Source organism: Passer domesticus, chromosome 3, assembly GCF_036417665.1.
Source record: "Passer domesticus isolate bPasDom1 chromosome 3, bPasDom1.hap1, whole genome shotgun sequence".
Classification (NCBI taxonomy): Eukaryota; Metazoa; Chordata; class Aves; order Passeriformes; family Passeridae; genus Passer; species Passer domesticus.
In genome coordinates, this window is record NC_087476.1 from 4,934,030 (window position 1) to 5,006,118 (window position 72,089).

A 72,089-nucleotide genomic window follows, 5' to 3' on the forward strand; every position below is an offset into this window, starting at 1 on the left:
TGTAGAGGGCAGTAAGGTCCATCCCGAGCCTCATTTTCTCTAGGCTAAACACCTCCAGCTCCATCAGTCACAAGGATTTGTACTTCAGGTCTCAGCCCACCAGGCTGCCTTGATCCTGGCATGTGCTGTCTCACTTGTTAATGAAAACTCCCCTACTTTTTCTCAAAATCCCACCATGGTCCACATGCTTCCCAGCAGGAGACTGTGGAACTGCTTTAGGTGAGCAGATGCTGAACAGGTAAAATCAAAGGCTTCCTCAGGAATTCAGGAATAAATTCTTTACTGTGAGAGTGGTGAGGCACTGGCACAGGTTTACCAGAGAAGCTGCAGCTGCTCCATTCCTGGAAGTGTCTTAGGTCAGGTTGGATGGGGCTTGGAGCAACCTGGGATAGTGGAAGGTTGCAGGGGGTTGGAATGGGATGATCTTAAAGGTCCCAAACAAAAATGTGATCTTTCAAAATGTCATGGAATTGCTTGGGAAAATGCATTGTAAAAAAGCAATGTACAGGAGAGTTCCTTCCTGCTCTAAGTGCAGTCTGAGGAAGGTTGAGTAACTCCAAAAATTCGGGAAAGGGAACAGCATGTGTTTCTACCCCTAAACCTGTAGGAATAAAAAAAAAAAAAAAAAGGTTTTTATAGGGGAAAAAGAATCCTCAATTATCCAACACAAGACAACTTTCCAAATCCAGCTCACCTAAGCTGTTTTTTTTTCTCTCCTATGAGCAAAATGAATGCTGCAAGCAGGCACGGTGCTAATGGTCTTTTTTTTCCTGTCTCTTCCCCTTGCTCCCCTAACCGAAGGCAGAACTGCCGAGACTTCAGGAGCCTCTTCATGCTATCACTTCACAGGCTGGAAGGTGACAGCTTCGCCAGGGACTAATGCAGGGCGACATAATTGAATGTGGCCTGCAGCAAAGCAGCTGCCTGGAGCCACTGTTGATTGTAGCTGTCATCAGGTGGAGTTTGCTGCCGAAAAATACGGTCCGGAGGAATGCGGCTCTGGCACGCAGCTCCCCGCTGATGGCTTATTTACTCTTGCCCCTCCAACAGGTTTGTGGTTAATAATTGTCACCATCACACTCTTGAGTGAGCACAGATGCTCAAGCTCGGGATCATCAATAATCTTCCCGGTAACCTGGCCTTGGAAATTAAACAATGGCCCCAGTATTCCCATTTACTGGAGGTATATTGTGTGTTTCAGCTTGTCAACCTCCTCTTTTTTTTTTTTTTTTTTTCTTTATGGAGAGCCTTAAATGATTTTAAAGATATTTCCTATGCCTGTTTATTTAACTGTCACAGGATGTGGGAGAAATATAATCTGCTAAATTAGGCATGAAAAACTGTACACAAGATGAAGGCTCCCTGATTTCTGCCTTGAAAAAGAAGTGACTTTAATTACAAATTCAGATGAAGAAGCAATCACATCTTCCATTTATCCAGTTTTTTTCATTTCAAAGGATCTCACCACACTGAACAAGCAATAGGTTTAATCTTTTCTCCTTTATTTGGAGATTGTGAAGTGCAGAAGGAGTATGATAATATTTCATAAGAACAAGGCTGCAGGATCTCTCTCGTAGATGCAGTAAGTAATGTGTAGCTCAAATAACACTGATCTTTGCTACTTAAATCCTGTCTAAACTCTTAGTGGAAAAATAAACAAGCCCCAAGATAAACTTGATCTATTTTTTTGATTACTATTATTCCTAACAGATTATAAATTGTTTATGCATTATTTAAACCCAGTATACAAAATATAGTATACGCAGTACAATACACCAAACTGAATATTTCAAACATTTAGGATACCATATTTGAATTTAAATATAAAATACAAATTTTGGACTGTATTAAAATACAGAGAGACTAATTAAGACAATCCTCTGCTCTCAAGTTATTGTATAGTTGTGCTGGTAAAATATTACTCAAGTTTAAAAAGAGTAATTTCACTTTAAATACTTGCCATTTGCATTTTAAAAACAAATCATATTGGTGTCAGTGGCTTTTAGACATCCAGTTCTTCCATGTCAGTTGGCAACTAAGGAAGTTCAGGTACATCAAAGAACTCAAAGTGGGTTGATTGAGGAAAAAGATGGGATATTGGAGAAAAGAAATTAAAAGAAGAATTGCCAGCCTGCACATACCAGATGGTGTGATTTGTTTGTCTTTCTGTTTGTACCTGCTTGGATTCTAGGATTTTAGATTGCTGGGGATAATGGCAAGGAGTTGGCTGCATCTGCAGTACCACACTGCACACAAATCCCTTGCTGGGACTGGTGCATCACTTTGGATGAGGTTCACAAGGCTCTGCTCAGTCTGTAGCACCCAGACCAGCCCCACTGCAAGCTCAGGAGGTCCCAAAAGGCTCCACAAACTGGAGTTCAGCTTGCAGAGAACTCTTCCTGAGTTCTGGGCCTTTTTGGGTTTTGATGACTTTTGGTTTGCAAACAGTCCATTTCCCCCAGCTGTGCTACAACGAGGGTAAATACCAGGCAGGCAGTTAGGCCTAGTGTTAAAATTATTAAGCTTGTGGATTCAAGTTTCCAGCTATGACTACACTATGGACACTCCTTTAATTTGGTGCTAAAGGAACTGGGAACAATATTTTCTCCTTTGTCCTGATCTCGAACATCACTTGCACTGCTGCAAATAAAAAACAATTCTGGTATAAAACTGATGCACAATAAGAAATGTCTCCACCATGCTTATCCGGTCTGTGAACATCCTGAATGAAAGCTGTGGCTGTTTTGGATTGTCCTTGTGGTGGTTTCACAGCGATGTAACTTTAATGACTTCAGCAGAGTTGCTGCTGATAGATGCCCTCACGAGGAATCAGAAACAGCTCACTCTTCTGCAGGGCTCCTCTGCTGCAGACAGAAACAAAAGGTATTTCTTTCCAAACCTCAGCTACCTAAGTCAGTTGTGAAATATTTCTCCCCCTCCTTGTCAGAACTGGATCTGCTGTTTATGAAAAGCAAGTGAAATATTTCTCCCCCTCCTTGTCAGAACTGGATCTGCTGTTATTTGAAACACAAGGATTAATTATACAAGGTTTAGACACAAACATCTGTTTTTTTCTTCTTTAAATAAACATGTCCCTTCATCTGGTACTGAGGGTTCTTGGGGAAGGGAAAAGCTGTGCACTACAGAATATCACCATGGGTTAACACGAGTGGTCTGATCATCTTGTCAGGGATGACTCTACCTTACCCAAAACACGAACAAGCAATATTCTCATAAACAGTAAAAAAAAAAAGAAAGAAAAAGAAAAAAAAAGTATTTTTAGTAGCAGATCATGATGTCAGCTCAGCTGTCTGCTTGTATTTAGATTTTGGGAGCTTGCAAGAGGATTAAAACCACTTGTTTCTTTTCTTTCTCTCTTTCTCTTTTCTCCCCCCCTCTCTTTCTTTTCTCTCTCTCTTTTTTTTTCCTTTTTTTTTTTTTTTAACTTGTCACTGCAATAAAGTTGGCTGTGGCTCTGGGGAGTCCTCTGTAAAGTACAACGCCCTGGGCTATGGGAGATGGAGCCCTCAATAACTGATATGAAAGGTCCTTAATTAAGCACTTAGCATTTCAAGGCAGTTATCACGGGTAGCCCACAGACCGAGCTGGCAGTCCGTCACCACCGATAGGCCACCTACATGACTAACATGAGTTGAGTCGAGTCTTTTGTACTTGAGGCGAGGAGCCCCGAGGCACAGGCTGATCTGGTGACCCTCCCAGATCCACTTTCTCTGCCGGAAGGAACTGGATATCGGATGTGACAACACTGCAGACGGGAATGTGGGTTTTTTTATTTTCCCCCCCTGAAGAGCAGGGATTGAGGAGAAAGTTAGAATGACAGTGGCACTTTCTTGGCTCTGTGTGTTGGTATGAATATGACCAAACCAAATGAATGAATAATTATGAATGTATTATGAAAACAGAAGGGAAAATCCTGTTGCTGTTGTGCATTCAATTATTTCACCGATTGGGAAGTTAACTAAGAAGAAAGTGCTTGTCCCCCCAGCACCACTCTTCTTCCTGTTCTTTTTGTAATCTGCTGGACACGAGAGCACAAGTGATTCAGGGGAAGTTTATCTTTATATTAAGGAGAGGGGAAAGACTGGTGGCATTAAAATGGAAAGGGTTAATGGAATGAACTATAGATTAAATTGTAAAGCAATCAAAGAAAACCAAACACTTTATAGCAGACAACCATCTTCTGGTGTTTGGGTCTGTGTCAAGCCATGGATGTGGAAAATTAAAGCCATACTGAGAAGGGAAATGAACCATGTCTAATACATCCCCAGCAATAAAATGTTTTCACTAGGACTGTAAAACTGTGGCTTACATTAGGAAAAAGAAAATCAAACTATATGTCAATTCCACATCATGGGACATGAAGTGTCCACAAAAATTTATATTACTATTTAGAAGTGTTTCATTCTGGTGTTTTATTGTGATTGGATGCGCCCTTCTCAGTATCTTTTGACTGGTATGAAAATGATTTGAACTACTTTTTTAGCATTTATTTTACATCTATTACCTGTTCTATTACTTTTTATTATTTTATTGTGCTTGTGTAGAGGATTTTGCACAGTTTTCATTATAATGTAACATTAAGTCAATTTATTTGTGTATTACATGCTGTATAATTGCACCTTTTTTTGTGGAACAATTTGGATTTCATTATCCAACAAATCAGCAGTGTTACATTTTGAAAAGCTCTTGTTAGAAATCAAGTGCATTTTCCAAGTAAGACAACAGAGGTCAAGTTTGCACCAAAAAGGGAGCAGAAGATTCCATGCCTAAAACATTTGCACAGATGAGAAGGGTCATGGGGGAAAGAGAAATCCTCATTTCTTGGAGGAATTATCTGATTTCTATAATCCAGATCAATGGTGATCAGGGTTTTCAAGAAAGGAAATAGTATGGAACAAGGTGGAAAAAGTTTGAAGGTGACTATATCATGCCAAAACTAAATGGGTGCAGGGAACATGTCAAATGGAACAGCATTTTTGTTTAAAATTCTTCCATATAATTCTGTTCCTTAATCTACAAGTGCCACAAAGAGTCTAACTAACATAGGCAAAGCAGAGTGTACATCTGTTTGTGCAGATCTGCTCTGCTATCATTTATCAGGCTGAAACCTTTCATAAGAGGTGACAGAGCAGCAACTGCAGCTCTCTCAAAGGTGAACTGACAGCCCCACTGAAAAAGAAATTCAAAATAACATTTTAAATAGCACACCAGCAATGAGAAGAGATGTGAAGATACAAACCTTCACTTTTATTTAACCGGCAGAAGTTGCTATGTGGATCCCTCAGCTCTTTGGTACTTACAGCTTCAGTCACAAAAGTTAAAATTAGCTTGCGAGTAAATAAACAGGCAGTAAATTTCAGTACCCTGAAAATCCTGAAGTCGTAAGGAAACCTGAGTCTCCTCTGTCATTCAGCTGTCCTGATACAATGGATCCACCAATTTTCAGAGGTCCATGATTTCATAGAATCATTAATGTTGGGAAAGACTTCTGGAATTATCCAGTCCAGCTGTCAGCCCAGCACCACCACCATGTTCACCACTAAGCCATAAGTGCTTGAACACTTACTTGGGATGGTAATTCCACCCCTTCACTGGGCAAACTGCTCTAAATTTCTTGCTTTATTTTTCTTTTCTGTTTATCAGGGCCTTTTAATGAAAAATATTGTATTTGCAGATGAGGATGTGCATATAAGATGTACGTGTTTTTCAGTGGTAAGCACTACGCATCTACAGTATCACTTGAACTTCCATATTCAATGAGGCCTCCAGAACATCCAGTTATGAGGGAAACAATGGATATAATCTGCTTTTAGTGTTTTAAATGTTGTAAGTTTTTATGTGGCATTGAAATCTCCTGAACTGAAATGTATACAGAAAAAAGAAATTGAATGGTATTCTGCAAATGTAATTTTTTTTTTCTCATATTGAAACTATTTTGCTGTTGATAGATTTATTCCTCAAAAATATTGTCCTGACAGACCTTATGCTCTGTACAGAAATTCCTTAAGGAAGATGTGAGTAAAAGCAAAACAGATTTAGATGTTTTTTCCAAATGTAACACTTTTTCAACAAATTGTCAAGTTCACTCTTGAGCTATGGTTTAAAGTCTTCACCTGCTTCATGGTAGCAGATGAATCAGAAAAAAAAACAAACCATGGAATATTTCAATTACTAATAACACCTTTTAACTCAGTATTTTAATTCTCATCCATCACAACTGGCTCAGAAGCTGCACTACAGAAAGTCTTGTTTACTCCTGCCTTCCACCCCAACCACACATCGAATCACATTGTATTTCAACACCTCTTAAAGATAAAGCAAAGGATAGCAGCAGAACATTGTGGAAGACTGCCCAGACATGATTTTTTTTTTTTTTTTCCATTTCTAATGTTTGTCGTTCAGGCTCTGGACTTGTGAGTGTATGGGTGCTGTATGTTTGAATATTCTACCATTCAGTGCTCCAATATTAAAAACATCATGTATTTAACACCCAGAATTACTGAGGTGATTTGAACAGCTTCACAAATGTAGTTTTTCACATTTCATGAGACTGATTCTAGGGATGTGATCATCCCCCTATACTTGGCACTGGTGAGGCTGCATGTCAAGTATTGTGTTTGGTATTGGGCTCCTTGTGCAAGTAAGACACTGAGATACTGGAGCATGTCCAGAGAAGGGCAACAGAGATAATTTCCAACATAAATGAATCTGTGATACTGTGACAATGGAGTTTTCCCCCTTCTACAGTAATTTGTTTTATTTTTGGTGAGTATCAACATCCTTTATCAGCTGAGAAGGTCCTAACATCATCCACACAGTAATGAGTTCCATACCTAACTCCAGTACAATGCTGATAAATGTTTGTATGTGTGTCTGAAAAAAATATTCAACTCTTGTCTCAAACAGAGGTCAGTGAAAACCTTTACTTCTTTCTGGTAGATGGTCACACATTGTAATCAGTGGAGTAATGAACTCCACCACTTCAAAACATATTGTCATAAATGGACTTAACAGCTGAGTGGGTGACAATCCATTGTGAAGTGTTTTGTCTCAGTTACTCAGTTTCTCACAAACCTTGAAATCCAGCAATGAAATCTAAGAGTCAATAAGCCTGAGGATTTTGGCTTTTTCTTTTCCTTGACTCAATTTCCACATGTAAAAGAGTAATGGAGCTTTTCTGTGGCTGCTCTTGATTAGCCATTATATTTTACTGTTCAACTATAATCCTAAGGAAAGGGAAAGTTTGGGGTGTTTTTTGAGGGCAAGTGTCTTTTCAGTGGCAAGTTATTTCAGTGGAAAGAATTGCTTCAAAATGCATTTTTGTTATTATTTTTAACACTTTTAAATACTTACAAATGCATCCTAAGTTCCATGGAAAATTTAATTTATTCTGATCAACAAGAATAACCCTGAACCTCAGAAAAGAGGAGAAATCCACCAAAAATGTTCTATAAGAGTGGAACAAAACACAAGATGTTCAGCATAGAATGAATAGTCTGGCATCTAAAAATCCAGATAATTTCTAGAGAGTTTATCTCTTGTCTGGAAATAAAATATGAAAATTTTCCAGTCTGACCAATAGAAAAACTTGTCTTAGCACTACAATGATAAGAATAAATTTTAACCTGAACTTCTAAATGGGAGACACAAATCGGGCACACAATAATAAAATGAGAAGAGGGAATAACTTGCCTAACTTCTGTCCCTAGTGCTGGACAAAAATGTGGAAATATCCTTAAATGACAGAACCTGGCATTTCTCAATTGTTGTCAAAGTAACAAGTCTGTCATATAACAACTCCCAGAAAGTACAATCTCCTTTATTTTTTAATAATCTTGGTTCATAAAACATTCTTTTTGCTTTCTCCACACCTTGAGTAAGTATTTATGACCGTAAATGCTCAGACTCTTTAATGGGCATTTGTACTAGATGCAGTGGAATTACCCCAGAGATCTCCCATTATCTTTACCAGTATTTTTCTCCCATGTTCATCCATTTCTGCTCTATATTTATCTCAGAAAAGCATCTTGAGTTCCAAAGAAGTGTTTGATAATAAGAATTCATAAGCAATGACTTATGCATAAGCAACGACCTATTTACATGCAATTGATTCTGTGGGGAGAAGGAAGCTGAACGTAAGATGACAAACTGCACGACACATCGAAGACCCTTTTAATTTACATACCTAATCTGGGGATGGATTCTGCTCACTCAAATTCAGTTTGTTCCCTCTTTACTGTCTCTTGCCCTGTTCTAGCAAACAACTGCTCTTAAAAAGTCCTTAACTGAGCACACCCCTGATCTAGTAAATCATAAAACCTTCATTCCGATGAAGGCAGGGCATTCCTTTCCTTACACAGGGTATCTGCAGTGCAGTAGGATTTTTTTTTTTTTGGTAGTTATATTTAAAAGAAGAAAAAGTAATGACACAAATGTTTCTGAATAAAAAAAAAAAAGGATTTAAGCTTAGGTTAGATGTACTGCACAGTCTTTGGCTAAAAGTTCAGGTGTGCCTGTAGCAGCAACTAAATCAACAAACCCCATTTTTCCTCTGCCCCATATTCCCCAGTTTCTCATTAGTTGGTTACAAATGTTGCTGAAGGTGAAGAAGAAAATAGCCCAAAACTGCCGTGACAAAGGAAATAAGCGTAACAAAAGCTCAAATAAAGAAGTGGGTTTTCTCAATGCAGGGGTTTATAATGATGATTATTTTATTTTATTGTTTGCTGGGGAGAGTCAGAGTTTCGAACAGCACTGGCACGTAGCTATTTCCTCTCTTGTGAGAAAGATGGGAGATGACATGTCAGAGCAATTCTTTGTCAGAAATATACATCTGCATGAAGAGAGTAGAGTTAAAAATTTAATCTGCAAAGCTATTTAGAGAGTGGATAGGCCTTGACAGGCCTCCCAAATGTATTAAAAGAACAAGAACAGCAGAGTTATGGAAAAAAAAAGCTGTTGCAAGCAAACAGAATGAAACTAAGCTTTCTTGACAGAATCAGTTTGCCAAATGACTTTAAAATTGCACTATGTCTTGTAGTTTTTTCTTAAATAGATTTTAATTTGGATGTGTAAAGCAGAAGAAACTTGCTTAACTTCAGAGACCCACACAGCTTTTCCTTCAAAAAAGGGAAAGAAAGGGACCCTGACAGTGCTGTTTAGTCAGGTCAGGAGGCTGATGAAGGAGGGATGGATGGTGGTGGGGATGAGCAGAGGCTCCAGACTCCAGAGAGCTGACTTCAGCTCTTGCTTAAACACAGACTCTGTGTGTGACTTTTTGGAAGTAATTTGATCTTACTGGACCCAAATAGAAAAATATTGTGAGATTTGGGTTCCTATGTCACTGAAGTGCACATGGAAACGCTGCCCTTTTTGCCACGTGCATTCCTGCCTGTGAAAATAACACATGCTACATTTTTTATTGTTTTTTTCTGCATATGGAACAAGTCATAAGTCACTCAAGCTGCCTTTGAGTCAGGGCAGCTAAATGTAGGTGGTAGTCATATTGCCTAAATAATTTTTTTGAAAAATTAAACATCTTTCGAACTCAGTCTTGAATTTCTTTACAGTCAAGGGTCAGCATGTCCAGAGATCAATTGGTTCTATCTATTTTAGATATGCCTGTTAGAACTGGATGAATCCCACTCTGAAAAGCCCTTTGTTTCTCCATTGCCTGTACAAGAAAAATTGATGACCCATGTGGACTTCTACATGGCTAAAAATAGGAATCTTTTACATAGTTAAAGACAGCCCTGTTTCTTTAACCGTAGAGTACTCAGCACCAGGAGGTCTCTAAGAGTTGTATTCAAGTTAACAATAGAGAGCAGTCAAGTCTCAGATATTTGACCATATCTGTTGTCAAAGCTCTGTTCCCTTGAAGCCAAACCTGTACCTCCCACTTTTACAGCCCAGAACTGCAGAAATGTTTGCACAATTCTGGACATCTCAGGCTTGTTATGATCATATGGAGCTGGTGGCTGGACTGGAGCCTTCAGGGCTGTCCTGCAGAGAAGGGATTTGCTTTATGGCATGGACAAAGGAGAGAGCAGCTCCAACAGATGTTGAGTTCGTTGTCTGCCCTTCCTGTGTCATATACCTGCCTGACAACATTACTGGAAGCATAAGATTTCAAGTACCACAGAAAAGAGCATTTCACAGCTGTAATAAGAGCAACTCTTGGCCACATGTAACTACTGACCATGAAAAATGAAGTCCATATGCTGCGGAATGACCTCAGAAGACCTTTCAGAAAACATTTTGTTGCTATGAAATGATATTGCTTTCAAAGTAGTTTGTAGATTGAAAAACAGACAGAAAAATTCTGTAGAATCACAGAATGGTTTGGGTTGGAAGGGACACTCAAGAACATCTCATTCCAACCCCCTGCCACTATCCCAGGTTGCTCCAAGCCCCATCCAGCCTGGCCTTGGACACTTCCAGGAATGGGGCAGCCAGAGCTTCTCTGGGGAAAGTCCAAAATTAAATTCTAACACTCTGCTCAAACAATTCTTTCTGTGAGAACAGTCAGCACATGGTGGGTTCTGTTCTCCAGTTATTGCCACACTTTGGAGATCTTGCTAATATTGAAATCTGCTATTGATAAAAGGATGGGAGAAACAAGAGGAATTAATATATCCACTTTCTTTTATATGATCATCTTATCTATTTAAAATAAATATTATCACTGTATTAAAATAGTGCAGTTTGGTAATCCAGATTGTTTTAGTAGATTGTATTAATAATATCAGTGGAATGTAATAACTAATGATTTAATTTAAAAGAATAGGCAAAATGACATGATTGGAAATAAAATTAATAAAAAACATTTTCATACTTTAACAATGAAATTTTAGGGTTTAAAGTGTTTGGAATTAAGGCCTTAACATCCCTTAATAAGATTTTTCTTTAAAAGCTTTGATTTGTGATTCAGATACAGCTTTAGACTATATTCTGCTTAGAACACCTCTTTTTCACAAAGTACCTGCAGAATATATTTAGCTTCCTGCACTACTGTGATACCATAACACAGTCAAAATTAAAAGAACACATTGTATAAAAATAATGTCAAGATTCCCTGTAGAGAAAGGTAAGGGAAAATAAATGGATTGCATAAGCATGGGGAGAACAGAGAAATTGGAGTAATTGGAAAGAAAGCCCAGCCCTGAACCTTAAGTATAAATAACAGGGATGTGGAGTATTATTTGTGGTCGTAACAATGATACAGAGATTTAAAGGAAAAGCTGGAAGGATTTTGCATGTGATACATCTTAGCAAGCATTGGAACCCTTGGATTTGGTGTCTGAGTATAATAATCAGAAGGATTGGAGGCTTTATTATTTATCTTCAGCATGGCACTGGGTAAATTTTTAATTTCTTGGAGGCAAGATTTTCTTAGGTAACTTGAGAAATACTTTCTCAGCCTGTGGTTTAACAGCAGAGCTACGAAGTCACTGTTTTTTTTTTTTTTGTGTGTGTGTGTTTTTTTTTGTTGTTGTTTTTTTGTTTTTGTTTTTGTTTTGTTTTTTTTCCTCTAGAGGATGGTTAATCTCATTCTGAAGAAAAAGAAATTCCAACTATGTCAGATAATTCACAGCTGGAAGCACCTATTTGTTTCCTTTGAGCATAATGGCGATCTGGGTGATGATACCTGGCTTAGACAAATGACACAGTTGAACTGAATTGTTTCCTTTATTCCACACTGAATCCTGTCTCAGATGAGTGCATCTAAGGCCAGTGACTCCTACTTGTTGTGACCTTATGCCTCTTTCCTTTGAAAATTGAATAGTGTTATCTAACCAAGGGAGTCTCTTAAGGATGCTCATATCAAGGTGTGTGCACATGTTCTTATGTGTGTAAATAAATAAACAAACCAGGTTTTAAGAAAAACTTGTTTTGGAATAGATAAACTATTCAATGTTCATGGATTTATCATTGAAGCTACCGAGTATGTAAAAAAGCTAAAAAAAAAGAGATATAACGGAAATATCAATGCATGGAGCTTTCATACAAACAAGAACTTTGAGCAAAAAAAGCTTGTCTTTGATTTTGAATGTTTCCTAGGCATCCATATGTCAGTTGTTATTACTTTTTATGTAGCTAGAATGCTGGTTATGGTGCTGCAACTGCAGAACTAGAAGGAATTTATAGTACTTCTCATAGTGAATTTCTCCATAGTCTACAGGATCTAGGTGCTGTGTATGCATACAATCTTTATTTCCCCAAATTTTTCATTCTTTGGTTTTAGCACAAAACCCAGAAGTGGAAATACAGCAGGGTATGGGAACCAGACAGAATATTTGGAGGAAAATGTAATAACTCATAATGCAATTTACTCCATACATTTTAGTATAAATTTTGCAGACATGTGGAGTATTGGCATATATTAGAAGTCTTCAGATAATATAACTATCATTCAAAAAGTAGCATCAAATCTTGATGAGAGTTTGAATAAGTTAATCTTAGAAAGTACATCACTAAACCAATACAAAAGTGGTGATGACTAACTTTAAACAGCACCATCTACGAATAAGAACTCTCCCTTCCATTCTATCCACCCAATCCATTACCCAAGCTTATGTCTCTCTAGGAGACCTAAAGTTATTATAAATCATGTTTGGATGCAACATTTCATGGTTACAGAAACTCATACACTGAATGCCTTTGTAGGACTTTAGGATGCAAAATATCCTCGGGCCTTAGATCCTATTGAGGAGTAATAACATATCCCTTGCATTTAGAAGCCTATGAAAGGCATAATTTTTATTCCCAGTCTCAGCCTTTAGGTGTCAGATTAATAGGGTGTAGAAGATTTAAAAGTGGCATCCTGAGGCCCCGAAAGCAGGATTCATCTAACCTAATTTTAGCCATCTAAAATTTAGTGGCTTGGTTTAATAGCCCACATATGCTGTGGTTCCAAGTGCCATCTGAGTCTAGGGAGTTGCAGCTGGAGTCCAGGTGGAATACTTTAGGGTATCCCAGATGGCACTAAATGGTCATGTTTAGCCAGCTGACTATTCAATGTCTGCTTCACATTAATGACCTGAGATTTGGTTTGGTACAAGATTAAAACGCTGAAATGTAGGTGTTCACACTTTAGGCCCTTGATCAGAATGGGAATTTGGTCAACATAGTTCAGTGGCTTAAAAAAGTCCACCTAATCACATTTGAGATCATAGAAACATTGAATTGTTTAGTTTGGAAAGATCTCTAAGATCATCAGATCTAACTGTTTAAGGTCAAGGGCATTACCTAAAAACTGTGTTTGCTTCACTGCTTAGAGAACAAAGGAATTTCTTAGAGAGTAGAAGATGACTGAGGCTATCTCCCATTATATTGATTTTCCAGGTCATGGGTCTCCTGTAGGTCCTGTACTACACCCACCAGGGCTGTGCAGACGTCTTAGATAGCCCAGGGCAATGTTTAGGTGGTTATGCAGAATAAACAATTTCCAAAATGTCCTTGGGAGTTTTTCTGCTGGTTAAAAGTAGGTGGCTATTGACTGAAAGGGGAAGTTACGTAGGAAGTAATTCCTGTGACTTGTGTCACTTGATGTAATACAGGAAGGACTCTGTACTCACAACTCCTGTTGGGATGGATGCAGATGAAAGCTGCAAAAATTATTAGAGGGATGGAACATCTCTCCTATAATGAAAGTTGGAAAGAATTGAATATTAGACAAATCTTCCCTGTGAGGGTGGTGAAGCCCTTGCACAGGTTGCCCAGAGAAGCTGTGGCTGCCCCTGGATCACTGGAAGTGTCTTAGGTCAGGCTGGACAGGGCTTGGAGCAACCTGGGATAGTGGGTGGTGTCCATGCCCATGGGAGAGGGGTTGGAATGAGATGATCTTCAACATCTTTTCCAACCCAAATGATTCCATGATTCTGAGATTCTATGATTTATGGAATTTGTACTTTTATAAAGCTAGACATCAGTTTCTTTATATGCAACAATTTCCCGGCCTCTGTTCATACCTTGTTGAGTGTTCTTAACCAGGATTATTAAAAAAGAGTAAACTTTATCAAAGTTTTTTTAGAGAAGTCCAAGTATATATTTCCACTCAATTTTTTCTAATATTATCTAAGCAGGAGATGACTAATGACCTCTTTTGGAGGTGATTCCTCAGCTTTGCTAGCAAAGTCATTCTAACTTTGGACCAATGTCAACAATCACAGAAAGAAAAGGACAAGATCATCAATTGAGAATAAAATTGTATTCAGCATACTAATCTTTGTGTGTGTGTGTGTCTGTTTATGCTCATGGGTTTTTCACAAACATATTTAAGTTTTGAGGAAAACTTTGCACTTTGTCTGTTTGTGCTGTCCAATGGGCCAGCAGAGTCACAAGATCCTTGCTGAGAGGAACTGATGTTTGTAGAATCTTGCTGTTTTTCTTCCAAGCATTTTGCTTTCCAGTGTCAGAATTAAACACCTCCAGGTTCAAACACAACATTTTAGCATTGTCTCAGCACAGAGGTTAATCTGTGTTGAGAGAATGAATTTATGTTTTCTAATGAACTCTGCAGAAGGTGTTTGAATATCTTAGTGACTTGGGCAACTGTGACCAAGTTTTCTAGACCAAGAGGTAAACAAGAAGGTTTTTTCACTCATGAACTCCTAAATTCAGATTTCATAGAAAACACAAAGAAGGTATAACTACAAATAATTAACCATAGATGACTGTCCCAAAAAAAAAAAAAGGATGAGAAAATAAAATTATACACTTTGAGTCAGTAGGGAGAGAAAGAAAGAAAATATTTGACCAACTGGAAATCACAGATGTCCATTGTGTTCTTCTAAGAGCATGACATTGGGCATCAAGAAGACCAGCTCCTTTTAGGACATAGTTCATCTTATCATTAATACTTGGCCAAACTTCCACCTAAAAAGAACAGCAATTTTATTTTCATTTAATATATTTTTTTTTTCTCTTTGCAAGTGTTTTTCCTGAATCTCTCTGGCCTGATAACAAGAATCTGCCAGTAAGTTCAGATCTTGGTCAGCCTCTGCATTTGTGGGTTTAAATCTGATTCACTCCTAGAAGAATCAATTCACTGCAGCACAAGGTCTGCTTTATCATACCCTGTACTTACCAATCCCTTATGTTCCTTACAACACTCACTCTGAACACAAGCTGAGGGATTGTACTAAAAACTTTCATGCCCCTAAAGTTAGATTCAGAATCTCCACTGATTCACTTATGCAAAAATTGCTAATTACTTTAAGCCTAAAGCCAAGACCAGGGTTTTCTAAATCTTTCATAATGCACTTAACTATAACATAACCACTCATATCCAGTCATGTGTTGATGCAAATTTATCCACTACCTTTTCTGCTTCCTTTTATCTTGATTGGAGACAGACTCTATCCCAAGCCTGTCCAAAATATTGAAGCTAAATCTATGCAACATTTTAATGTTCTTAAACATTTAATAAAAGGTAAGTTATGCCAATTTTTAAAATATGCATTAGTGTGTGTCTTTAATTGAAAGAATATTTTGGTAAGGATTTATTTAGTTTGAGGCTGGACCTTTTTTTTTTTTTTTTTTTTTTTTTTTTTGCCATGTAAGCTTTGAGAAAACAGGTCACCTCTGCAGATATATTGCAGCAAATCTGATTTATGGTCAAACCCTACAGAAAAGGAATCTCTATGAAATATTCACTTTGATTCAACTGCAGAGGGAAAATGTAAAAATAGAGAAAGCTCATGACATGATATATGAAAATAATTCATTCTGCCGTATATAAAAAATGAGGGGATCCGGCAGCATCAATGATTCATCCTCTGCTAATACAAATTCAAAGTAGAGGAAATGCTGAATTTTGTAAAACAACAGGCTGACAAGAGTTAAGCTGCCAACTATTGTTTTGGATCATCATTTCCTGAGAAACTGGGAAGATGATTATTGTTTTTTTTCACTTGCTGCAGCTTCCTAGCACACTATTAGCCTGCACAAAGGGCTTTCTATCTCCTTCACACCATCCACAGACATATTAAGATTGTGAACAGCTGGTGAACTGTTTTGTTACTGTTTTCAGTGCATGTCACTCTTTTTTTTTTTTTTAAAGCATACCCGTTCCTATTATGCTGTGAAATATTCTTGATCAACACACTGGGCCAGCTCCTGAGCTGGTGTAAATCAGCAGAGCTCCACTGAAGCTGAGAAAATTATGTGGATTTACACCAGCTGGGAATCTGGCCCACAGATCCTAAGACAAGCAAATAATTCACAGTGAATTATTTATAGCGTAAGTTCCACATGATTTTCTGCTTATGAAAATCTTTGATTTATTCTGCATTCTATGCAAAGTTGCTTCAGAATGTTTCCTTTGGCAAAGAATCCTCTGGACTGCAGAAGTCTCAGCTTACAGGTCGTGGGTGTGTTATTCAGAGTAGGTTGTTGTGAGTTTGGGTAAAGACCCATGAGTTTTTCGTTGTACTTGCTCTTAGTGTTATAAACATTTTACAAGTAGTGTTAATATTATTTCATGTTTTATTTTTCTTTCTTGAATTGAAGATCTAGAGCCACAAAGAAGGTTCTTTCATGCAGTCCATTGGTAATGAAGATCCTTGACCACAGTGGAAGCAGATACATTTCCAGGTAGGTGGCAGAATGTTTCAGTGGTTTCAGTACAAGAGACATTTACAATCCCTTCCTCACTTGCAGAAACCATTTTCACCTGCTCAAGTAAGTCACTTTATCTTCTCTATACCATATTTTCCCCATCTGCCGAATTTTGGAGTAATTAATATATCTTTAGGTTTCCAAAATCTGAGTATTTATTGTGATAAAACCAAGAGGATTTTCATATACTTCAAGGGTAACTTATATTACATATTTATTGACACCTCTTGGAATGGGAGGGAGTCACCTAATTCTTTTCATAAAGAACTCAGCTTCTCTGAAACATTTATTACCTTTCACCACTTGGGCCTGAAATAACATTTATTTATTTATTTACTAACAATTATCCTTTTCAGTCTTAATGTACTTCCCCTTTTCTCTGAGCACCGAAGATACTGCCATTCTTAAATTTTAGCTTAAATTTTAAATGTTTAAATTTTAGCTTAATGCAACTCAGTGTTGCTACATTTAACCCATTATTTTGAGACATTGCTCAAATGCCACCAATCAAAATAAATTTTTAAGGATTATTTCAGCATAAGGTTTTTAGGGTCATTCACAACTCTCTTTCCAAGAAAAGATTCAGAAGCCAAATTTCCTTGGGACCAGCAGGACAAATAAATGATTTTAAGAGAAACATTAATAACACTCTGTTGGCATCACCCCCATGTTAAACATACATAACTCAACATATTTATTATTTCTCACTGCATGACATTCATCCTCTGCTGTCCCTTATTCCTTTGGAGCAGCGCTGCTACACATCACCAGGGTGAGAAGTGATACAATTTTTAATTTCACTACAATGTGGTGCCTGGGAGCAGCTTTCCTTGCGGGAAGTTCAGAAGGCAATAATTGTTGTGTGCATGGCACGCCAGCCTGATCAATGGGCTCTGGAGCCTGTGTGGCCAGCTCTGCCCAGCCCCACCATTTGCAACCTAATTAGCAGCTGCTCAGAGATGGGAAACAGGTGCAGATCCGGGCCCAGGCCAGGGAAGTCTGCCTATAATTAACAAGGAAAAAAGGGTCAGATATTGGGAAGAATATCAAATCTTGGTCCACTGGGGCTATCATGCTGGCCTCAAAGGCATAGTCACCTGAGATCTTAGGCATGCTAATGTAAATTATGCAAGCTTTCAAACAACATGGCTGCATAATCAGTTGGCAGGGAAGAAATGACTGGCTGGTTTTGTGTGGTTTAGTCTCAGCGCTTAAAAAAGAAATAGAAAGGATTTCAGTGTTCTCACTGTGTTGCTTTTTTGTTTTGCAAATAACAGTGGTTTGCTGTTGAATAAACAGAGGAGAAAATGCCTGACTTGTCTACTGTTAGTGGTAATGTGCAGGCATATATTTTAGCTGTGACATTTTATTTAATCATGAAACTGAGTGAACACTTATATATGCAGAAAAATTGGTTCTGAATTAACAAGGATAACCCTGGTTAACACTTGTATGGGCCCCTCCTAGCTGGAAGTTGAAGACTTCTTAATATCAGCACTGCTTTCTATATGTATTTGTATAACTTGTGAAGAACCAAATTACTTCTTTTGGATACTAAAAAGGAAGTGTTTGATGGCTGGTTGATTCTGGCCATGGTGATGGTACTCAGGGCATCAACTGGGGTTCCAGATCCCATTGGGCCAAGCAGGATATTTGCATGAGAGAAAAAGGAAGGCATTCTACATCAGAAGAAAAAAGATAGGAAACTACCCCAAGGTAGTTAAAATGTATTGATGACTTGACAGAACTTTCTGGATGCCAACAGGTACTTCAAAGGAAGGACTGTGTCCCCATGAGGTGAGGCATAATCCTTCCATTTGCCCTTTGAAGTTTATCTGATTAACTTCAGTTCAGTAGCAGAACAGAGGCAAATCACACGCATTTATACTAATGAGCCCGTTACAGACCAGATCTAATTGAGATGTTATTATAACATTAGATATACACACACACATACCCAAACTCATAACCATTTTTTGAAACATGGGATACAGGGAGATCAAACTAAAATGAGAAGGAAGCCAAAGGACTTCTTAGTCTCTTCCATTGTAAAATTTCTGCACACACCATATTTAAATGCCTACTTTTAGTAAAAGAGCAGCCAGAGAGTAATACTTGTACCTGTTTTTCACCAGTATTTACAGCACAGATCCTTTCTTACCTCCTATAAAGTTACTTTATCTAAGAATACATTTATTTTATATACTTACTCAAAAATATAATAAATTAGTGAAAATCTCACATCAGGAAGTATAACCATTTTTTGACAAAATTGTTTTTTTTGTGGGATGGGGTGAATTAGACCCTGCTGAAAGTAAAAGTATTTTGTGACTAGAACAGCTGTGAAATCATTTTAGCTATCTAGGTATTTTGGATTTCAGCTCTTTGGTTGCTCAAATTTCCAGTGTCCAAATATTTGACAGTTGCTGATTTTTTGCTCTGCTTTAACAGGGGAAATATCATAGGATCATAGAATCACAGAATGACTTATGTTGGAAGGAACATTCAAAATTATCTAATTACAACCCCTTGCCAGAGACAGGGATACCTTTCACTCTCCCAGGCTGCTCCAAGCCCCATCCAGCCTGGCCTTGAACACTTCCAGGGATCCAGGGGCAGCCACAGCTTCTCTGGGCACCCTGTGCCAGGGCCTCCCCACCCTCACAGGGAAGAATTTCTCAGAATCTTCATTATTTGGTATTTTTGCATTGTGGCAGAATATAATAGCAGAAGTAATGAAAACAGTGTAAGTTTTTAGAAGAGGAAGGGTACTCCTGTGCTAACAAGGCTCACTAGACCAGAATGTTTCTCAAAGGAATTGCATTTCCAGGATCTTTCTGTTGCTGTGGGAAAAGACTTCCTGGGCATGAGTCGCTGACCTGCCTGTGCAACAGACAGCCAGTGAGAGGAGCCACAAAAAGAGCTGGAAATTTAAGAGCCTCCGAGGTTAAGCAACAAATCCACATCCACAAAATAAAGTATGGATGTCTGCCAATGTCATGTAAAGAGACGTTGAGTCCTGGAGGGACCTGAAAGATTGCTACTCTGAATTTTTGTGTATGTGATTAGTTATAAGAGTGACAACTGTAAAAGGTGGCTTATCCCAGAGATCTGGAGCATGTGTGGCAAGCAGAGCTGCTTCACCAAAGGGGTGTCACTGGATTCACAGAATTCTTCTGGTGAGTGTCAAAAACTTTCGTGGACTTGATGTGTTTTCTCAGAATTTTTTTGTTCTGGTGAATCTGGCAGAAAATCACTTTATTCTGAAGTTGTTGACTGACTCTACTTGGTCTAGACATTAGCTTTGATCAACAGATGGGGAATTGAGCCAATGTGGGCTTAAAACACCTGCCCAAGATCATGTGAGAAACAAAAGCTGAACTGAAAAAGTGTGCCTGAGCTGTATATAGTTTATTTTTTTCTTCCACTAACAGCAAAATCCATGCAGCTTAAAAGCAGAAACCAGAGAAAAATATGTCTGTTTTTTAACTCAATCACATTGTGATCATACAATAGGCTCTATTTAAGTTCCTCTTTTAAGAAGCTAGAATCTCAAAAATTTAGGAAAAAATAAAAAGATATTACAAATATTTTATTTGCATTTTATTTGTGGGGTGGGTTTTTTTTGTTGTTGTTTTTTTTTTTTTGGTTTTTTTTTTTTTTATTCTAAGAAGAAATTCAGGAATAAATTTGCAGAACTGCCTCATTTTTACATCCTGGTCTTATGATTATGCATGTAGGTTCAGAAAACAGCTTGGAACAGCTGACCACATTTTTAGTGATCATTTACCCAGCATTGTGTGTGATACTACAGAATGTTATCTTGGGATCATAATATCTTTACAGTTGGAAAAGACCTCCAAGTCCAACAGTTGAAGATTAGTGATGCTGCATAAGGTGCCCAAATGCACCCATATTTATTTTTGATTAAAATACAATTCTTCTACTTTATTCTCTCTTTTTCTTACCCTCATAGCTGCAGTGGTGGGAGCTATGTTGTGCCCTCAGTGGTCCAGACTGCAGTATAATATACAGTGCCCACAAAGCAGAATACAAATCACTCCATGTCATACTAGAAAAGGAAAGCAATGTGAAATTTCTTCAGTATCAATAACTTTTGCTTCTTCTGAGGAGACGATTTCAAGGAAAGAGAGAGAACTTTATAGCTGGAGATAATTTGGAGATGGGAAGTATGACTGTCATTTGAATTTGACAGCCTGAATTCCCAAGATGTTTTTTTTTTGATTATTCTTGTTCAAAAATTTCAGTGCTGATTCTAGAACGACACCCTTTATGCCTAACATACAAAGTAAAGGAAATATTTATATATATTCTGCATATGTGAAGCTACATATACACACACACACATTTTCAAATCTCAAGTGACTTGAAGTGATTAATTAATCATTGCAGTACCCCTGGGACAGGAATATTATCTCCAATTTAGAAGCAGTGAAATGGATGAAAACAGTTTGAGTGATTTATTCAGAGTAAGAAGCCAGCAGAGTAAAGAAACTGATTCTGACTCATTTCTAACTCTTTACATGATCTACATATTTCTGTAGGTTACTGAGCTCAGTATTGCAACCTGAATCCAAACACCCTTGAACTTCATGATTATTCACACTGAATTGACTTCCAACTCTTTAGGAGGTTTTATATTAAAAAAATGGCTGTTTTACAAAAATTGGCACCAACTCAGCTAGAGAATAAAAAATTTCAGCATTTACCATTGGGTTCTAGTTCTAACCATGCATTTCAGAGTACCAGCAGGTTTGTACACACAAATAATTACTTCTTGGTCTAATGAATACTTTCAGCACCCTTTACTAACATTATTTATTTATTATCCTTAGACCATCATAGCTAAACTAATCATAGTCTTGTAATATACGGAAGAAAATATAATTGGAGTCATTGGAGTTATGATGATCAAAGGAGATAAGGGAAACCTTGACATATTTAATGGGATTAAACTGAAGGTACTAAAATAAACCTCTTTTGCTAGAGAATATAGCTCATGCTTATTCAAAACAGATTTTCAGTGGTGCTTCTGGCCCATGGAAGAGCTTTCCTGTCTGAAAATGCATCCCTACAGTATTTTCAATATATTTTTCCCCCTGCTACTGTCATTAACCCGGTCTAGCCACCATCACAAGCACCAGACAAGGCAATCCAATGCTGAGACACTGAATTATTGCCAACCCATTTGTGCCATCTGCTGCACAAGTGTCTGTTGATGGAAGGGGTGGTGGGGCACCTGGTGACCACGATGTCAAAACAAGATTAGTAAGGGCAGGCAGGGAACAGCAAAAGGGCTGCATAAACAAAGCAGTGAGGCAGGCAAGAGAGTGGGATAAGCAGAAACTCCAAGGCAAGCAAAGCTGGTGCTCTTCTGCTTGGTTACTTTGAGAATCCCAACCACATGCATTGAGGTGGCCTTCTCTGAAATGGAAAAAAGTGGAATTTTGCTGCTTATAGGACACAGAAGTGATGCAGTAGCATTGCTGCCACTGGAAAGCACAGAGGAAAACGGGGAAGGGATAAAGAAGTGAGGAAGGGAGCTTTGGGATCAGGTTTGATCACCATCTGCCTGAAGGGATGGGGAAGGAAAGGAGGATGGAGTGCTGCTCTGAGAAAGGGTCCCTGCTCCTGTGTTTCAAGGGTTTGGTGTGGAAATATCTGGCAAAGCAACTGAGGACGTATTTCCATCATCTGTAGGTAGCCTGTTTTCCTCTTGTGTTTATATGAAGTAATGTGGCATCATCTATATAAATATAAAAATATAGGAATACTTTTTTAGTCATAAACCACTAATAGAATAAAATGCTCACCCGAAAATCTGTCCATTCCTACCCTTAGTGAATATTCTCTCCCTGTACTTCTGCCTGTGCAACAGACTGTTGGAAGCTTCTAAACTTAAAAACGCCTCCCATCACTAAAAAAAAACATGTTTTTTTTTATTTACCAGGTTTTGTGACTTTATAAGGAACTGCCACCATCCTCAGTGTGCCTGTTAATTACCTGCTCTTATTTTTTTTTTTTTTAACTTCATAAAGCTTAAGCTCTCTTATACCAGGTTCTTCCAGGATTCATGACAGACACCACGGAATAGAACTGATTTTTCTATTACTTTTAAACATATTTTTAAATAATTTGGTATAAACTCCATATGGGGTGCACTTTCTTTTTCTGTTTCTTTTTTTCTCTCTCTCTTAGTCTCTCTCTGAAGTGACACGGATTTGTAGCACAAACTTTGAATTGATGTGATTCGGTGAGGTTCATTGCTGGAGGCAATGTTATGCAATAGCTGAAAATCTTACAAATTTCAGATGGCAAACATTCTTTCATGGCCTTTAAGGTCTTTTTGTGTGGATTGTTTTACATCTATGAATTGCAAGATGCAAGTTTTACATTTTCTAATTGGCTTCTTAAAAAGTCTTATTTTTCTTCTTGTTGCTTTCCAAGTAATATTCTGAACAAAAGCAAGGAATACAAATATATTACTTATTACAAATGTTATTTTCTTTTTTATATTCAGGTCTGCTTAATGTGTTCAGTTGTAACAATAATTTGTATCTGGATGTCTAAAATACTGTGAAAGAATTGAGTAGCATAAATCTACACACCCCAAGTTAGAAAACAAAAAGCCCAATAGGAAGTGTCTTACCAAGCTATTTATCCATCCTCTAGGAAGAATAGTTTCTTAAGATTACTGATCCAGATAGCTGGAGAACTGAAGATCTGCAGTGTCCATGATCAGTATCAGGTGCCTTTTGACTGTAATGTTATCTCAAAAGTCTCTGCATATTTCTTTTTTCCCATCTTACAGTCTTTTAATAATTTTAAGGAATTCTGTGAACATTTATTTTTCTTGGACCAATTTCAGAGGTCTTTCATAGAACCATAGAATCCTAGAATATCCTGTATTGGAAGGGACCAATAAGGATCATTGAAATCCTACTCCTGGCCCTGCACAGAACAGCCCTGAGACCTCACCCTGTGCTTCAGAGCTTTGCCCAGGTGCTTCTTGAACTCTACAGGAACAGCTACATCTCTTTCCTCCAACTTAATTGAATCTTTCTCAGCTTTTCAGTCTTGACCATTCTTGCATTCTCTGTAGAACTAAGGATCTCTTTTACTCTCCTCTAGACCAACTTGCTATTTCTATTGACATACTTTGTCCAGCTGAAGCCATGAAGTGCAGTGAAATTATTTAGTTTGTTTTAGAAATCTTTATACCTCCCAGCCTGATATTTAACTCTGAAAAAGAATGGCAGAGAAGAGTCACTGTTCCTGCAATAGGCAGATATTTTTGGAGAAGTGCTGACTGCTCAAACATCTCCCATTCTGTGCTAATTCATTTTTTACTGTGTAACTCTAGAATTTTGTACTTAGACTTACAGAATTAAATCTACTTGTGATAATTTTGACTTTTAATAATTTTCCTCTGGAAAGGAAAATGGGCTTGCAGACCATTTAACTGGAATCATTCACAAAAATTAATAGTCTTACTCTCCATTTTGTAATTAAACTTCTTAATAACAACATTTAGCCTTACCTCTCATAGAATACTTAAGATGGAAAAGACCTCTAAGGTCACCAAGTCCAACCATTAGCCACTAAACCATATCCCTAAATGCCACATCCATGTGCATTTTTAACTCATCCATGGATCATGATTAGACCACTTCCTTGGGCAGCCTATTCCAATGCCTGACCACAGTTTCAGTGAAGAATTTTTTCCCCAAAATTCCATTTAAATTTCCCCTGGTGCAACTTGAGGCCCTTTCCATGCATCCTGCCCATCTTTCCCTTGGTTACCTGGGAGAAGAGACCAAACACACCTGGCTACAATCTTCTTTGAGAATACTTAGGTATTATATTAGGTATCTACATGTTACATTAGGTATCTATAGCAAAATGATCCTTTATTATATTAATTTTATTTATATATATATATATATTTTTTTTTTTTTGCCTCAATCTGACCTTGGCACATTTCATTGACAACATTATGAAACTGGAGACAAATCATATAAACTGAGTATTTCCCCAAGGAAAATTCACTTTTTCCAATTGAAATTTCTTCTGCTCACTTGCCAGAGGAATCCAGAATCTGCAAAAATAAAAACTCACAAACCATTATTGCATGAATTTATAGTTAGGGATGGAACCATGCCACAATTAAAAAAGGACAAATGTTCAAGTCAGAATTAAAAAGCTGTTATGAATTGGTGGTAATTAAGTCAACAGATTGATAAGGATTGGGATTGAAATTTCATGGTTGTTGGGAGTTTTAACTAATTTTTTGCCTTTGTCATGTTATATTTAGAGGTTTAAGATTATGGGTGTCAAATGTATAGCTCTTAGTTCCAAGTGCATTTGCAACGCCTTGCAAGAGATTGTTTCTGTTGTGGTTCTTTTTTTTTTTTTTTCATGTGAGGGGACAAAAATTTATTTGCTGAACTTTGAAGAGGAATCATATTTTGAAATATTACTCTCCTGTGCTATTTGACTATATTGTTTTGGCTTCAGACTTTCCCAAGCTTCTTTTGTCTGTTTTCTAGAAAGAGTTACTTTTTTATTTTCTGGAATCCTTCTGTTGAAAAGTCGATGCAAAATAAACTGAGTTTTAATTGACCTCATCATGAAACTTTTTTCTCACAGTCAAAACATGTAATTTCATGATGTCTCCAAATACACACAGAATCACACAGAATCACTAGGTTGGAAGAGACCTTCAAGATCATTGAGTCCAGCACCTCAACTAGACCATGGCACTGAGTACCACATCCAACCTTTATTAAAACACATCCAGGGAGGGTAACTCCACCACCTTTCCAGGCAGATGATTCTAGTACTTTATCACCCTTTCTGTATAAAACATTTTCCTAATATCCAACCTGCATTTCCTTTGGTGCAGCTTATGACTGTTATCATTGTGTCAGTGCTGCATGGTGAAAGAGACCAACACCCACCTGACTACAACCTCCCTTCGGGAAGCTGTAGTTGAGTGATAAAGTCACCCCTGAGTCTCCTTTTCTCCAGGCTAAACAACCCCAGATCCCTCAGCTGTTCCTCACAGGCCTTGTGTTCCAAGCCCCTCACCAGCCTTGTTTCCCTCTTCTGAATGTGCTCAAGCATCTCAACGTCCTTCCTAAACTCAGAGGACCAGAACTGGACACATCTACACCTGGGCCTAAGGTGGAAGGAAATACCTGACTAACAATGATAGAACATTTTCAGATTGTGAAATAGTTTGTATTGAGAGAATTCCATAGCAGAAAAATATTTTCATTATTTTGTGAAGTAAAAGAAGCATGCATTTTTCTGGTGATGATGAAGATCTTATGCCTTTTCCTACATATTTTGGATAAGAAAATAAATTAAGATTCTGGCCATATCTTCCATTGCACTTTCAATAGTTTATGTAGCTGTCTCCACCTGCCTCCCTGGCAGTAAGCAGTTGTGGTTTTCAGTTGTTCAGTGCTGGAGTTCCTTCAGCTACTCCAGAACCTGCACTCCATTAAAATATACGTGACTCTAATGTGCCTACATGATGACCTACTTTAGTTTCTCCTGGAAAAGCTCTTTTTTGTTTCTCAAGCTGAGCCATGGTGTGCTTCAGCTCTATTTGTCAAACAGAGGTTGTTTTCCACCCAAGATAGAGTGGCAAATATAATTCAGAACTTACAAACACTGCACAGTAAGGTTGGCCTTCCACTTGTATGGAAGTTAACTAATTAACCACTCGCTAGGAAAATAATATGAGCTCCAAATAATTTTCTGTAAAATTAGGAAACTTTATACCAGTGCTTGAAAGTGTCTGAGAGGTAATTCAAATAGTTGTTCATCCCTAGATCATACCTAGATTGTCTATGAGGGACAAAAGTAATTCATTTGAATATGAAATTCATAAAATAATAACTCTCTTTGTATCTGTGACAAATCTTTGTTGATTTCAGAGCATCTGGGTAACTTTATCATATAGGCAGACACTCATGTAATCTGGAATATTGTCTTATTTTCATAATAGCAAAGTTTGCCTTAGGGTTTACTGTTAATTAATCATGTCCAAATATTAACTGACATCCGTTCTTGGGTGTGAGCAAAACTCCCCCCCAGGGCACCTCCTATGTGAAAAATTTAACATTTCCATTTAGAAAGTGAAAAGGATGAAACGCAATAAGAATTAGGGCAACTGTATACAAGGCAAAAAACAGCTCGCATTAGCTGGGGGAAGACAGGGAAAGATCAACTGGCTCCTGGGAAGCAGCTGAGGGAGAAGTCATCTGTTTTGGCAGAGTTTGCGTGAAAGGAGGGAGAAAGGAAGAAAGAGTAAGGAGCTGCCATCTTCCCCTGGGATCACACTGGTGTGAGTCCAAATGGGGTCCAAAATAAGCAAGAGATGCAATCTTTGATCAGCATTACATTAATTTTACATTCTCGGTGATCTGTGTAGCCTTTATGGAGTTATTACAGATTTACAGCAGAGCAAATGAGGACAGATCTAAACCTAGAGAGAAAATTCTATTTGTTAGCAGAATAATTCGGGTGAGCATATCCATATAGGATTTTACCATAAAAAAAATCTCCAAGACTCCTTGAACTTTTTGGGAATGGTGTGAAAATTAGCAATAAGTGTTTGAACTATTTTTCATTTACTCATGGAAAAACGGAAATATTTAAAAGTGGCCATCCTGTGGAATAAGATGACTGTAATGTACACGTACAAAGAATGCATATCAAGACAGCCATGTAATGGTGAGTTGAAGTATGTGCACAAAGAGATTTCACTCCCAGTGTTTCTTAACCCTGCTGTATATATTTATTTTAAAAAATCACCTAGAAATGGTGATTCCTTCCCATCACAGTCTAGCTTTCAGAATGATTCTGATTTTTTTTCCCAGAGGTCCCTGGTCCTTAAACATAATGGTAGATAATGAGTTAAAAATTATGTGGTTTGTTGGAAGCTGTAGTAAAACCTGGAATCCATTCACTCACATGTGTAAGATACTCTAGATAAACATATGTTACTCCATGCTTCCTGCTTGAAAACTTTGCTGTTCAAGCCCATTTCACTTTGAGGCACAGATGGGTTGCAACTTGCTTATATTTCCATATTTGGCCATTGAATGAGCCAAGAATAGTATAAGCACCACCATTTCCAGCTCTCATTTACAATTTTCCCTCTTTATATTTTCCAATGGTAATTACAGTAAGTTTGGAAGAGTCTTTTTTTTTTTTTTTTTTTTTTTACTCAAAAGTATATTGAAGGTTGTTTGAATTTTTTTTTCTTTGGTGACTACAATGTTCTTGGAAGTGTTCAAGGCCAAGTTGGATGGGGTCTCGAGACACTTGATCCAGTGGGTGGCATCCCTGCCTTTGGCATGGGGTTAGAACTCGAAGATCTTTACAGTTTCCCCCAACACAAGTCATTCTCTGATTCAACAAATGTTCAAATCACCCATTACAATTAGATCACATCTAGAATACTGTGTCCTGTTCTGGTCAGAGGAGGCAGAACATGGCTTTGCATGACAGGATGTGGACTGCCAAAGGCCATAAGCTGAAACAGAATTTCAGACAAGATTTAAAGAGGAAGTTCCACCAGGGAAGCACTCAAACACTGGGAGGTGTTGCTCAAAGTGGTTGCACATCTTTGCTCCTCAGAAGTTTTGAGCTCTGGGTCAACCCCAGAGCTACAGCTCTCTGTGCTTTGAGTAGAAGGTTTAATCAGAGACTTCTGAGGTGCCTTCCAGACTGCATAAATCTGGTCCCAGACAGCTTTGCATTTATTCATAAAGTCATTGAAACACAGAATGGGTTGGGTTAGAAGGGACCTTAAAGACCATCCTATTGCAACCCCCCCTGCCATGGGCAGGGACACTTTCCACTTGACCAGGTTGCTCCAAGCTCCATTTGACCTTGTCCTGGACACTCCCAGGGATGGGACAGCCACAGCTTCTCTGGGCAACCTGTGCCTCAACACCCTCACAGTGAAGAGTTTTTTTCCTGATATCCATTCTAAAACTACTCTCTGTCAGTTTGAAGCCATTTCCCTTTGCCCTGTCATTCTTGTAATTCGTCTCTTTCCCTCCCTCCCTCTCTCTCTCTTTCATGGGTTCCCTTCAAGTGCTGGAAGGCCACAATTACATGACCGTGAAGCTTCCTTTTTTCCAGACTGAAAAATCCCAATTTTCTCAGCTTTAATATGTAGGGGAGATTCTCCATCAGTCTAATAATCTTGGTGACCTCCTCTGGACTCACTTATTTTATGATTCTGCAGCCTCATTAAAGATATATTTTGAATCCTGCTGCATTGTTTGCACACACATTTTTCTCTCTTTCTCAAAGAATCCCTTGCCTTGCACTTATGCAAAACTCCTTTGATCTCACATTAAAAATTGCTGATGTTTCTCATGTTTTCTTGTATTATATTGATAAGTTCTCCCATGACCCATGGCTAAGAAGTCATTCCTAGACGACACTTTAGTCTCTCTTGAAATCTTTGCTGAGTTGCTTTCTTGCTCTTGTAAAATGTATTCAACATCACAGATACACGACAGATAAGTGAACGTTCTGGCAGATTCCAACCTCAGGAAAACAAACCATTTTAAGTCTAAATTTGTACCAAGCTATCCCTTCCTGTATGTACATATTTTGACACCTTCGTCAACACAATTTCACTGTGCTTTTGTGGAGTATCTATATATTTCTTGAAACCTCTTAAAGCAGATAAGCAAAATTCAGGCACTTCTCCCAGTTTATTGAGTTTTCACAGCTCCATTTATAGTTTAGTTACTTCAGAGGGTTCTGGAACAAAAGCTGAAGATAAGAACTGAGAGGTTTTGAAAAGTTGAAGGAGAAGCAAGTGTGCTTTTGTTTGCATATATGAATGTAATTGTATATGAATGTATGTTTCTTTACACAGCCTCCTTCTCTTTTGCAGACCCTAGAATTTTTTATCTTGTCAAGTTTTGTGCTGCAAGCCCAAGTTTGGCTTGACTTACAGCAACTCATATTGGGAGGTTTTCAGTTTTACTCCTTGGAGTTTGCACTAACAAGCCATGACTCCTAGAAAAGATGGCAGAGAATCAGAGCATGGCATGTGGATGTGGCACTTGGGGACATGGCTTAGTGGTGGCCTTCACAACACTGGGGGAATGGTTGGACTTGATGCTCTTAAAAGTCTTTTCCAACCTAAACAATTCTATGACTTTATGATTCTATTGTTGTAGTAGGAAAAAGGTGATGTCCCATAAATACCCATTTTACTGAAGTATATTGGCACTGATTTCTTTTCAACAGAAAACTGGGTAGTTTTTACAGCTTTCCTGTGCTAATGTGATATTCAGTGCACCATTCATGTCTGAGATCCACTGCTGCCCAGGACACCAGAAGAATATAAAGAAATAAGGAATTTCACATGGGAATCCAGGAGGCAACACAACTACATCTGTATTGGTAAACTAAAGAGCCAGTTGCAGTTTTTGGCCCATAGGTCAAATTACAGAATATTACCATAATATCAAATTCTTTTAACCTTTGAAATATAATAGAAAACCTTCAAATTCCTCTTGGAAATTATCCATGGCCTGTGTTGGTTGAGAAACCATGTTTAAATATTGTATAGCATTGTGCTGGTTTACCTGGGTAAAAAAAGTGTTTCAGGCATTAGACTGCTAAAATAATTCAATAAAGTTCCAGTGCTTGCGTTCAGGAGCTGATAGGTTCAAATTACCAAAACTGACAAAATTCAGATGCTGATTTTAGAGAAAAACTGGAAAAAAGCTGTCTTAATAATAAGACTAATGAGGAATATGCTACTGGAGAATTAATCTTCCCAAATTGTATCTGTGGTTATAAAAGCTCATGAATTTTTGTTAGTCCCTTGTTCACTCACTGGGGTGTATATCAGAAAATCATGGCTGGAAGCAAATTGATATAAAATTAGACAGGCTTCCACTACCACTGTAACATATTTCTGAAGATAATGAGGACTTTGGAGCCAAGTCCCTTAAGTGTTTGCCATTTCTGTGTGTTAACTCATTGCACATTTTGTAGATTTGAACAGGAAAAAAAAAAAGAAAGGAGGAATTTTTTAAAAAATTAAGTTTTTAGAAATAAGAGAAGAAAATTAGGAAAAACTGGATTACTAAAACCTGGGGATTCTTCAGATTCCATAGAAGTATATGGTGTCCTCTAGCTGTCTTTGAAAAGCCCTAAAAATTAAGGTGGGTTTGTTTTTTTTTTTTTTCATTAGTTTTGGAGGTTTTTTACTACTTCCAGCAATTTTGTTTGCAATATAAAATATTCAATTTTGTCACAGGGGTCAAAGTCAATCACTTTGCTAGTTAGCTTGCTTGGAAGGAAGAACACCTTTGGTTTGGAAACCACAGAGTTTTTCTTGAGTCACTTTGAGTCCATGTCTTGCATTTCTCATGTGTGGGCAGAGTCTTGTACTTGTGTTACATAACAAGGATCTCCCCAGGCGTAGAAAATTTCAGGAGCCTGTAGAAATTTCTGTCCTGGATGGTACAAAATAAATGAAACATCACACAGCTTCTGAGAAAGGGGAATTGTTAATTGTTCTTTGTTTTATGTCATCCTTTTTTGATAACTGGTTGTGACTATGAGCCACTTCTGCTGCAGGAGTTGCAGCAAAGGTTGGTTATAATCTTGTTTTTTAAGTGTCACAATAGGGGAATAAATCAACTTCAACATGGCTTGTCATATGTGACTGTTGATTGCATGTCTAAGTAAAAACTAGAGGATAATCAAGAATCCAAAACAGACCAACGAGGGTGAGTTTGTTAACCTGTTCTACATTTTCTCAACTTCTCTGCTGTTTTTCCTGTTCTTCCACCCATACAGGTTGGACCAGACATGAAAATCTGAGTGCCTACTGAGGCCAAAACTAAACCTTTGCAAATAGTGATAATTTGAATCAGAAAATTATTTTTTCAGCATTTTTGTACTGAAAGGAAACATCCCTGTTGTCACTAAAGGAAAGAACAGGTGATGGGAGCATTATGAAAAGTGTCTCTCTGGCAAAGGAACAAGCCACAAATCTTGTCAATGTAGGACCAAAGACTACTACATTTATCAAAACAAAGAGCAAAGCAGTTAGAAACAGAATTTACTGTATGGCTAAGAATGCTAGGTAGGAAAAGTGAAGAGCAGACCAATAAGAATAATTATATGTCACAGTGAAAACCACAAGAAAGAAATGGGAATGAGTCATGTGCAGAGGTACAGTACAAATTAACACAGCTTCCAAAGTGCTGTATGGATTTTAAAATAGGGGTTGAGAGAAGAATAATTAGCAGCAAAAGGGGAAAAGGAAAAAAAATCAAGTTAGGGATATACTTTTCCAAACCTGGGGCAGATATTTTCAAAGGTGCTGGAATTAATGTGATCTCGGTAGATAATTCCCCCAGCTAGTTTTGAACTTTTTCATAGAGATGCTTTCTATTGGGTAGCTAGATCCATAATTAGGCCCTTAAACCAAAGAAAATTAGTTTTCAGAGAAGTTGACCTCTTCTTAAAGTTATTCAGAGTTCAGTGCTTCTGAAGATCAGGTCACTTTGATTTAGGTCTTGGGTCCATAGCCTGGGTATCTTGACCTGAAGGGCCTCTTGAACAAGTGTCACGGGGTTACAACCTCCATGTCTATCCAGGAGTGCAAAATGAAGGGCAGGTAATGCAAAGATCTCCCTGCAGAAGGGGCAGCCTGGTGGGACAGAGCTGTGTCCTTGCTGGCTCACTGTGAGATAGTTGCAGGAAGGACAACTGATTCCCAACAACTGCTCAGCTTTACTCAATGTTTTTCTGATGTCAGTCCAGGTGGCATGGTGCACGAGGGGAATAAGAGGCAGTCACAAGGCTGAATTTGCAAGTAAGTGACCAGTCCATAATTCAAATGCTTGGGTTCATTTCCTCAGATTCCTGAGTCAAGGCTGGCCAAGAATATCTCCTCACTTCAAATCAAGGGAAGAAGCTCTGCTGAAAACTGATGAGCTATTCTGCCACCCTGGGGAGGAATTAATGATTAGACCATGCTTGAGGGTTCAATTTCTTGGCTGTACAGAAAATAAAAAGCAAAAAAATCCAAATGGTTGCCATCCTCGGAGGATTTCCTTGATCTCTCTCAGTTACTACCATGCAGGCAAAATATTGAGTTTTGTTCCCATGACAGACAAGGAGACTTTAGCCACCTCTTTAGTTCTAGTCTGGTCTAACTTCACCAGAGTTTTAGTCTCTTTCACTATCACAGATCCATTAAGGAGAAGACCTCTAAGATTGTCTTTGCAAAACAATTTCCAAGGAGACTTACAAGAAGCTCAGCACATCTGCTGGGCTGACTAAATGTTGCAAATAGATATAGGTTGGTTCTGTGGTTATTTAACTGATATAATTCAAAATCTCAAGACAAACATTTTACACACTTGTGTGGATTTCAGGTAGTGACAATACACTGCTGGAACCAGGGAGATGATTAACATCACTTTTAAGCTCCCCCAAAGCCATTTTGCCACCATTTTTGTTCCTAATAAAATAGCAGTGGGTTTGTGCAATGATCCCATATATTAAGCCTTCCATTTTTCTCTTTCCTTTTTCTTCAACTTCTTCCTTTCTTCTTTACACACCTTCTTTTTTTTTTTTTTTTTGCCAAGATCTGTTCTTTGTTTTCTCCCCTCCTCTCCTCTGATAATTTCCTTTTTCCTTGACTGCAAGAATCAGTCAATAGAAGGGTCAACTGTCCATTATGTGGCTTTGATTTTGCATTCTAAAATTATGAAGGCTGAGCAGGAAAATAAATCAGTTACATTAGATCATAGTTAATTACCTGATCTGACTGCTGCTCTTCTTAGCTAGATTCTGCATCTGAAACAAATATAATGATGTGACTCAGTTCCATAACACATGAGAAAAGTGATGGAGTGAGAGCTGGGAACCTGTCCATCAAAAAACAACTAAAAGAAGATTTCAGTTTCCATAGTTTTTGCTTTAATGGCTTCTTACATAGACTGGGAAGGCTGCAGGGAGCACTGTGACTGTCTCCTCTGACCTCTTGCGTTACACAAGCCACTGAACTGAGCAAACCAATCTCTGCAGCTGGCCCCTAACTTGGGGTGAGTTTGTATGAAATCCCAACAGCTTCACTTCTGGGGCAGAGCATCAGTACTGTGTTTATTCCATGCCTTTTGGAAAGATATCTAGTGTTGGTTTTAGCTTAACAAGGAAATCTCTCTGGTGTTTCTCCATAATCAGTGGAGAGGAACACTTTGGCTCATCCAGCAGCTCGTCAGAGCATTCAGAGTTTGGCCCTTGCCATGAATCTTAACATTAAGTGATTTATTTTCCTGTTTCTGACTACCAAGGGAGCTTGTGGAGATAAGCATTTCTAGAAAGAATTCAACCTGTTTGAATAACAGTCTCTTGTGTCCTCTTGACAAAGTCTTCATCTGCAAATGGATCCCTTTTTATTCATTTTTAAGCAGATGTTTTTTAAGGGAAGAACCAACTCATTTTTGAGCGAGGGCATTACTTTCAAATTAACGTATTACTGTTGTCTATTACAATCGCATAACAGCAAATAAAACTTGCAAGAGAGTGAGCATTACCCCTTGGAATTACTCATTAAACAGCAGCATCCATATGTCTGTTAGTGGGATTAAGCCAGTGGTTCCTGGTGGATACTTATTACAACAGAATTCAAGCAGTTACAGCAACATTGAGCAACATTGGTGCTCTCACATGTCAAACATCGGTGTAAGAATTTGAGGTTTATTAGTGAAGTTGATGGAATTCTTCAAGGAAGCCACGAGGGAACAATCTGTCCAAGCAATGAAGAACACAGAACAAGTTCACCAACAGAAGACTTTGATAGAAACCCCTCTGGACACCCTTGTGCACCCAGCTGCTGGCATAGGCAATACATTACTCAAGTGTTAAATGCCAATTTTTTAATTGCATAAAAATAAATTATACAGGCATCATTAATTTTTAAAATAAAAATGTCAAAGGAGTACTACTTTTCCACATTACCCATCCATATTCACCTTTCTATAGAAATGGTGGTCCTGGCCCCTTCTGACAGCCATAAAATTTTCTGGACCTCTTATTAATAAAGGAGTTTAACTCTAGGATCACACTGAAATTCCAGTGCAGGTAATTGCATTTTGCATGTCTTACCCTCCCTCAGCTCCTTCAGCTGCCTTCAGTTCCTTTTCAAATTGTGACAGGGTATTGTCAAATATGTTTAATAACTGACACATTCCATATCTGAAGTGTCTCCACTTTCTGTCTGATGAGGAGGTGAATTCCCACTTTGTTTCCCTAGTTGACTTGCTTGCCAGCTGTATCAGGAAGTTCTCTTCCACACATTCCAGGAACCTCCTGGGCTGTTTCCTCTCTGCTGGATTGCATTTCCAGCAGACATCTGGTAAGTACCCCATGAGGACAAGGGCTGGAGATTGTGAGACTTTGCTTTGCTGTATGTAGAATATTTCATCTGCCTCTTCATCCTGCATGGGTGGTCTGTAACAGATTGCCAGCAGAATGTTGGCCTTGTTGGCCTTCCCCTGCCTCTTGTCCCGAAACAACCAACCCTAACATCACCAACAAAAAGCTTCAGATAATCAAAGCTCTCCCTGAAGTTCAAGGTTACCCCATTGCCTCCTCTTCCTTGTCAATCCCTTCTAAGAGTTTACAGAATCCATTGAAGGATTCCAGCTGTCCCAGTCACCCCGCCATGTTTCCATGATGGAAGTTACATCAGATTTTCCCTGCTGCACAATGTCTTCCAGACCCTCCTGTTTGCTGCTGTGCACTGACATAGATAGTCTTCATTTGGAGTAGTGATCTTGCCACATTTTATGGGGAAGAGCCCTAATCCTAAAAGCCCTATGTGACAATTCTCAGATGCTTCCAGAGTTTCTAACACAATCTGGTGTCTTTGCTGCCACGTGGATCTCCATCCCCCACCTCCAGTGAGACAGCAGACTGAAGAGCCTTGCTAACACACTACCCCATGGCCATTGGCAATTCCCCCCCCCCCGCCCCCCACCAAGTTTATGTGCATTGTCTTGGTTTTATCCCTTTCAACCTTCAAATGCAGTAAAAGCTCTTTCAGTGACCCCTGCTAATTCCTGTACAAAGGAACTTTTCTCCTTTTGACACAGCCGTATCCCCCTGATGCCTACAGGCCTGATGCCCTGTAGACTCATCCATAACCAAACCCCCCAAATTCTGCTGGTGACACCAGCTGGAGATCTGCTGGCTCCAGCTCCTGTTCCTTCCCTCATCATTCCTTGCAACTGGAAGGGTAGAAAAGAATGTTACTTGTTCTTCTGATCCCTTAACACTTGTCCCAGCGCCCTGAAGTCTCTTGATTGTCCTTGTACTTGTTGCAACTTATATTGTTGTCCGCTTGGGAAACCAGTAATGGATAATCTGAGCGTTGTACCAGGAAGTTTTCTCTTTACTGCTTTAACCTGGGTTCCCTGGAGGCTTCTCTAGAAAGTCTGGCCTGCACATTGGGCCTTCTGTTTCCTCCACGGGGAGTCTCCCACGACAATGAGACATTTTTAGCAGGGTATAGGCTGATTATCACCTCCTAATTCAATGAACCACTGTCCTTGTTTATTCTTTGTTTCCTCTTGCACATCCTGGCCCTGTTACTAAGGGGCACCTGGGGAGGTGGGGCACTCACAGAGATGTTCCTGCTGGGCCAGTCAGGGACTGGCCACCATTGCCCCCTCTCTCTTAAGTCACTGCTCAGCCAGGTGGAGAGAGGAGAGAGACCCTTCATATCTTGAATTATCCTGTCCTTTCTGCAAGACTCCCCAACCTTCTCAACTCCAGCTGCCCCTCTGCCTCCCCCACTTCAGAACATCCCCCTGTGCACCACACTGAGCTCTCTGCTGCTAATTAAAACTGCTCATCTCAGCTCCTCCTTTAAATAATTAGCATCAAGTCTTCAGAAAACAAAACCAAAAAAATCCCCCAAAACAAACCTCTTGACCAAAAGGAAATAAAAAAAGTATCAGAATGTGTTGGAAGAAACTCCTCCACACCTGATTTTTCATGTGCATGTAAGCCTGTTTAGCTCTATTCAGATTTTTGTTTGAATTGTATAAAACTGTTGAAACAAAATAATTTATTAGCTCAGTTTTATTTGCAAGGAAGGTTCAGTTGCCCTTTATATTATTGTTATATCTCAAGACAATGTTTCTTTACTTATGAGCAGATGTTTGAAATCCTCCAGGAGATTTTTGTAAGACTATGGAAATGAACTTGGCATGGGTACCGGTCTCCCAGGTGGAGCGGGTGAACACAAGCCTTCTTAGAAGTCTCAGATCAAGGCTAGTCAGAAAGAGCAACAGAGCCCAGCCACCAAAAGCCTAGTGCTTTGGTGACTGACAGGTACAGGCTCTTTCTGAAGCATAAAAAGGAATGCTAAATGATCTCACTGACAGAATAAATCTTCTATTTGTTTGGTCTGGACCAGATGTGCTAAAGGCTGATGTGGAAATGTCTGCTGATGCCAATCTCAGTTTAAATCACAATTTGGCAGCAGGGCTTTTTTCACCCCCTCTCTGCTCTCACCCTATCCTCTATTTTTATTTTTTTTAATTTAAAGTTGCAAGGCCACTCAATGTTCCTTAAAAAGTTTCAGCAATGATACAATAAATTGGATATGGCCTCACTTGTTTTCCATAGGTCTGTGAGGAGCAGCCTTTCAGGTTTTACTGCCTGAATAGCACAGAAACCACTGGAAAGAGTTTCAGGAGAAACTCTTTAAGGCACTGAGGCCTCTCCCCATCCTAATATCATTTGTCCACATCTCATTATGCAGACTTGGATGCTGTTCTAAAACATGGTCCAACAGGAATGGCTGAGAGAGGTTTCACTCAGTTAGTTTAGCAGACCCCCCCCATGGTTTGGGGATGTATCTTTGTCTTCCAGAGTATTACAAAAAAATCTGGTTAATAGATTTGAGACAATGAAGCACTTTAAAACCTTTAATATTTTTATTTAATATAACCTTTTCTCCTCCCCCCCCACAGCTGGTATCATCTTCTACAAAAATAAAATGAAAAAATTAATTGGAAAGCAACATTTCACAGACTCTCAGAATGGTTTAGGTTGCAAGGGACCTTAAAGATTAATTAGTTTCAACACTCTGCCACAGGCAGGGACACCTTCCACTGGAGTGTGCTTCAAGCCCCATCCAGCTTATCCTTATTTATTTTGATGCAGAATATGTGGTCAAAATGTTCTAATTTTTCTCTTAAATGAAATTTTCCTAGAGGTTTATTGGAGGACACTCAAACATCAAGCAAGGAATGAAAAAACATTTAAAAAAAAGAGTGGAAATATAATTATTACAATGAGATATTATTAGCTATTGTGTGATAAATAAAAACACAAGGACCTCTGGTTTCACTGAAATCTTGGACAAGATTGAACAAGTTTGACACGCTTGAGCAGAAAGTCTCTGGCTGAATGACATTACAGTTTTTTGTTAGAACCAAACATATGGAGAAACAACTGAAAGGCACTGGAAGAGAAGGATATGCATGTTCAAACTTTGCTGTCTGTAAAACCCAATAAAATGCACTATTCGAATTATCATGTTTTTCAAACTTTGTCAATATAGGGTGGAAAAACTTCTAGATTGTAATTTTTTGGTCAGAAAAAAAAAAAGCCACTGCATTTCACAGCAGAGCAGACACACACACCAACCGTGCAGGTATCCAAGGGGTTTGTTGTTTTGTGCCAGGGTTTTACAGAAAACTGTATATCCAAGTCCTCAGACTGTATTTTCATTGAGAGAAGAAGGTGGGTAACCTTCACAAATAAATCAGGTTTTTCATTCTCTGTGGTCAGACCATTTGCTTTGTGGCCAAATGAAGTCAATTCTTTGGTCAAAATGTGCTGCAGGAGGAATTTCTGGGGCCAAAAAAAAATGCAAAATGAAACTGAGATCAGTGCAGCAGAGATGGAGGATACAACACGAGCTCAGACAGGATCCACCTCTCTTACACTGTGTAAGTTTTGGTAGAATTTGAAAATTCTGTGGGACGTGCAAGGCGCCTCTAGCTGGTGAACATAATGCCAACAATATGGATTGTTAGGAAAGATTACAGTAAGGATTGACCAAGCAGCTGCAGTCAACATCTAGCTCCAAGAACCTCATGTATATACATATTTTAGGAGCATCCTAAATATTTTTCAGTTTCCCAGGCAGAAAACACTTATCATCCTAAAAATAATTTTATTATCAGTTCCCTCTTTCTGTACCAGCTCTCCATTGGTGACCACAGTCCCCAAACACAGCCAGGGGAGCTGTTTCTGACAGACTGGTCAGACTCCAGAGCTCATATTGCAGATCTGTTGGTGGGACTTTTTGAGCCAGGGAGTGAATGTGCTTTAGAAATTCTTGTTGACTTTTACTGTTCTTGAAACAAGGTGTGGAGAAAATCTTACTAATGGCATCTTTGTTCACATGGGGATGAAGGATCCAAAAAACACCTTTCTTTATTCTCTCACCTTCTGCAGCTGCAGGAAACACTGGGCCAGGTCATGGGACACTGACATGCTGCCAGTGGTGACCTGTCCATTGTTATAATTGATAAAACAGAGGGAAATAAAGGTGATCCTGTGAAATTACCTAGACCTTACACATAGACTTTTCTTCAAAGGCATCTGCACTCTGACTGCTGAAGCAGTCTATTGTTTTGTGGGTCTGTTAGATGTGTCCTTGCTCCAGGAAAAGCTGACAGCAACAATAGCAAAAAATAGGAGTGAATATCAAGTATACCCTGTAATGCATATTTCATCAGAGCTCAGCAGCTCTTTCTCTGACTCAAAATAAATTCTCTTCTTTCACTCTGTCTCCCAAAATATAAACACAACACAAAGCCTTTCCAAAATACAATCATCAAAAGTGTGAGTCCACCTTCTCAGGAGTGCTGTAACTTCAGAGTACTGTTTACTTAACTGGAAATCCCAAATTATATCCAGAGTTAATGGAAAAGCTGCTACTTTAAATATCTGTTTCCATTTCTTTGAATACCAAGATTGACTTTTTCTCCAATTAATGTGATGAAAACATGCTTTCTGTTCTTATTTAAGATGTCAAAGTGTCAGATCGTTTCTTTGCAGCTCAAACAGGAGACATGTGTTTACAAAAAAAATAAAATAGAATAGTTCAGTCAGAGCTGCAGTTAATAATTTCAGAAATGATACAACAAGATAGAATTACTATTGTATTAAGGTATAACATGACATAATTATGACAGGCCTTGACATGTGCTGGGCATGATTGTCAGTCACACAGCAGTTCCTGAATCTTCATGAAATCAGTCTGAATGCAAGAAATCAAAATACAATTTAAGCTGGACAAATTCAGGCTCAGCAAAAGACCGATTCATTTTAATAATGAGAGGAATTAACCTTTGCAGTAAGAATTTTGGTGGATATTCTATCTCAGGTAAATTTAGAAGGTTTTATAAGTTATTTTATTTTACTAAATAAGGAGTTCATTTAAACACAGGGATATTCAATGCTATCCAGACTAGACAAACAGTAATTTTCTTCTAATTGACAGAAAATCTACTGTTAATGCTTCTTCCACAAAGCTGTCAAATATATTTCTTAAAGAGAGGTAGTTGCTCTCAGTCCTCCTTTAGGATAATTAACCACTGTTTTACAGCTTCTACCTGCATGTGATTTATAGAGACCTGCTTTGCAGTGAGTGATGACACAGTCATGGCATCTCACCCAAGTTTAACTGTCTAATTATTAAATGTGTTGTCTTCTCTATCTATTTCTGGGGGTAGTAATTTAATTGCTAAGACATAAACAGCAGTGGAACAATGGATGGCCATTAACAAGCTGTTTGTAAAACTAGATGGTCCTTCCAAAATGGATTTTAATTAGCTGACTGGCTTTGCACTGATAAGCTCTCAGACATTCCATAATTGTATCTCATGAGCTTTCTCAAATAGAATTAGCACTTTCACAAATTTTATTCAAGCTTGGCAGGAGAATTTCAGAATATTACAGCATGAACAGTCCTAGAGGTAGAATCTTTTTCTCCTTCATAGTTAATCTAGAAACTTTCAGGCTAAGTGCATTTTCCAATTCTATGGTATTGGAGGAAAAGTATAAGGCTTTATAGCCAAAGGGGCTATAAGTCAGAGTTATTTGAAGGATTAATATGCCAGAGGCCATCATCTTTCAATATTGCAAAATGAGTTAATGGCTTTCATTGCATAGACTATAAAACCACAAGGGATCCTACTAAATTTTGACCTTCTGTCTATCATTGGGCACTCAGTGTTACCCAATATCATACCCTGGATTTGAGTTAGTCAAAGAATTTAAATTTCAGGGTTTGTCAGGTGTGTGTCATTGGTAGAGAAAAGGAGAAGCCAAGGTGTGACCAAAACCTGAGGTTGCAAAGCATGGAAATCAATTGGATATCCTTTTCCTACTGCACATTTGAAGATAAATTGCACCCTAATTGCACCTTATCAGTAAAAGGCAACCTACTACATCCACAAAATCCAGATCTTTGCCTGTCAGACCTAAGTGGAAATTTCTTTCCTGAATGCAGTGAGTGGTCTGACTATGAAAGAGCAAAAATTGCCTGTGCCACCTTGGAGTACTGAGCACCACTATCATGGATGTCTCTGAGGAAAAGGGAGAAAAAGAAACCAACCAAGCCCAAATATATCTAGTTAATAGTACTCAGGAAAAAAAACACTCCTGGAGCCCTTCAGGCAACTGAGGCATGACACAGAATTGTTATCTTTTGTCATGAAAGCATTTTGAACATGTCAGGAGCATTTTGTCTGCTTAGCATGCTGTGAAAGAGAAGTCTGAGACCTGCATGAGTGGGGTTTGAGCCATCCTTCCCATCCTTCTCCAAGATCCTTCCAGGTCATGGCTGAAGTCCAGTTTGCAGGACATGGTGAGTAAAGACTGTGTGAACACCTACAGGGCCAAGTTTTTTCCAGACAGAAAGAATCTTTGCTTTTCAGAATATGGGAGAGGAAAAAAAAAAGGAGAAACAGACAATACATTGGTTGTGGAGCTTTTTTTCAGAAAGTTCTTGGTGTCAGGGTCATGAGGGTGACAGGACCAGGTTGGACTGGTCTTGGAGCAGCCTGGGATAGTGGAAGTTGTCCCTGCCCATGGCAGGGGGGTGGAACAAGATGATGTTTAAGGTCCCTTCTAACCCAAATCATTCTGTGATTTTGTGATTCTAAGCAATCAAATTTGGCCCCGCTGTGATGAGGGGACTGGGCCAAATGGGTTGCTACAAAGGTTGTTTCTAACCTGTTTATCCTGTGCCTCTAGTAAAATCCTTAAAAAGTAATTAGCTACAGAAACTGCACAAGTGAACAGCACAAATGAACAGCTGATGTCTGAAACCACAACAGAATGGCAATTCTCCCTGTCCTATTTCTTTTCACTCCCTTTATTAGCAGGGGCTGGTCTCTCAAAATGGAATTATTTCTCAGGAGCTCATCTGTTCCTTCTGTGCCAAGAACAAAGGAAAAAAATATTTAAAATGAGTGTGATGTGAACAGGATCATTGCAAAGTAAAATGTTTTTCAAAGTTTCCCAGGAGATATCACTAGTTTTTTAGATCCATCTGGAATTCAATCATTGTTACTTGCCAGCTGCTACTGGGACCTTCCAGTTGTTTCTCCTCTTCTGGACACAACATGTAGTGGGAGCAGTTTTTGCTGCTGATATAACTCTGAAGGATAGCCACATAAGCTGGGAATACAGGCAGCTTTTTGGTTCTGCTTTTTGAACTGGACCAGATTTATTAAGTACTGTCTTGGCTGCTTACAGCTGGGATAATTGGAGGGTACAATTTCTGAAATTCCACACAGAATATAGCCGGCAGAAGAATCCCTTTGCTGCACAATCCTGATAGTTTTATTTAAAGTTGCAGGCTCAGTTTGGAGGGCACATATAGGATAGGATTTATATTCTATATTTTATGCCCTGAAAGACAGCCTCTAAAGGCATGCAAATTTCTCTCCAAAACGAGCACATTTAACTTAGAAAATAACTAATGAGAACTTACAAACTCTAGACATTAATCCTCACTATCCACCAAATTGATCCTGATATAAAACCAGCAAAAATCAAACAAAATTAATTCTTTTCACCTGTTTAAGCACCACAAAATATTTTGCTGCCCCTTGCATCATCTAAATTTGGATTACTGGCATGCTCTGTCCCTCTCTGCCAGGAGAGAAGAACTGCAGCTACAACCTTCTGCAGGTGCTGAGCTTGAGCACTGCAATGACCCCTCACTGCTTGTGGTCAATTGTATTCCTCAGCAGTGGAGAGTTTGACTAACACATCCCATTCCCAGAAAAGTGCCTTATTCTTTCTCAAGTTTCCTGTAAAGTGATTAGAATCATATTTCATAGATATTTGAAGAGTTTTGTGAACACTGCTCAGTTTAGTTGCCTCAGACACCTGCAAGCTTAAGGTAAAGAGAAACAACAAAAAATCCAACTTAAAGCAACCGTTTGGGAAACAACTGTTAAGATGCTTGTCAATGACAGGGTTGGAAACTGAGTAGACAGAACTTTTTAGAAGATAAATCAATGGACCCCTAAGGTGTATTTTCCTGGGTGTCTTGGAGCTAGTCCTGCTTTGCACCCCATATTGATGCCTTGGAGGTTTGGCCTTTTAGTATCACACAAATCTAAAAGAAATGTGATAACACTGAACATGACAATGTGTTGCTAAAAACAAGCTGCCAAGCAGCTTAAAAAAGCTGTCAGACTACCTGTCAATAAATGTGCATTGTTTGGTGAAGTGGATCCCAGCTGCAAATTCTAGGAGATGAGAGGGTGTTGCACACCCCACAAAGTTTCTCTTTGTCCCTGCAGGGTGTCAGGACAATGAGGATGCAAGCAGACTGAGGGCATCCAAAGGAATGTCTCAGTAATATTATTGACCTTTCTGGTACATATTCAACCAGGCAGCATCTCAAAACTTCTGTCAAATAATGAATCAAGACATTAATAACAGGATGAAGCCTTTTGCCCCTGGGTTACCGGTCTGAACCTAGACAGGTAACAGATTTTGAGATGGGGATCTATTATGTGGTTGTCATTTGGCCAAAACAGTAAAAATCAAAGGATATTCAGGTCCAGGATTTCATTCTGTGACATTCTTAAATGAAGGATGACTTCAGGGATGTAAAGCAGGCTTTGCCAAAGATGTGCATCATGATGTGATCAAAAACCAAGTCCATATTCCCACAGCATTTTTCACATTGTTAGCAGTACCGTTGCATCAAAGCACTATTGTACAGGATAACCGCCCAAATATTTAAATCTGGGTAGATTTTTTCAGACTGTGCTTTCTCTTGTAATATCAGGATTATGGTATTCACAGAACCATGGAATCATTACTTTTAGAAAAGGCTTCTAAGATTATTGGGTCCAACCTTTGACCCAACATTATCATGTCAACCAGCCCAGAGAACTGTGTGCCATGTCCAGTCATGTCTTGAGCACCTCCAGGAATGGGGACTCCATCACCTCCCTGGGCAGCCCCTTCCAATGCCTCACCACTCTCTCAGTAAACAAATTCCTCCTCATGTCCAATCTAAACTACAGCTTGAGAGCCTCTTTTCTTGTCCTGCCTTGTTCCTTGGCAGCAGAGCCCAACTCCCCCTGGCTGTCCCCTCCTGTCAGAGAATTCTGCAGAGCCAAAAGGTCTCCCCTGAGCTTCTTTTTCTCCCAGTTCCTTCAGCATCTCCTGGTGCTCCAGCCCCTTCCCATCTCCATTCCCTTCCCTGGACATGCTCCAGCCCCTCAATGACTTTCCTGAATTGATGGGCCCAGAACTGGACCCCATTTTATCACCCTCCATCCCACGGGACATCATTACCTCAGTTCAATCTGCACTGAATAGTTTACTAAAGTACAGAACAAATGCAACTAAGCTTTTTCCATACTCACATCTGCCATAAAACTCATATAATTCAGTGAAAATAGACATATCCACTGGAGGAAGTTTAAATAATATGGTTTTCATATCTTAAATAAGAACAAAGACAGACTGGCCATAAAACAGTTGAAAATCTTAGTAGTGTCTACATATAAATAAATATGCTCAAAATATTTTCAGTGAGTTGACAGAATTTGCATCTGATTGATATCAAAAAGCTTCAGTTTTCTTTTCTTAACAGTACAAAGAAAAGAAACATCTAAAGCAAAGCATATTGGGCCTGTAAGTTTTTGGTAAAGATGTGAGAAAATTGAGATTTGTCTAAATCATTTGGAATCAAATGGAAAAACATATGTCCCTGTGTAAGAGACAGAGGAACACTTCAGAGGCTACTCCAAGGACAATGTCTTGCTTGAGACTGGCTTGGTCTGTTGTCACTGAGAGGAAGATACAAGCAAGAAAAAAATCAGAAAAGAAATTACTGAAGTATTAAATATTATGCATTAAAAATAACTGAATAAGAGAACATGGGAAGGATGCAAATATTTTGACATATAAAACAATAAATGAACTGAGCAGAAATGTTCTGAGTCTTGGAATTGCTTCTCCTTTTAATTTTTTTTTTTTTTTGTCCTTTAATCTCTCTGTTATATTTCTTCTCATTAGTATAACTTCTGGAGAAGAAGGAAAGCCATCTTTCTAAAATAATGTGAATTTTTCCTGGGAATTACTGTGTGGATCAGCATCAGGCACCATTCCTGGTGCAAATAACAGGGGATCATAGAGTCGTAGATTGGTTTGGGTTGGAAACAACCTTCAGGATCATCTATTTCCAACCCCTCTGCCATGGGCAGGGACAACTGCTCAGAAACCAAGCCTGGCCTTGAACACTTATAGTGATTGGGCATCCACAACTTGATATCCTTGATGAAACAGGACTTTTCCACCTTCTCAGTATTCTCTCTCACGACAGGCAAGGGGTGAGACCTCTTGCCCTACAGGTATGGGCGACCATTTTCAACAACAAACTTTCCTCTGGAGATTCAGTGGGTAGGAGGGAATAGAGCTGAGGATTCCTATGCTGAGTGTTATCCAGCTGCAAGATCCTTCTTTAGAGTCGTCCAGACTTTTTTGTCATCTGAGTGTTTCTCTGTGAGCTGACAACTGAACCTCTGTCTAAACACAACACGTGGCAAATGGTGAGGCAGAGAAGTGACAGCTCAGTATGAAGTCTCAGTGCTCAGATTTTTCATTTTCTATTCAAATCACTGTTTACAAGCTTCTCAAGCAACAATTCCAGGATGCAAAATGGCATTCACTGTCCTCCCTCTCATTTGGCTTGGCAGAATAAAGGTCACGAGTGAGTCTGTCAGACCGAACGCCGCATCTTTTGCTCGCTGTGACAAACAAAGAGCTAATCTGATGCTGTAGGCTCTGTCACCTCTATCAAATCTCATTTTTGTCTTCAGTTTGTTGGCAGTTTCAAATGGCTGCTTTTCAAAAGGCTCTCTCCTGAATATGTGAATTTGGGGCCTTATATCTTTTTCTCCTGAGATGTTGACAAGCCGCTTAGAGCATGGACTAATGATCAAATCTCCTTTTCCAGTATATCATGTCTTTGCACCAGTCTGGTTTGGAGGGGGTTTTTCACATATATACTTATTTAAACAGACTCAGTTCAACATTTCAGGGCTTTTTTTGTTTTGTCTTTTTTTCCTTCTCCTTTTTTCTTTGTAACACAAAAATGTGAAATTAAAAGAGTCAGCTTTAACTTTAGTGTTGCAACACAGTTCCTTTCAACTCGCCTCCATCCCATGAGTATCCTGTCACCTTAATTTCTGTTTAGAGGAAGACAGGTTTGTAGCACTCTTCTTAGCAATTCATCTCTGAAATAAGGTTGACTTGGGGCCTCGTGTCTATCTTGAAGTATAATAGTGTCATTTACTGTTAAAAGTGGCATCAAGAGATCCTTTCTTTTGTCACATTTGCAGTGTCTCCATAGAACCAGATACTTTTCTAAAGCTTATGAGACTGGGCCCTGATCCTGCTAGTGATTTTTACAAGGGAAACATTCTGAACCTGTGACCTTTTACACCACGGCTCTTACAGACGAGAAGGACAATTTTTACAGCAGCATGTGGCTTTTGATATTTGATAAAACCAATGCTTACTTGGGAAACTTATTTTTTCCCCTTTCATTCTGTTTGGTCCCTCTGTCTTGAGAATTAGTTTAATTTTTATTAGTTTTGTTTGTTTTGTTTTGTTCTATTCTGTTTTGTGATGTTTTATTTTATAGAACCATAGAAACACAGAATGGCTGGGGTTGGAAGGAACCTTAAAGATCATTTCATGCCAATCCCCTCCCATGGGCAGGGACATATTCCTACTAGACCAGGTTGCTCCAAGACACCTCCAGCCTGGTCTTGAACACTTCCAGGGATGGGGAGTCCACAACCTCTCTTAGCTCAGTTTTGTTTAGTTTATTGAGCATTTTTTAACCCGGATGTTTTAATTTCTATGTGACTGATACTTTCTTGATCCCATTAACACCATTGTCACCCTCTAAATCACAATGTTACCAGTCACACTTCTATTACAAATTTGATTGTCACTGAATTTTTTCTCTAAAACAGGATATTGTGTAAATCAGAGGAAGACTGGCATCTTTATGAAATCTGCAATTGATACACTATCTTTCCTTTCAGCTGCAACATTACCTGGATTTAGTCTGGATTATACCCCTGCCACTCCCAAGTACATTCCCATTTTTAATGTACAGGTGAATCCAAGATGATTCCCGTGGTTCAGTGGCTCCTTGACATTGTCACTGAGGAATACCACCATGGGAAACAACATTAAAAATGTTGGATCTTCACTCCTCCCCACACACAGACACAGCAGTGTTAAAACACATCTTTCTCATTACTGGTGCACAGCTGACAGTTCGCAGCTGAGTTTGCTGCAGGAACATCATTTTATTTCTGTGCATCTTTGTCATAATTACCAACATTCAGAATCAAGAGTGTCAGACTTTACAAAACCAGTCTTTTCCTGTCATTTAACTTCTCCCTTAGAACTTGTGTAGAAACCTCATTTTTGCTGTCAAGGTTCCTGTCACACAATGAGAGGCAGTGTTTCAGGAGTCCTGGTTGTTTGTTGCCTCAAACTAAAGAAGCAGCTTTTTTTTTTCAAGGTCTCCCCACCTTTTATTTCAAGGATTTCCGGAGATACACAGGTCAATATTTTCCTGCTTTGTCTTTGGTCTTCTGCTCTGAAGCACTCCTTGAGAAACTCAGTAAGTTTGGTCTTTCTATTTATTCAATGCTTTTAAGTTCACCCTAAAATTAAACTAGATAAACAATGTGGCTTCCCTTATTTTGCAGACAACCTTGTGCTTGTTTGCCATGCCTTTCCCTTCCACCTTCTGGACAGTTTAAATTGCAGTATTTGAACCAAAAAACTGTCTCCTCTTCTAACATAATGAAAACTTGCTCTGGGATGATCATTGTTGGTGCAGGGTGATAATGAGTAGATTTACATGTGCATGTACACAGACACACACACACCACAGGGAAATAAATTACACTTTGTGTAACCACACACATCTCAGATTGTTAAACAAATTCTTGTACCTCCTCAGACCTGTGTTTGTTTCAGACTATTTTAGTTCTCATTTACACTATGGATATTTCATATCCCTCTGTCACTATGAACATAAATTTCAGGTACTGATTGCTCCAATGCAATTGTTGAACAATAATAGAAATTGCTCAACTATGCTTCCAGCATGGCATGAAGTGAGTACAGTGGAAATGGCAGGCAGGGCCATTTATTTTTCTTTATAGCCAAGCTGGCTCACTCATCCTTAGTTTAAGTGATAGTTCAAGCTGTGAAAGAGTTGTTAGGACACTCATCATTTTTATTACATAGGAAATGGTGCCTTTGGTTAATTGGATTTGGAAAATTTGCTGAGCATTCAGGTGAACCTCCATGAATCCCAGTGATATTGTGATAGCCCACAAATCTCTGTCAGCTGTTGACATTCTAACTAAGCCTTTCATTTTCTGGAGTTTTGAGCCCAGAATTGTGAAAAAAATCCCAACCTTTCCATGAAGTCTATTTGGACTTGATTACTGTAATATATTTTACAGGGAGAATGTTGAGATACTGTGGGCCCTGTCACAAATACATGTTCATAAAATACATAACAAGATTGATTTGCTTTTAAGATTAACAACTGAAAGTCCTTCTCTTAATACTCTGAGTGGCAGAAGAGAGCACTTGTAGATGACTCAGCTGTACATCAAATAATCAGCTTTCAGTAGTCTCATTCAAGAGCTGTCACCCTCTCTATGTGTACTGTTCCTGAATCTGTCCCTTTGAATCCCCTTTGCCACCTAGCAAAAAAAAAAAAAAACAAAGCAAAAAACAAACAAAAAACCACAAAAAAACCCACAAAAAAACCCAAAAAAGCAAAAAAAAAAAAAAAACCCAAAAAAACAAAAAAAAACAAAAAAAAGAAAACAAACAAACAAAAAAACCAACAAAAAAAAACCCCAAAAAACCAAAAAACCCCAAAGAGCTACACAGGAAAAAAAATGAAAATAGAAGGCAAAAAGAAAATAAAAAAAAAGAAAAAAAAGAAAAAAAATCACTTCAGAACTTGATTTTACAATTTGTCCTTCCCAGATTTGTTCTGGAAACCTTAAAAAGCTTTTAGAACAGTGTTTCAGTTGTCTTCAGGGGGTTTTGGATGAAGACTTTAGGGACCAATGTTCAAAAGAAGTGCAGATGTGACACTTGGGGACATAGTTTAGTGTTGGACTTGGCTGTTCTGGGGGACCAGTAGGACTCAATGGCCTTAGACGTCTTTTCCAACATTAATTCTGTGGTTGTAAGAGTGACAGCACAAAACAGCAGACAGGAGTCTCTCTTTCCCTCTCTCACAATAGTGAAAAACAGTCCTAGCAAATTATAAAAAACCTTCTACAACTTCCCAGTTATTCCAACCTGGGGAAACTGGGGAAAAGAATCTGTAGCCTCCTAATGAGGCAAACAAAAACAGAAGAAGCATAGGTGAATGAAATTCTTCTCATTTTAACATCCCTGATTATTAGTGTACGACTGAGTTCTCTACCCTATAAAAATGACATCCTGCACAAGACAACTGGGATAGTTTAAGCTACCTTAAATCACTCGACCTGCAATACATCTGAAATGTTAATTAAGCAAGTTTTTTATCCTCACCTCTGCTCTGCTGGCTTTAGTGAAAGCTTGTCTGCCAGGGAAAACTCTCTACAGGTACCGCCAATTCTGTTTGAAGCTGGTGATCTGGGTTTGGCTCATAACATTCACAGTAGATTTACCTGAAAGATCAATAAAAGCATGTTCAAAGCAAGATTGGCTTCATAGAGCCCAGGATTTTATTAATTTATATAAACTTCCTAAAACTTTTGTGATAAAGAAAAGGGAAAAGCTTGAAAATATTCACAGTATTGTACAGCAGGGTAGTGAAAATGTTATGGCAAATTTCTGGAATTAGTTTATTTTTTTTTCTAAAAAACAGCCCTCAAGTATTCACAGATGAAATTTTCAAGTATAGGTGGAGTTTTCTGATGTGACATCTAAATTGGTCATTATTTTCAGGGGCTTGTTAGCCTCTCTTTAAATTATCTCAAATTATACAAAACACCCCCAAACACCTCTCACAGTATCCCTTCCTCAAAAATTTTTATTATGCAAATTCTTGACTGAAAACTATCTCTTCTGTCATTGGTAACATGAGATAGAGCTTTGCAATGGAAGAATTCTGAAGGCAATTCTCATCCCCAACCATTAAATGAAATAGGATTTCTCAGTGTGGTACATGTGATTTCTCCTTTATTTTTTTCATGGTGTACAGTTTAGTAGAATATAAAATCAGAATTTAAAAAGCAATCAAGCAGCCAGCAAGACTTTGATCTTTAAAATGCTGGAATTATCTTTAATCAGAGGAGATTTATAAGTAGTAGTTGAATTAAAGGTGGAATTACTGTCTGGCTTTGTTCGTTTAAGTTTTGCTGCTCTTCCCACTAACAAAATTTTGTCTCAAATATCTCCTGTATCCTTTGAGGGGGATTTGTAATAGGCAGTCCTCAACTTCAGAATTGGGTAAATCTTCCAGATCTTTACTGGCAGCACTGTGAGTAAGAAAAGTACTGTGAGCTTGGAGGTACTTATCAGTGAAAGAATATTTTGAATTCTGGGAATGTGTTTTCCCAAGTCCCAAGTGTTGAACTTCCCCAAAGAACAAAAGCGACTAAGCCTGGATGGAGAATTCCCTGTTTTTTGTCTATGCTCCAAGGGAAAATAAGGCTATTATTTTTTGAAATGCTACTTCTGGTTTTACTTGTTCTCACCCCCATAATGATTCTTATAATGGAGGAGGACTTCTTGTTGTTGTTTAATTTGAATAAATATGTTGAAATGCTTAAAATAGGTTAAAAGTTTTGTAGGCAATGATACTTCCTTTACAGGTCTGATGGACAATTTGGAACTTGTGAGAGTGTTCTCTTCCAGGAGAGGAAAAAGAGAAGGAAGGGTGTGCAAAGCCCATGGACTCAGGTATCACTAGAGCTCTGACCTACAGCTGAGCTATCTTGTGTCTCTTCTTACCCAGGTCAGGTTTGTCACTTCGGCAAGGACACATTCAGTCAGAAAAATGACTTATTTCTATCCACCAAGCAAGAAAACTGGGTTTTTTATGTGTGTGTGTCTTTACAGGCAGCCATCCTCACACTAAAAACACAGCTGGAAAAAAATTGATTCACTTTGTCAAATTTTGAAACGATAGCTGTTTCTAAACCCATCTAAAAAATTTAATATAATTTCAGCAGAAATACCTAAAAAATCTCAAAATTATGGAGTGACACATAAAACAGAGCCTCCCTGCCTCTTTCCCCAGAGTGATACTGATGGACAGTGCCCTCTCCATTCCTCATAGAAGGATCAGTTTAATATATTTTGTTGTAGTATTTGCTGGTATTGTTCTCTTACCACTGAAAATCTCTGCAGTCTCTGAGTTTAAACTCAGCACAGCAAAGGTTGGAAGTAATTTTTTCCTTAATTTATTGATACTACCGTGACATAAAGAACCAATAATGACCAAGGGAAGCTGGCTGTGTGGCTGAGTAGCTGGAGGACAGTGTTCCATGAACTTCATTGTCTTTACAGATTCTTCATCACCTTTCCGCAGTCCATCCTGAAAGCAAAAAAAAAAAAAAGTTTCTGTGTGGGGTGAAGTGATACAAAGTGGAACTGCTTTAAGAAAGTTTTCAGGGAAGCCAATTAGCCTGTGAAGTCAGAGATGTGATGTGGGGAAGGGAACATTGAGACAGGAGGTTACATTTCCCTTTCATTTGTTCTTTCATTTTTTTCAGTTTCCAAAGAAGGTGCCAGGTGTTTGTTCACTTTCCAACCCCTGAGAACCAAGCTTCGAACCTAATCCACTGAGCCCTTTGCTAACTCAACCCTGCTGGATTTATCCTGCCTTACTTAGCACATGCTATCTGGATACTTTGACTGCTTCAGATGATTATGGCTGTAATTCTTTGTGAGGCTTTGCTGCACCATAACAAAGAATAATAAAACCCTAAATACAGAACGAAAAAAAAAACTTTAACAAAAAAAAAGAAGGAAAAAAGAAAGGAAGCAAACCCCACACCCCTCATCTGTGAATAAAAGCTTTTATAAGCAGCAGTAACATTGCTTGCTGCCTGAGTGTTCCTTCTGACAGTGTAACACTGGAAAAATAAGTATTCCCATTGCCCCTTTGCAAGGAAAGGTCTAGCTGAGGCACAGAGAAGAACAGTTTAAACATTTCTTGGTTTCCCTTTTATTTGTGGGTACCTGGGATTGAGGCTCTTGTAGCTGCAAAGTAGGGCACTGCAACCCACAGATGCAATTTTCACAGAGAGAGACCCAGGAAAAACACTCTTAATAGACATCCAAAGAAAAGGGATAGCTAAAGGTCCCTTAAGGAAACACAGAGACACATTATGACTGAATTCTGATAAAGGTGTGAGTCAGTCAAACTCCTACTTCTGCACAAGAAAAGAAGGAAAATCACTATAAGGTTCCCATGCCTGCTGCTTTGCATGAACAGGAATCTTTATAACTTATATAAATACACTGGTTGACTTTTAATATGCCTATGATATTCATAGTACAGTGTGGCAGAAATCACAGATTGACTTTACCAAGTTTTGTAGTTTAGAATAAGGGTTCATGCCATGATTCAATTCTAATTCTCATTCCATAATGGTGGCATATATACAACATATTTCTCAACATCCTGGCTTGAGAAAGAGGAGAAGAAAATATTATGTATTCTATTTTTAAACTTTTGGACACAACAGGGTGTTAAGAAGATCAAAGGGATGGAACCCCTCTGCTCTTGAGTCAGGTTGTTCAGCCTGGAGAAGAGAAGGCTCCAGGGAGACCTTAGAGAACATTCCAGTACCTACAGGAGGCCTACAAGAAAGCTGGGGAGGGTCTTTTTGCAAGGGTATGTAGTGATACAACATGGGAAAATGGCTTTGAGCTGAAAGATGGTAGATTTAGGCTAGATATTAGGAAGAAATTCTTCCCTGTGAGGGTGGTGAGGCCCTGGAACAGGTTGCACAGAGAAATTGTATCTGCGTCGTACCTGGAAGTGTCCAAGGCCAGGATGGATGGAGCTTGGAGCAAGATGAACTTCAAGGTCCCTTCCAAGCCAGCCCATTTTCTGATTCCTTGATTCTGTGTGTGGTCTAGAATGTATTTGAGGGTTTTGGTGTTCACTTTGGGCTGTCTGGTGACCCCATTGCCTCTCCCTTTCCTGCATATTGCTTAGATAGATTAATGTATTACAGTGACTCCCTCAGCTCCTGTAGATATAAACAGCTCCTGAACTAATCCTTCCATCCATTTCTTACTTCCCAGGCCCTATTTATCCACCAGCCAATAACACAGAAAGGGGTTGGGTACCATCCTGTCAATCCTGTGAATATCCTGACTCTCCCAAGTGCTCCCAGCCCTGTTTTTGGTCCTGGTTAAGCAGCACCCACCCAGACACTGTCTGCACGCTGCTCAGGGGTTCACACAACACAGGAGCCATTTCCAGGCAGCAGGTGGGATGCAGCCACTCTGTTTTCAGGAGGAAGAGTGTCTAAGCATATGGGTACAAGCTGTCTCCTCCCAGCTGGTCCTGCAGACAGAGAAGGAGCCCTGGCCCTTTTTGTTTAGCCATGTACAGAAGGAGAGAACTCTCGCAGCAGACAATAACTTGGGGAGCAGATGTGGTTTCTTAACGTTTAACTCATTGTCACAGTTTCTAATTAGGTGTTTACAGTTGCTGTTATGAATGCTTATAGTTCACTGTATCCCTGTTGTAAAACAAAAGTAAATGTCTCATTTTACACAGAAAATATTCAGAGGGGCATTTTCAGGTGCTTCATTATCTGTGGTTATGTTTCTGTGGCTATGCATCACCGCCCTCTTAAATGTATATATTTTTCACAATCATGTTAGTCCTTAAACTCTTTGTATCTTTTTTATTGTGCTTACACGTATCAAAATGGAATGATTGCCTATCTTTCAACCTTTTCCAGGAAACTATTTATTTTCTTTGTTTTCACACTTTCCTGCTGTCCTCCCACCCTTGTATAAATCTTCCTGTGCAACAAAATAGTTGACATAAGTATAACTGGTATACATAATTGATGTGTTCGCTGTTTAATAAATAAAGTGTCTGTCATACAGGGGGCAAGTTTTCTGGTTTTTATATTGTCTGGATGAGTGTATTTTTAGCTTCTGTCCAGGGGGATGGAAAATATTGATAATTTTCTGAGAAGAAATTGTTCCTCTGTAAAGTAAATTCTACTTAAATATATATCTGATTTCTACCTTAAAAAATAAACAGCATGAATGATCCCTTAAAAACACATATCTGTTATATGTTAGACTTTCAGAATTGTCAGACTTGATCCACTGTTTGTTTCACAGTGGCAAACAATGCTAGTGGAAAAAAAAATGAAAGAGAGAAAGTTTTCCTGCTGTTAATGAGACAGAGGTGACTGTAAACAATAGATGCCTTATAGCTATTCTCAAACAGGAATCAAAGCTGTAATTAAATATAAAACACTGTCAATGATAGGCTCTTTAATGTAACATTTCTCAGTTGCTTTTCCTCTATGAAATATCTTCACTTAGACAAAAGCTGAGAGTGACTGAAACAAGAGAAGAAAGTCTTGTGCCGAAAACTGATTTTTTGTTGCTCATGACATACCAGTCCTGTAGCTTCAGCAGGAAATATTCCTGACTAGAAGTCAGAACACAGCTAATCACAGGATTCTGGTGGCATCTGTGTGACTAAATGGTGCCATGAGAAGACAGTTTATTCCTGGATGGACATAGGTGACATCTCAACCCCAGGAAAAGACAGATCCAAACAACCTTTGCTCCCTGTGGTGTTCAGAACTTGGGCTGTCTATTCCCTGAGCTCAGAGTAGGCAAGGAATAAATGAGGAAATAACTTGGGGAAAACTGGTGAAGAGCTGAAGCTGCTTTACCTTGGCATTTTGCAGTTGTTTTGTAACACAGATGTGGCTGCCGGATGGATGGCAACATCCGTCTAAAGCCTGAGGTCTGGAGAATGCTGCTTCATGAATACACAGAAAGGAGAACAAAGTACAGGGAATACGAGAAGACAGAGGCAACTCTGATGCAACTCCTGCCTGAGCTAATCAAAAGGGTACAAAAACCTCTGCACAGCCCTTGATCAGCTGTGTGATGCCTCAAGCCAGAATCCGGCCTATGTGTGTAAACAAACAGGAAGCTCTGAGCAAGTACGAGGGAGCAGGCCAGAGGATTTGGTATAAAGAACCACAGTTCTTGTGTGGTGCAGGTTAATTATATTCTGGTATCATTTTCCATTCACAAATCAAAAGGAAGTAAAGCTGATGCTGTACGAACAGGTCAAAATCTAGACCATTAAATGTAGGTGCAAATAAACCCAGTATAGCTAATTCATCAGTTTTGGGGTGGAACAGCAGTTAAATCTAAGGTATTGTTGCACAAAATTAAAAAAAAAAATCACTTAAAATACAGGGGAAATAATCAAATGAAAAATACCTATTCTCAGTTTACTCAGAACAGGTCTACCACAGGAGGGTGTTGCAGTACTGGAATGTTGCCCAGAGAAGCTGTGGCTGCCCATCCCTGAGAATGCTCAAGACCAGATTGTGTGGGCCCTTGGAGCAACATGGGATAGTGGAAGGTATCCCTGCCCTTGGCAAGGGGTTGAAACCAGGTGGTCTTTAAGGTTCTTTCCAATTCAAAACATTCTATGACTCTGTGATACTAAATCTGACCCTGGAGAAGATCAACCTCTTCACCAAAACTTTTCAATCACCATTACTTTCCAAAACAGTGGGAATAACGCAGCTTGGTTTGTTGAGTTTTGAAGCGAGAGTTTGGGCTTTCTGATCTCTAATAAACTGCAAACACTGAGATTTTCCCTCTCCTTAGCTACACAGTGTCACTTCTACACTGATTCTCTAATAAACGTGTTGAGTTTATATTGCAGCTGTCTTGTAATGGAATCATAAGAAAATATTTTTTCTCTTTTACTGAGCTAGCCCATAATATTCCTTGGAATTTGATGTCATTGGAAGAGTTGTTGACAATGACAAATATGTTAACAAGTCATTAGGGAGAAACAGATGAACATGTGAAAGCAGAGTCATGCACAGTCCCAGCTAAACTTCACAGACTACAGAGCTTCATAAGAATCAAGTTTGGAGCATTATTCTCCCAGGTGACAAGTGACAGAATGAAATTAAATGACCTCAAGTTGCACCAGAGGAAGTTTAGATTAGATATTGGAATTTTTTCTTCGTGGTAAGTAGAGCTTTGAAATAGCCCAGGGAATTGGTGGAGTCACCATCCCTCAAAGAGTTCAAAAAATGCAGATATAAATGTGAGGATACAGTTTAATGGTAAATATAGTGGATGATTTTTTTGGAGATCTTTTCCAACCTTAATGATTTTAGTGGCGACTTAAAGTTGAGAAACTGCTTCAGGGCAGAGAGAACAGCCCACAAATCTACTGTTTCATTGCACACCAGGGCTGAACCCCCTGTGGGGACAGCAGAACCACACGGAATGAATAAGAAGCAAAGAGCCAGACTCTGCTACAATCATGAACCAAACCTGAACCACTCTTACAATCTGTCAAAGGAGGCAAGGGGAACCCAGACTTTTGTTAATACACTGAAACAACACTGAATGTTCCATGTTTGTAAACACACATATGTAGGGCTTATTGTAGAACCATTTGGTTACACAGGAAAAGAGGTATGATGACATTTTGGTTGCTGTTATCTATAGTAATATGAAAATATAAAAGCATAAAAATATCACTTGTGAAAATGTTTAAGTAGGAGAAGGAAAGGATAAGTGTAGAAAGATTCACTATCTGTCGGCCTGGTGACAAGGCATGTCTGTTGGTTCAAGTGCTCACAGACTGGGTCAAAGTGATTATTCCAGACTGGATCCATCTAGTGGTGGGGGAAAGCCCAGAACCCATAATCTATTTGGTTTCTATTCACTCAGGTTCACGTGGGAATGCCCAGGTACCTCCTGTGGGGTGTTGAGTTTCAACTGGATGATGAAATGGTGTAAGCCCCTGATACCCTCTAAGACAATCCAGCTGCCTATTACACAAGCCCAGCTGAGTCAATTACAGCAGTGGTGAACACCTCCAGGCTTCATGTAATTGTCCCAGTACTTCTCCATCAGGGGAGTTGTCACAGCTTGAGTAAGGACAAAGAGGCAGGATCCACCTCCAGGGTTTGCCTCTTTCCTTACCTCATAGCCTGAGCTGGGGCAGTTACTTTGCGCATCAGCAGCTTCCTCCTGAATGTCTGAACTATGAGCATTCCAGTCTCCCTTCTGGCATAACTTCTGGATACATTCTTCTCCTTGGATTGGCCAATAGTAGCCCCTTTGTTTTATCCCAAGTTCCAAAGCCACAGCCCAAATTCCATTGGTTGGCATATATGGAGAGGGGTGGGCTGTGGTAGCTGCAGATGAACAGCTGTTGCTTTGCAGTTTGTTATACTGGGAAAAAGTCCTCCAGTGATTTTTAGCAATGTTTAAACCATTAACAATCTCTTGTAGCCACACAGCACATCAGTAGAATGGGAATGGCTGTAAGTGTAGCACTTTAGAAACCCCCCCCCAAAAATAAGAAGTATGAAACTAGGCAAAGGGGACAAAAGGTGTTGACTGAAGTTGAGATTGAGTGAGGGGGAGAGAAGACATTTCCCAAGTTTTTTTTCAGTAATCTGAAGTTTGTGTTAATTAATAGTCAATTAAATTACGTAAAATTCCTCAAATGAAGATTAGCCTGTGATACTCTAGTCTGCCATCCACTGTTGGAACTCCAGAAAGCCATTCCTCTCCTGCTCTGTTTAAACATTCCTAAGTGCTTGCTAGCTGCCAAACCAGCACTCCCTGAGTGCATTCTGCTCTTTAAAACCAATCAGCAGCCATTCATAGCTACCAGTGATGCTCAATGAAAACAGGATAAAGAATGATCCCACATACACAGGTGCTTATCACCCCTCTTGTTTTACTGCTGGCGTGTTCTCTGTCACAGCTGTGGTCTGTACCAACAGGAAATCTATCAGAGGAGCCTCAGCACGGCTTGGGGTTAGCACATAACATCCCACAGCTCATGGAACACCTCATGGAGCACTAAAATGCTTCAGGTTTGACTTCCATCCTTGCATAGTATTCCAATAAATTATAGGAGGCTTGGCAGCCGCAAAGATTTCTGCTTGCTTTTCTGTTGCATGGATGAACCATTTCTTGGTAGCATGCTGAGAAAACACCATTCTGACGGTGAACACGTTTGATTGAAATAAAGGAAAATTCATACAGAAGATGACTGTACTGTTGGAATCATAGGGAGCTCCACACTGAGCCCCACACTGAGCCCCACAGATATCCAGAGACAAGTGTAATTCAGAGTGAATTGCCACTTTGGCTTCAAGTCTAAAGAAAAGAGGGACTCTAGACGGGAACAGCTCCATCACCTCAGAGAATATTTTTTTTCTTTTTTCCTTATGGTATTTCTGTAGTTTCTCTCATCACAACATGGGAGATGCCTCACAAGAATTTCTGTTTGCTATCACATAACTTTGCTCCTGCTCACAAGTCAGGTGAGGAGCTGGCATTCAGAGTTTTATCTTGAACTCACGTCAAGTCAACTCTTACTTCCACTTGATCATTTTGATGGCCAGAGACTATATTAATGTCTTATTCCTTGGCATGTTATTGTCTACAGAATTTAGTATGTCTCAGTAATCTTGATTTGACAGGTGGCTCATAGTCCACTGATTTGCAGCCTCTTAAATGACGTGTAGAGTGAGCAGCTAAAAAATTAAGTGCTTGGGGAATTTGTGTCCTAGACACCATCAAGTTTATGTTATTATTGTTACATACTGTGCAGTAGAGAAGAGGCTTCATGTTATGATATCAACTAAATTCACTTAGCCCAGTAATTTTCAGTGCTGCACAGTGTCTTGCCTTTAGATGCCTGTCCAGAGCATGGAAGATTTGATCTATCTCCTGCTTTATACCTGACAGCTCCAAGCAAGTTTTCAATATTCTAATGCACTCAAAGGGCACACTCTCCTTTGTTTAGGCAACTGATATGAGCCAGAATCTACTAACAGATTATAACAGTAATAGAATCATATAATCATAGAAAATCTCGGGTTGGAAGGGACCTTAAAGATCACCTAATGAGCAGTGATGCCACCTACTAGATCAGGTTTCTCAGAGCCCTGAACACTTTCAGGCATTAGACATCCCATAATAAGAAGAGTTTTGACCCTTAGTGTACCTTCAGACAGTTAAGTTTGGAGCTGAGTTTCACTTAGTTTTCTTGAACCTTCTGATCGATAATCTACTGGGGCCATTTTGAAGTCTAGAAACTTATTTTAATTGCACCATGAAAAAATAATATTTAGTACAGTATTTTGTCTACTAAATTCCCTCCACAGAATTATGCTCTAACTTTTTTTTAGCTCTACTGTTCTTTCTCTTCTTAAAACTAAAGGACTGACTTGAACAACAGTCAGGGCCTTCAGATTCCTTAAGGACCTTTCAGTCTCTGAGCTTCACAAAAGCAAATCAACTGCTTCAGCTAAAGGAAAAAAAGCTGCTTCACACTCAGAGACAACCTGGCAATATTTTCCCAGTGCACAATGCCACCGGTCACCTTCTTCCTAATTAATTGCCACCCCAGTAGACTGGCACCAATGTGTTTTGAAAAGTTCTCAACAACAACAGTCTCTTCTGTGATGTAGCTTAAACATGCACATTACCCTCTGTTTTGATTGATTGATGAACCTCAGTGCAGTGTATATAATAATGTGCTAAATGTTACATATGCCCTTAGTGGGTAATTTCAGGAAATTATTAAAATGTGCTTCTTTTAAAAGGTTTGGTAATGTGAGTCACAGAGACGCTTGACAGACCCAATGCTGATTAGTGTGGGTGACCACAGTGTACTCGAGGCTTTGATATTTCTTGGCTTTTTCTTGGTTTCCCGGAGGCCCTTTGGACAAAGCAAGAAAGATGGCTGAGACACCCTTGGCCTTCTGGGAAACTCAGTGACATTTAAAGACTGCTGGGGCCTATTCTGTTAATATCTAAACTAATTAAAATCAAATCATAATTGTAGGAGCTTGTTCACCAGAATTCTAATCAGACTCGGAGTGGTGCACGCTGCTGTACTAACGGCTGCCTCAGCTCTGTGAGAGTGTTTTACCACACAGACAATTGTTCTCAGTGGTTTGTCTGGATATAACAACCAGCTCCTTAAATAAGAAATGTCACTTTGAATGCAGGGTGAAGACTTCCTTTCAACATATCCACTTTCCACACACACCAAACACATTTTGCTGCATGGTGTAGTGGGGTATTTGTCGGGGTGTGGCAGGCTTGTATGTACCCACTGAGTTCTCACTGAGTGTGATACCCTGCACTGAACTTCCACCTTACACAGTCCCAGAGAAGACTGCAGCTTCCTTGTGAGGGGTAGCAGAGGGACAAGCACCCATCTCTCCTCTCTGGTGACAAGGGACAGGACTAAGGGGGACACCGAGGCTGTTTCAGGGATGGTTTAGGTTGAATGTCAGGGAAAGGCTCTTCCTCCAGAGGATTTTGGGGCTCTGAACAGGCTCCCCAGGGAATGGTCACAGCCCCAAGGCTGCCAGAGCTCAGGGAGTGTTTGGACACTGCTCTCAGGGATGCACAGGGTGGGATTGTTGGGGTGTCTGTGCAGGGCCAGGAGCTGGATTTGATGATCCTGGTGGGTCCCTTCCAACTCAGGGTATTTTGTGATTCTTTGACACAGATGGGAGAAGCTCATGGACAATATATCAGAGTATCCCAGAACAGTATTGTAAATGATGGAATCATAGGCTGAGCTGAATTAGAGCTGTGCCTGATGAAGTACCTGCAGCTGCTGAAGTAAATGTCTGTCAACTTAGCTCTGGCAGGTCTTATTTTTACCATCTGTGTGTTCAGTGTCAGCATGTGCAGTGAAATACCTGTGTCAGATCAATAAGACACTCTTACTGCTGAGGAAAACAGCATGAGAATATAACAAGTATTAAGGCATATAGGAAAGGCTTATTAATATTTAGCAAAACTAATCTGTTTCTCACTAGCCAAAACATGCACATCCAGCCCTTTTGGGAAGACAGCTTTGAAGATTCCCTAAGTTGAAATGAGGTTTTCTGCGCTGTATGTAACCATTCATATTCTCTGTGGGCTAAATCTTATTCCATAATTTTGAAGTCAACCTTTGAGATTTGGGAGATCATTAGAGGGTTTGTGTATGTTTTCTTCATTCTGTTTTTCCAGATAGACCAAATGTAGTCACTTTATAGATGGGAATGTGATTTAAATAATATGACTTTGCTAACATTACATTTTGAATTTATCTTTATTAAGGCTGCATTTTAATTTCATTCCATGTATCCTCATTAAGCAACTGTTTGCTCCCTCAGGCATTTTTTCAAGCTAACTTTTAATCTACCTATTGGCACTCAAAGCTGTAAAAGTTAAAGCCTATTTGAATTTTTATTTGGAAATCTGTTAGATTTTTTTCCCCTTTATAGAACCGCAGGCATTTTGCTTTTGCTGGAGATGGTCTATTTTCCCTATATAATCTGATAAATATTAAATTAAATAACACATACTCAACTATGTGTTGTATGCAAAACCCTGTTCTTCAGAACACTATAGATTAACTATCATAGCACTTTATTTTACATCACTATTGCAGAAAGTCTCTCTGAAATCCTGTCACTGTAGCACTCAGATGCTGGACTGCCATTGAAACTAGCAGTGAGTGGGCCTAAAGGACTTACATTTTCCTCATTTCTATTGATTTTGACTTCTGAGTCATGCACACACTGCTTTAAGATGACAGGTGATGGAAGAAAGTTCAGTGAAAGTGGAAGTCACTCATGGGGAGCTGCTCTACATAATGTCACATAATGTGATTTCTCTGGACATACAACCACAGCAACATTGCAGCACACATAATTTTTTTTTTTTTATTATAGTACACTCAAAGAATAAATTTCTCTTCTGCTTTATACAATGCTTATAAACTTTAGACTCTACCTCTCTCCTCAACCTTACATTCCTCCTCCACTGCCTGCATTTCTCCCCCTACAATCCAAGTGAAGTCACTGTGTATTTACCTAGAGAAACAAAATTGATGGTCCTTGGTTTGATATAATCCTTCAATCCCAGAGCTTACACAGCCTACAGTTACTGACTGCTCTCAAACTAAGTTATTGTTTAGAAATATTCCTCTAGCTCAGCATCTTGTTTTGAAAAGCTGGGTGCTACCTTCAGCAAAAAAATAAATAAACCCTCTAAAGTAGGTCAGGAATCAGAACCAAAAAGGCTGCTCAAGGCAGGCTCAGATCTGTAGGTATTTGCAATTTTAACTCACTGGTTGTTCAAAACATAACTAAAGCTCCTGAGCATACAGCACAAACAATAGCAAGAAAAAATGTTTTGTATTATAGGCATCTGCATCTGTTTTAATTATTACCTGCTTGGAGACATATAAATAAAAATATGTAGAACTTTAGTTAGATATAAATAAATATAGATTGCATAAACACACATAAATATCTTTTTTTTTTCTTTGTGGTTCTTACTGGTTTAAGATTTAATTTCATACACCCTTTCAATTATGACTGGATTTTCTTGTAAGCAATGCTCAGAGTTTGCTGCTGCAAATGATTTTTATGACTAAAAATAATTCTGCTGAGAGCAGTGAGATCACCTGTGCTTTTGTGGACTCTGCACTGAGACACTGCAGGCACTGAGCAGGAGGAACAGCAGAGAAGGAAAATTTTCAGAGAAGAAAAATGCCTGTGTTGGTGCTATTTTAAATTATACATGTCTTTTTAATGTACTGCACTATCTTTGATAGAAAATATTGGATCTCCATTGCTGGATGTTTCCAACATTGGGATCTCAGCCTTGTAATGAGCCAATCTCAACAGTAAAAATAGTTAAAATATTGTTGTTTGGAAGTCACTAGAGGAAGATGCAGCAAGGAAGATGCCTTTGCAAACAGGTCTCTCCTTGGGTTAGGCAGAGCTGTGCTACCTCAGAGCCCATCCCAGACTCCATTTCTTAATCTGTTGAATGTATGCAATTACAAGCATGGAAAAGGAGAAAAATCCAGCACCACAAAAATGCCTGCCAACCAAGGGATTTTCTTCTCAGTTAGTCCAGAGAGTCCTCATGTTTTGGGCCAAGCTGAGCTCTTTTGAGGGAGAAGAAATTGTATTATCCCCATGTACATGCTCCAGATTGGATGGTGTCCTGAGCAACCTGGTCTCATGGAAAATATCCTTGCTCATGGGAAGATGTTGGAAAAAGACAATCTTTAAAGTCCTTTCAACCCAAACCATTCTGTTTATCTGTGAGCCTATGAAAAAGGTAACCACTTTCTCAGACTGACTTATTACCAAGCTCAGTAAAATGTGGTAAACACCAGAATGAGTGTGACTGAGACAGCATAAATGTAAGCATGAAAAAAGCCACACATTTACAACTCTCCTCTCAGCGCTGCACAAAGTGTGATCTGTGTCAGCCGTGTACTGAATGCAAGAATCAGAAATGATCCAGAAAAAGCATTGTTGCTATTAATAAATGCAATCAAACAGCAGAAGCAGGTTCAGACAGATGTCTCCATCTGACCTTGAAGTCACATGATTTTAAACCTCAGGTAGGTGGCAAATTCATCTGACCTGTACCCTGAGGAATCTAAGCTCTGACTCCCTGTTGGGCTGGGAGTTCGTGAATCCAGCATAATGACTTCTATTAGAAAGTAATTGGCTCCAAATGGAAAATTTCTACTGATATCTGCTAGACAAGGTCCCTAAAAGGCTGGCAAAATGCTGCCTGCAGTACCCAGGCTGAAGGCAAGAGCTTAGAGGCTGCCATGTGGGGGATCTCTTCATTCATCCCAGTCTGGCCTCTTGACAGATCTCAACATGTTCCTGTTATTGCTGGAACTATGGTCAGAATCTTCCACTGTGTTCAGACTTCAACCTTGAACTGATTGTTTTTTCCTAATTCCTACAACATCTACTGTTGGTTTACACATTCACTGTAAGTACATATAATCTGTGTGTGCAGTTATTAATTTTTCACTACATAATTCTGATCCCAATTATAAGATACAAAAAAAAGATGAAAACAAAGATGATCTCTGATTTTAACAGTTCAAGTTTATGGAGGTTGCCTCTTTTAAAGAGCCAAAGAAACAAAGATGACCTTGCAATTTATCCCAAACCATTACCAAATAAAAACTAGATTTTTCGTTATCTGGGCTAAAAGTTCGTTTAACTGCATGCACTTGCAAGTTTATGCACCCCTTTGAATCAGCCACTGAATTCAGACAGGTCTCTTATGGGTTACAAATTACACCTTGAGCCACTTTCAGGTGCATCCATCTCTATTTCAACTCTATGTTTTCAACTCAGATAGGACAAGGAGGGAAACAGAAACTGGGGGAGATGCTCCTGACTCACTTCTCAATGTCTGCTCTTGATTAAAAATCCAAGTCATGCTATGAAAAAGGGGATCCAAACTTAAGGATAAATTCTGAAAAACACGGGGCTGCTTTTATAAGTGGAAAATAATTTTCACACTTAATGTTTCTTCCTTCTTTCTTTCCTTCCTTCCAGAAACAAAAGATTGAATAACACTGTCCTGATTTATACCATATAAGCACTCAGCCCTGGTTCTTAAGGTGTGGGTTTCTTAAATGAAAATGGCTGAGGAATTCAGTCTCTTCTGCTGTGTTTTTGCTTTTAACATATTAAACATTCTTATTCAGACTTTGTTTGTCATATCTTCCCATTTATTACTCACCAACTGCACTGACTTTGCTTCTGCTTTCAGAAATCTTGGTAATTTTATCTTACCAAAAGGTTAGGGAAAGTCATCTCCTTTCTGCTGTAGGCATCTGAGGGTCTTTGTTGAACCAGTGTAACAATTGGCATCTGAGCCAGCACTGGGGTGTGTGGCACTGCTGGTTGGTCATTCTCTGAAATTAGGATGTCAGCAAGACCACCAGCTTGCTCTTCCTGGACAGCTACCAGGTAAGTCTCTAAATGTGCTGCTAATTGCATAAAAAACCAAGCAGGATCAGAAATATGTAATATCCCTGCATTAAATCCAACATGAAAAACTGTAATTTGGGTTATATTAGGAACTCAGCAGTGAAGAAGACTGTTAAAAAAAAAAGCTTGAAAAATTGCTTCTAGCACAATATTTTCTTTGGGGGAAGACTTGTAGCATTTTATAGAAAACTTATTCAAACTGTAGCGATGCAGTTTCTACCACATTGAATAATGTCATTCCTTTATGTGGCAAACGTGCTTGTATCCCACACAAATTTGGCACCACTACCATTTTCCCAATCACATACATTTACTTATATCAGAAATGTTGAATCAGAGTATAGAAGTAGGCTACAAAGCTCAAATTATACATTTGGAACATTCTTGCTGATATTTTAAGTTTCATATTGCAAACACTTTTTTAGTATCTCATATTACAGTGGAGTTGTGAGAAGTGCAGTGAGTACTACCAAAAGGTCTTATTGATTTAATTCAGTTTCACAGATTTAATTTGAGCAGAAAGAAAAAGAAATTAGCGTTTGCGAAAACAATGACATGTTTTTAAGTCATCATCTCCAAAAGGAAATTTTCAGATTTTTCACTTGGAATGACTTAAAAAAAATAAATAAAAAGTTTTAACTTTTAATTTTTGATATGATAACATTGTGATTTGGAGAGTGACAATGGTATTAACTTGGTCAAGGAAGTATCAGTCACACAGAAATCAAGACATCTGAGCTAAAAATTGCTAAATAATCTAAAGAAAACTAAACTAAGAGATGTTGTGGACTCCCCATCCCTGGAAGTTCAAGACCAGGTTGCAAGGGACTTGGAGCAACCTGGTCTAGTGGAAGGGGTCTCCATCCATGGCAGGGGGCTGGAACACTGGAACAGGATGAGGTTTTAGACCCCTTCAACCCAAACCATTCTGTTATTCTGTGATTCTATGATCAAGGCATATTTCAAAATCTTCTCTGTGCCTCCTGTAAGCAAAGACCCAGCTGGCACAACATGAAATCACAAGAACACACTGCTGACTCTTCTCCCCTACTGCCAAATTTGCTTGACCCCATGGAGAAGAGCAATGTGAGTGAAGGAATCAGCAGGCTGGTCAAAGAAAGGTTTTGTTCTAACCTCCCACTGACACTGAGTTTCACAGGTAACAAGCAGGACTGGCCTAAGGCCAAAAATAAACTTTTTATTTGGCTCTCTCAGCAATGGAGATTCGACTTCTCCAACACAGAACTTCAGCAAACTTTCCCTGGAGCAAATGAAATTTCATTCAGATCAGGACTGGTGAAAGCAATTCTAGATGATGGGTGCATTAACTGGCGTGCCTCAAGTTGGTTTTCACTCCTATCTGCACCTAAAGAGTCATTTGTCCATATATCAGCATATTTTAAAAATGTCAAGATGTATTTAATGTCTACTTTATGCAAATAAACAAAATTCCACTTCTGTTTCTTCTCAGAAGATTTTTCTGGAACCACATGAATAAACCTGTTTGTGCACATGTCTATGTGCTTTCTTTAATCAAAGGATAGAATAGGAACCTACTTTAAATAGTCCCATGACTGGAATTGATTCTGCAGTTTAAAAAAGCACAACAACATAATAAAGAAGTATCTTTAATTCAAACTACGTGTCTCCACAAATCTGATGGCATTTCACATTTGAATGACAACAGTCAGCTTCAGGATGCAAATCTTTTTCCCTACCAGATAAACTTGGTGCCTCACAGAGAAAGAAATTTAAAAACCCACAAAATTCTTAAAAATGCAAGCCAAAATTGTAATTTTAGTTTTAATGCAGAAAATGTCATTTCCACCTACGTTGGTTCCCTCTTATCTCTAGATTTTCATCCTCAATACTATGACTCTTAGCTCTTCTTTTGCATTTTGTGACATTAAGTAAAACACTGTTTGTGGAATTTTCTTTTCTAGTTTCACTTTTCTTTCTTAAACGTGACTCTCAATAAAATAAACTCCCCAAAAACTGATTATCTATTCTAAACCCATTTGATCTCATACTCCAAAGCCCAAGTGAAGCATGAAGAATAATTTTCAAGTTTTATATTTTAGAAACAATTGAATATTTCTAATCCTAGGTGTCTCGATCCCATGTGTTAGTTGCAGAATGAAGTAAATAACCTTCTTCTGTATTTGCATTTTAATTTTCTTTCAACATTTTGCAATATAGATTTTCATACAGAGAACACTTCTCTTTCTTTATAAACAGATGCCACTCTAGCTGTCATTTCAAAGATGTGTGACTGAATTTCTGAAAGTCTAAGAGACATGTTAAAAGTGACATGAAGTAAAGCAAATGATTTGACTATTGTTTCAAGTGTTCTTTTTTAAAATTTAAATTCAAAAAAGAAAAAGCCCTGAAGATATTATTCAGTAATACTAGTAAGAGTATTTCTATAATGCTTTAAATTTCTAAAGTTCCTATGTAGACAATAACTAATTTAAATAGTGCCCACAACTTTTAGATGCTAATATTCACCTTGCAAAATAAATTGATTTGTTTGTGTGTGGGTGTTCTTGAGGGCTACACACACACAGACTCTACAGTCATTTGTCAGTCTCTAATAAGAAACAGAAGTGACATCTGTCATGCATTCCAGTAAACACATTAAGCAAACACAATAGGACCCCAAAATGTTTACTCAAGTACTCTAATTAATTGTGACTTGCTGGAACAGAGTTTTCTATGAATTAAACACAAAGATCCATGCTCTCTCCTCCCCCTTGCTGTAGCTTTTTGTGCGGTGGGAAAAGATTTAAACTAAAGACTTCCCTTCTGGCTCTGCCAAGGTGCATTTTTTCCTCATAGACTTGACTTGCAGTAGAAGTTGATGTGAGAGTTTGTCATGGCTGTTTTGACAGTCCGGTCATCCTAATCCAGGGATCTGGTCCCTGTGGTTTGTCAATTATCCTACTAACCCTACAGCGAGAGGAACACTCAAGGCACTGAACTGTCATCCAATAACCAAGAAATAATGTCAGCAGCCAGTGAGTAGGGATTGCGAGAGATGGGGATGATTTTGACAACAGAGAAGTGTGGATCATTTCAGCATTTATTTTATTTATAGGCATTCGTAACAAATTAATTACATCTCACTGCAAGGCTTCACTAAAACTTGCTGGATCCAGACCTGCCTGCACACACAGGGTGATGAGCAGAACTGAGTGCAGGGCAGAACTGCAGCTCGGCAGATCCAGGCGTGGAGGTTCGATTCCCAGTTTTGTTCACTCCCCTCCTGTGACCTTGAGCTTGTTACTTGACTTGGATATGTTTCAATATCCCCCCGGATAAACTGAGGATGAAAGCCTGCACTCTTAAGAGCAGGCAGAGCCTTAATCAATTAATTCCTGTAAAGGACATTAAGATCATTTAGCAAAAGGTAGAATTAAAGTGCAAATTATGCTAAGGTCCTACTGGAATGAAAGACAAGTGTGTTTAAAAGGAGATTTAGATGCAGAAGGTTAGACAGCAAGGAAAATCTAGGTGGAGGATCACAAGAGGCTTGATTCTGATCCAGTGTGTAACAGGATAATTTGGCTTAACTCCCCACTTAACACTAACAAAGCAGGCTCTGCCCTGGATTCTCACTTTGTATAAAGTTACACTGATCTGCGATTACATTGATTCAGCCAACTCAGAGTCCCAATTTTTGGCTCTGCAAGTCCTCATAATTAGACCTATAATCTCAATTTCTTCATTCTTTTTGTCTATTTTTTCTTATAGTTTCTCAATCACACATTTACTCAAACCATGTTAAAGTGAGAAAATATAACAGAAAAGATGAAACAACAGAGACAAGCTAAACCTCTGGAGTCATCCTGTTTCCAAGCAAGCCATGGGCACAACCAGCAGGGCTGGGTGATAGAATGGATAGCAGTGATGTCCTGCTACACTTTTAGTTCTGAGTTTACATGTGGTACAGCCTCAGCACGAACTGGTTTAAATTTTCTACCACTTGAAAGCTCTCCAGAAAAGCACAGGGTATGAGTTGCATGCATTTCCTTGGCTTCCAACTTGCCCCTGAACACTTCCAGGGATGAGGCAGCCACAACTTCTCTGAACAACTTGTGCCTGGTCCTCTCCACCCTCACAGGGAAGAATTTCTTCATCCTACCAAACTTCTACACTGCCCTCTGTCAGTTTAAAGCCATTCCCCTTGCTCTATCACTGCCCTTGTGCAAGGACCCTCTCCAGCCAACTCTGCATAGGGGTGAACTCTGACAAAACACATCTGATATGAAATTTAATAATTTAAGAGGTTGTTTTAAGACTGTTTCTGGTAGACTGAACAATTTAGGTCTCCGGTTTGTGGTGGATAGAGAGATTTATTCTGTACACTGGTACAGAATTGAAAAGGAGAAATTTTTTTGGTAATCTTCTGAAGGAAAAATTCTTCCGGTTTTAGATATAGTTTCAAAACCATGTGTGCATCCATTAGAACAATTAAAGAAAGATCGTGCTGTTAATGAAATAATTTTGTCTCCCATATATCTGTTACTGACTAAATATCCACATTCACTGCTGATAATTAGGGAAATCTGGGTAAACAGAGTTGTCTCAAAATGTCTGTTTAAAATCATCACCTTCATTTTCAGCTATATTAGTGGGAAATGAAAATCTGGAAGCCAGGACTTGTCATTATCATGCCTGATATTACACTCCAACTATTTCCATTGTAGAATTGTCAGCAAATCTGGAAAACAGCTGGAAGCCAGTCTTGGAAAATATTATACTTTAGCTATGTGTTGCTATGTGAATATCACCTCATTGTGCAAAATTTAGACCATCCTCTTCCTGAAAACCTTTAAAGTATTTGACCTATTTAGAAAAAAAAACAAAACCAAAAAACCAAAAAAAAAAAACCCAAACCCCTGAAACTATGGAATAGCTTAAATGAGGAACAATTGATCCAACTGACACCAGCTGAAGATGATTGTCATTCTCTGTAGCATTCAGGTAACTTTTCAGGTACAAAAATGTTATCTGGAATAGAAAATTACAAAAGTCTGTACTGGGTGTGGATATTTGCATAGATTAAGACAGAAAACATGATGTGGAAGCATGCATTGAGTAAGGAAACAGCACTCAGCTTTCAAAAGCCAAAACCAAATGAGTTAACATCTCTTCTCAAATGAAGCCCACTAAACTTCTTTTTTTTTTCCATGCACCTCACCATTTTAGGGTTTGAATATGATCCCTGCTGTTATTGAAATGCCAGTCAAGAAAACCTTTTAATGGGGGGTTTATGTACTTGCCTTCTTGTAAATTCCATAGATACTTCACTGATGGGGGTTGCATTGATAAAGACCCTGTGAGGAAAAAAAAAAAAAGCAACAGAATCCCCATAGATCTCACACCCAAGTGCCCAGACAAGAGGATAAAATGTTTTTTTGCTTTGGGAGCAGCAATCCCATAGAACTATGGAAGAGCCCTCTAAGATCATCAATCCAACACTTCCTCCAGTGCCACCACCAAGACCAGCACTAAACCATGTCCCCAGGTGCCACATCTACAGAGCTTTTAGATGCCTCCAGCAGCAATGGCTCCACCTATTCTAAAGCTTGACAACACCTTCCCTGAATAAACTTTTCCTAATATCCAATCTAAGCCTCCCCTAGCACAGCTTGAGGCCGTTGCGGATGGTCCTGTTCTTGTTCCCTGGGAGCAGAGCCTGACCCACACTTGGCTGCCTCCTCCTGTCTGGGAGCTGTGCAGACCCTGAAGGTCCCCCCTGAGCCTCCTTTTCTCCAGGCTGAGCTCCTCCAGCTCCCTCAGCTGCTCCTCCTCAGACCTGTGCTCCAGAGCCTTCCCCAGCTCTGTTCCCTTCTCAGGCTTCAGGCCAGAATCTTCACCCCACCCTCCGTGGGAAGGACACATATTTTTTAGGGCTATTGTTTTGGTTTTTTAACAATGAGCATGTTGATAATATGAACATGTCTGGAAATATTCAGATGTGGTAGGACCTGTGCCTGGGAGGTGGATTTTTCAGTTACTGATAGTGATGTGGTTGAGGGAATAAAGTAAACACAGCCCACTCTCCCCACATGGATGAGTCTAACTCCAGCACCTCAGAACGCTTATTCCATACACAGTGGATACTTTAAAACTATTTGTGGTAAAGTTGGATTATCAATGAGAAACTTTAAACCTCTAAGACTGCTACTTGACAATTTGTCACTCAACTTCAGCAAAACTATAGGGGAAAAGCACAATGAATTAATGAATAGCAACAAATCCCCATGACAACATGTTACTTCATTAAAATTTTATCAGCATTCTTCCTAGGGAAAGCATGCCTTCTGTTCTACGCTGAGCTTCTTCTACAGTGTTTTACAGACAATTCACAGCATTCTGGCGCTTCAAAATTAGTTCCTGTGGAGAGTGAGCTACACACAGACTCTAGATTGTGTCACACAGTGATCTCCTGGGTGCCATGATGAAGTTTTGCCTACATTTTTTGTGTGTATCTTATGCCTTAAACATTAATCAAGCATTTCCCAATTGCTTTCTTTGAGAATAGGTTAATTAGCTGCAAATGCATCTCTGCGTTAATTTTCAGCAAATGCATTAAACTGCATTTCATAAATATTTTCCTAGCAAGAAAAGGAAAGCTTTGAAAGGAAAATGTTTTCATTTCTTTCG

At 38.9% G+C, this 72,089-nt stretch overlaps 2 long non-coding RNA genes across 2 annotated transcripts; both read left to right on the forward strand.

Moving 5' to 3' along the window:
* Positions 1–16,138: 16,138 nt before the first annotated feature.
* LOC135297866 (uncharacterized) lies at positions 16,139–19,767 on the forward strand. The gene is made up of 3 exons (XR_010359790.1): positions 16,139–16,264; positions 16,534–16,617; positions 19,472–19,767. It is a non-coding gene; the product is annotated as an uncharacterized LOC135297866 (long non-coding RNA).
* Positions 19,768–47,847: 28,080 nt separating this feature from the next.
* LOC135297867 (uncharacterized) lies at positions 47,848–54,463 on the forward strand. Its single transcript, XR_010359791.1, has 3 exons — positions 47,848–47,950; positions 51,171–51,258; positions 52,074–54,463. It is a non-coding gene; the product is annotated as an uncharacterized LOC135297867 (long non-coding RNA).
* The last annotated feature ends 17,626 nt before the right edge of the window (positions 54,464–72,089 follow it).